At 45.4% G+C, this 71,767-nt stretch overlaps 4 protein-coding genes and 6 non-coding genes across 10 annotated transcripts; 2 read left to right on the top strand and 8 right to left on the bottom strand.

Moving 5' to 3' along the window:
- Window positions 1–5,870: 5,870 nt before the first annotated feature.
- LOC149670922 (uncharacterized) lies at window positions 5,871–8,189 on the bottom strand. The gene is made up of 3 exons (XM_089840472.1): window positions 6,410–8,189; window positions 5,951–6,289; window positions 5,871–5,899 (listed from the first exon to the last, which is right to left on the bottom strand). The coding sequence occupies exons 1-3, from the start codon at window positions 8,187–8,189 to the stop codon at window positions 5,871–5,873; spliced, it is 2,148 nt and encodes a 715-aa protein (XP_089696598.1).
- Window positions 8,190–14,959: 6,770 nt separating this feature from the next.
- On the bottom strand, window positions 14,960–15,032 carry TRNAD-GUC (transfer RNA aspartic acid (anticodon GUC)). Its single transcript has one exon. It is a non-coding gene; the product is annotated as a tRNA-Asp (tRNA).
- A 1,250-nt stretch (window positions 15,033–16,282) lies between these two features.
- On the bottom strand, window positions 16,283–16,355 carry TRNAD-GUC (transfer RNA aspartic acid (anticodon GUC)). Its single transcript has one exon. It is a non-coding gene; the product is annotated as a tRNA-Asp (tRNA).
- Window positions 16,356–17,605: 1,250 nt separating this feature from the next.
- TRNAD-GUC (transfer RNA aspartic acid (anticodon GUC)) lies at window positions 17,606–17,678 on the bottom strand. Its single transcript has one exon. It is a non-coding gene; the product is annotated as a tRNA-Asp (tRNA).
- A 13,003-nt stretch (window positions 17,679–30,681) lies between these two features.
- TRNAY-GUA (transfer RNA tyrosine (anticodon GUA)) lies at window positions 30,682–30,754 on the bottom strand. The gene has a single exon. It is a non-coding gene; the product is annotated as a tRNA-Tyr (tRNA).
- A 2,426-nt stretch (window positions 30,755–33,180) lies between these two features.
- Window positions 33,181–33,253, bottom strand: TRNAY-GUA (transfer RNA tyrosine (anticodon GUA)). Its single transcript has one exon. It is a non-coding gene; the product is annotated as a tRNA-Tyr (tRNA).
- A 1,690-nt stretch (window positions 33,254–34,943) lies between these two features.
- TRNAY-GUA (transfer RNA tyrosine (anticodon GUA)) lies at window positions 34,944–35,016 on the bottom strand. Its single transcript has one exon. It is a non-coding gene; the product is annotated as a tRNA-Tyr (tRNA).
- A 24,465-nt stretch (window positions 35,017–59,481) lies between these two features.
- Window positions 59,482–62,288, top strand: LOC149670915 (uncharacterized). Its single transcript, XM_089840471.1, has 6 exons — window positions 59,482–59,518; window positions 59,594–59,791; window positions 59,885–61,035; window positions 61,099–61,240; window positions 61,299–61,614; window positions 61,670–62,288. Exons 1-6 carry the CDS (start codon window positions 59,482–59,484, stop codon window positions 62,286–62,288), a joined length of 2,463 nt encoding a protein of 820 aa, XP_089696597.1.
- Window positions 62,289–62,301: 13 nt separating this feature from the next.
- On the top strand, window positions 62,302–63,713 carry LOC149670914 (uncharacterized). The gene is made up of 4 exons (XM_089840470.1): window positions 62,302–62,389; window positions 62,444–62,956; window positions 63,019–63,300; window positions 63,358–63,713. The coding sequence occupies exons 1-4, from the start codon at window positions 62,302–62,304 to the stop codon at window positions 63,711–63,713; spliced, it is 1,239 nt and encodes a 412-aa protein (XP_089696596.1).
- Window positions 63,714–67,065: 3,352 nt separating this feature from the next.
- Window positions 67,066–67,596, bottom strand: LOC149670913 (uncharacterized). Its single transcript, XM_089840469.1, has one exon. It carries the CDS (start codon window positions 67,594–67,596, stop codon window positions 67,066–67,068), a length of 531 nt encoding a protein of 176 aa, XP_089696595.1.
- Between the last annotated feature and the right edge of the window lie 4,171 nt (window positions 67,597–71,767).

Below are 71,767 nucleotides of genomic sequence, written 5' to 3'. Positions count from 1 at the left end.
CACAACACCGGTCCCGGGAGGGTTCAAAACACCAGTATTTTGAATAGCAGCTGAACGCGCTAACCATTGCTCCACGGAAGCCCAAAAAAATGGTCGTCAGGTATTGTGGAAAAACCTTGACTTTTTACTTCACATCTGAGACTCTACAACACCTCTCCAGGGCGGGCTCGAACCACATACCTATTCGTTAACAGCCAAACGCGCTAACCATTGAGCCACGGAAGCTCAGAAATTAAATGGTTGTCAGGTATTGTGGAAAAGTTATGACTTTTTACGCTACATCTGAGACCCCACAACACCTCTCCCGGGTGGGCTCGAACCACCAACCTTTCGGTTAACAGCTGAAAGCGCTAACCATTGCGGCACGGAAGCCCAAAAATTAAATGTTCGTCAGGTATTGTGGAAAAACTCAGACATTTTACGTTACATCTGAGACGTCACAACACCGCTCCCGGGAGGGCTCAAACCACCAGTCTTTTGAATAACAGCTGAACGCGCTAACCATTGCTCCACGGAAGCCCAAAAATTAAATGGTCGTCAGGTATTGTGGAAAAACCTTGACTTTTTACTTCACATCTGAGACCCCACAACACCTCTCCCGGGTGTGCTCGAACCACCAACCTTTCGATTAACAGCTGAACGTGCTAACCATTGCGCCACGGAAGCCCAAAAATTAAATGTTCGTCAGGTATTGTGGAAAAACTCTGACATTTTACGTTACATCTGAGACGTCACGAAACCGCTCCCGGGAGGGTTCAAAACACCAGTATTTTGAATAGCAGCTGAACGCGCTAACCATTGCGCCACGGAAGCCCAAAAATTAAATGGTCGTCAGGTATTGTGGAAAAACCTTGACTTTTTACTTCACATCTGAGACCCCACAACACCTCTCCCGGGTGTGCTCGAACCACCAACCTTTCGATTAACAGCTGAACGTGCTAACCATTGCGCCACGGAAGCCCAAAAATTAAATGTTCGTCAGGTATTGTGGAAAAACTCTGACATTTTACGTTATATCTGAGACGTCACAACACCGCTCCCGGGTGGGCTCAAACCACCAGTCTTTTGAAAAGCAGCTGAACGCGCTAACCATTGCGCCACGGAAGCCCAAATATTAAATGGTCGTCAGGTATTGTGGAAAAACCTTGACTTTTTACTTCACATCGGAGACGTCACAACACCGCTCCCGGGAGGGCTCAAAACACCAGTCTTTTGAATAGCAGCTGAACACGCTAACCATTGCGCCACGGAAGCCCAAAAATTAAATGGTCGTCAGGTGTTGTGGAAAAGCCTTGACTTTTTACTTCACAACTGAGACGTCACAACACCGCTCCCGGATGGGCTCGAACCACCAACCTATTCGTTAACAGCCGAACGCGCTAACCATTGATCCACGGAAGCTCAGAAATTAAATGGTTGTCAGGTATTGTGGAAAAGTTACGACTTTTTTAGCTACATCTGAGACCCCACAACACCTCTCCCGGGTGGGCTCGAACCACCAACCTTTCGATTAACAGCTGAACGTGCTAACCATTGCTCCACGGTAGCCCAAAAATTAAATGTTCGTCAGGTATTGTGGAAAAACTCTGACATTTTACGTTAAATCTAAGACGTCACAACACCGCTCCCGGGAGGGTTCAAAACACCAGTCTTTTGAAAAGCAGCTGAACGCGCTAACCATTGCGCCACGGAAGCCCAAAAATTAAATGGTCGTCAGGTATTGTGGAAAAACCTTGACTTTTTACTTCACATCTGAGACGTCACAACACCGCTCCCGGGAGGGCTCAAACCACCAGTCTTTTGAATAGCAGCTGAACGCGCTAACCATTGCTCCACGGAAGCCCAAAAATTAAATGGTCGTCAGGTATTGTGGAAAAACTCTGACATTTTACGTTACATCTGAGACGTCACAACACCGCTCCCGGGAGGGTTCAAAACACCAGTATTTTGAATAGCAGCTGAACGGGATAACCATTGCGCCACGGAAGCAAAAAAATTAAATGGTCGTCAGGTATTGTGGAAAAACCTTGACTTTTTACTTCACAACTGAGACGTCACAACACCGCTCCCGGATGGGCTCGAACCACCAACCTATTCGTTAACAGCTGAACGTGCTAACCATTGCGCCACGGAAGCCCAAAAATTAAATGTTCGTCAGGTATTGTGGAAAAACTCTGACATTTTACGTTACATCTGAGACGTCACAACACCGCTCCCGGGAGGGTTCAAAACACCAGTCTTTTGAAAAGCAGCTGAACGCGCTAACCATTGCGCCACGGAAGCCCAAAAATTAAATGGTCGTCAGGTATTGTGGAAAAACCTTGACTTTTTACTTCACATCTGAGACCCTACAACACCTCTCCAGGGTGGGCTCGAACCACCAACCTATTCGTTAATAGCCAAACGCTCTAACCATTGAGCCACGGAAGCTCAGAAATTAAATGATTGTCAGGTATTGTGGAAAAACTCTGACATTTTACGTTATATCTGAGACGTCACAACACCGCTCCCGGTAGGGCTCAAACCACCAGTCTTTTGAATAGCAGCTGAACGCGCTAACCATTGCGCCACGGAAGCCCAAAAATTAAATGGTCGTCAGGTATTGTGGAATAACTCTGACATTTTACGTTATATCTGAGACGTCACAACACCGCTCCCGGGAGGGCTCGAACCACCAACCTTTCGATTAACAGCTGAACGTGCTAACCATTGCGCCACGGAAGCCCAAAAATTAAATGTTCGTCAGGTATTGTGGAAAAACTCTGACATTTTACGTTATATCTGAGACGTCACAACACCGCTCCCGGGAGGGCTCAAACCACCAGTCTTTTGAATAGCAGCTGAACGCGCTAACCATTGCACCACGGAAGCCCAAAAATTAAATGGTCGTCAGGTATTGTGAAAAACCTTGACTTTTTACTTCACATCTGAGACGTCACAACACCGCTCCCGGGAGGGCTCAAATCACAAGTCTTTTGAATAGCAACTGAACGCGCTAACCATTGCGCCACGGAAGCCCAAAAATTAAATGGTCGTCAGGCATTGTGGAAAAACTCTGACATTTTACGTTACATCTGAGACGTCACAACACCGCTCCCGGGAGGGTTCAAAACACCAGTATTTTGAATAGCAGCTGAACGGGATAACCATTGCGCCACGGAAGCAAAAAAATTAAATGGTCGTCAGGTATTGTGGAAAAACCTTGACTTTTTACTTCACAACTGAGACGTCACAACACAGCTCCCGGATGGGCTCGAACCACCAACCTATTCGTTAACAGCTGAACGTGCTAACCATTGCGCCACGGAAGCCCAAAAATTAAATGTTCGTCAGGTATTGTGGAAAAACTCTGACATTTTACGTTACATCTGAGACGTCACAACACCGCTCCCGGGAGGGTTCAAAACACCAGTCTTTTGAAAAGCAGCTGAACGCGCTAACCATTGCGCCACGGAAGCCCAAAAATTAAATGGTCGTCAGGTATTGTGGAAAAACCTTGACTTTTTACTTCACATCTGAGACCCTACAACACCTCTCCAGGGTGGGCTCGAACCACCAACCTATTCGTTAATAGCCAAACGCTCTAACCATTGAGCCACGGAAGCTCAGAAATTAAATGATTGTCAGGTATTGTGGAAAAACTCTGACATTTTACGTTATATCTGAGACGTCACAACACCGCTCCCGGGAGGGCTCAAACCACCAGTCTTTTGAATAGCAGCTGAACGCGCTAACCATTGCGCCACGGAAGCCCAAAAATTAAATGGTCGTCAGGTATTGTGGAATAACTCTGACATTTTACGTTATATCTGAGACGTCACAACACCGCTCCCGGGAGGGCTCGAACCACCAACCTTTCGATTAACAGCTGAACGTGCTAACCATTGCGCCACGGAAGCCCAAAAATTAAATGTTCGTCAGGTATTGTGGAAAAACTCTGACATTTTACGTTATATCTGAGACGTCACAACACCGCTCCCGGGAGGGCTCAAACCACCAGTCTTTTGAATAGCAGCTGAACGCGCTAACCATTGCAACACGGAAGCCCAAAAATTAAATGGTCGTCAGGTATTGTGAAAAACCTTGACTTTTTACTTCACATCTGAGACGTCACAACACCGCTCCCGGGAGGGCTCAAATCACAAGTCTTTTGAATAGCAACTGAACGCGCTAACCATTGCGCCACGGAAGCCCAAAAATTAAATGGTCGTCAGGCATTGTGGAAAAATTCTGACATTTTACGTTACATCTGAGACGTCACAACACCGCTTCCGGGAGGGTTCAAAACACCAGTATTTTGAATAGCAGCTGAACGCGCTAACCATTGCGCCACGGAAGCCCAAAAATTAAATGGTCGTCAGGAATTGTGGAAAAACCTTGACTTTTTACTTCACATCTGAGACGTCACAACACCGCTCCCGGATGGGCTCGAACCACCAACCTATTCGTTAACAGCCGAACGTGCTAACCATTGAGCCACGGAAGCTCAGAAATTAAATGGTTGTCAGGTATTGTGGAAAAGTTATGACTTTTTACGCTACATCTGAGACCCCACAACACCTCTCCCGGGTGGGCTCGAACCACCAACCTTTCGATTAACAGCTGAACGTGCTAACCATTGCGCCACGGAAGCCCAAAAATTAAATTTTCGTCAGGTATTGTGGAAAAACTCTGACATTTTACGTTACATCTGAGACGTCACAACACCGCTCCTGGGAGGGCTCAAACCAAAAGTCTTTTGAATAGCAGCTGAACGCGCTAACCATTGCGCCACGGAAGCCCAAAAATTAAATGGTCGTCAGGTATTGTGGAAAAACCTTGACTTTTTACTTCACATCTGAGACGTCACAACACCGCTCCCGGATGGGCTCGAACCACCAACCTATTCGTTAACAGCCGAACGCGCTAACCATTGAGCCACGGAAGCTCAGAAATTAAATGGTTGTCAGGTATTGTGGAAAAGTTATGACTTTTTACGCTACATCTGAGACCCCACAACACCTCTCCCGGGTGGGCTCGAACCACCAACCTTTCGATTAACAGCTGAACGTGCTAACCATTGCGCCACTGAAGCCCAAAAATTAAATGTTCGTCAGGTATTGTGGAAAAACTCTGACATTTTACGTTACATCTGAGACGTCACAACACCGCTCCCGGGAGGGCTCAAACCACCAGTCTTTTGAATAGCAGCTGAACGCGCTAACCATTGCGCCACGGAAGCCCAAAAATTAAATGGTCGTCAGGTATTGTGGAAAAACCTTGACATTTTACTTCACATCTGAGACCCTACAACACCTCTCCACGGTGGGCTCGAACCACCAACCTATTCGTTAATAGCCAAACGCGCTAACCATTGAGCCACGGAAGCTCAGAAATTAAATGATTGTCAGGTATTGTGGAAAAGTTATGACTTTTTACGCTACATCTGAGACCCCACAACACCTCTCCCGGGTGGGCTCGAACCACCAACCTTTCGGTTAACAGCTGAAAGCGCTAACCATTGCGCCACGGAAGCCCAAAAATTAAATGTTCGTCAGGTATTGTGGAAAAACTCTGACATTTTACGTTACATCTGAGACGCCACAACACCGCTCCCATAATAATATTTATTTCCCAACATATAAATTGGAGGCCAACAAGAAAAGGAGTAACTCCCAGTACAAAGCTTGTTGACCCAGACAAATACAAAAAAGAAAAAAAATACATAAATTAAATTAAAACAGAGAAAATTATAGAAACCAATAGTCCTATAAAACCATAGTTATATATATAAAATCAAAGAGACATTGAAAGTAATTATAATATGCAATCGTCATTTAAAATTTTTTGATACAATTTAAATTTAAAACAGGCTAGCGTATTACTACACCTTATGTCAATTGGGAGAGAATTCCAATCCCTAACAACACGAAAAAAAATGAATGAAAAAGTGCATCACATCTAGCTTTACCAATGGCAAATGTCAAAATTTCGTGCCTTTCATTAATAATGACATAATCTAGTAAAGGAAAGGTATAATGACCGTAGATTACCCGGTAGAAAAAGACGAGACTAGAAAACTGTCTGAGTGCATACATGGGTAAAAAATTCAGTGTTTTTAAACGATCACCATAGTATACTCTATTGCAATTCTGCACATTATTAAACCATGACTGGTTCAATTGATAAGAAGTAAAATGTCTCAAAACCCGTTCAACACAGTCAATATCCTTTCGAAAATGAGGAGACCATACCACAGACCCATATTCCAAAACAGGAATTACCAGAGCCTTAAACGCTATAACAGCTGCTTTTGAACGACCAAAAGTTCTATTAATTAAACCAGTCAAGCGCCTGGCTTTAGAGGTAATGTATAAGACATGGTCAGCCCATTTTAAATCACTTGAAATAAAAATCCCAAGTAACTTACATTTAAAGACCCGAGGCAAGATTTGATTAGATACACAATAATCAACATTAAATACATTGCGACGTCTAGTTAAAATAATATATGAACATTTCGATACATTTAGAGACAAGAGATTTCTAACTCCCCAGTCAACGATTATATTTATATCTCTCTGAAGTAACACAGTGTCCGACATAGAGCGCACAGCTCGAGAGAGAAAGGAATCATCAGCGTATTGCCAAAGGTTAGTATCAGGGGAAATACCAAGGTGAAGATCATGGGCGCACAGAATAAAAAGCAAAGGACCCAATATTGATCCCTGGGGTACGCCAGAGGTAACAGGTTGATAACCCAAAAATTCACCTTGAAAGACAACTCTCTGTTCACGATTCCTTAAGAAATCAGCAACCCAAGCTAGGATAGGACCGCGAATACCCACACCATAAAGCTTAAAAATGAGGCGATCATGAGGAACAGAGTCAAAGGCTTTTTTCCAGTCAAAAATTATGACATGTACATCAGATGGTACACGTAAGTCCAACAAAGAAGCCCATGAATGGAAAGCCTGAACTAACTGCGTTACGCAACTGAAGCCCTTTCTAAAACCAAACTGCTTTTCAGGGAGCACGCCAGGCTTAATACATTTAGAATTAATGAAATCAGATACAATTGATTCCATAATTTTACAGAAAACAGAGGATAAGGATATAGGACGGTAGGACGCCATATCAGACCTGTCTAAGGAAGAACCCTTATATAGAGGGACAACATTAACCCTTTTCCAAGCAGCCGGAAGTCTGCCTACCTTCAACGAATAATTTAAAAAGTCAGACAGAGGATACGATACACTATCACGACAAAGCTGTAACATTTTTGGGGTTATACCATCTGGACCAGGGGAAGAGTTACATTTCAGGTTATTGATAGCAGTGATAACCAAAGATGGAGTAAACAATAAGTTTAGCTCCTCATCAACTGGTAGCGGAAGATCATACAAAGTGTCAGCTGGGGTAGGAATTGGGCCAGATTTACCGAAACAAGAACAAAAGTACTCATTGAATTTAGTAGCAACGATAGCACAATCAGTAATGCTATCCCCATTGTTCTTCATAAAGTTTGGAATTGGGAGTTTCGATTTGAGGGCCACAAATTTCCAAAATTTTTTAGGCTCAGAGCGTAATTTATTAGAGAGTTGCCTAACATGATTCGCATAAGAAGTACGGGATAATTCCTTGATCTTATTTGTCAGACGCCTGAATCTAGCTCTATTAAACTCGGTGAAATTGGATTTGAGCTTTTTAAATAGTGTTTTTTTCACATTGGCTAAATGAATTATCTGACCCGTTATCCAAGGATTTGATTTTCGCTTAGGGCGAGAAGTAATCTTAGGAATACTATCATCAAGACAAGCAGAAATCATTGATAACCAATAGTCCCAGGCCTCGTCAATGTCATTTTCTAAGTTAAAAACCATGTCCCAAGGAGCGTGACTTATAAGTCCATTTAGCGAGACAATATCAGCATTGCGAAAATCAAAACTCGAACGCTGCACCACCTTATTCTGAGATACTGTACAAATTAATTCACCAGTCACAGCATTATGATCACAACCAGGTAAATTATCCACAGAGACTACATTCTTAATAAATCTTTTCTCATTAATATACACAAGGTCAAGAGTATTATTATTCCTCGTCTTGTCAGAGACAACTTGATGCAAACCAAGATTTGAGACACATTCGAACATGTCAAGTGATGAGAGGCAATCGGGGGTTGGTTTCGGAAGACCAAGACTAGCCATATTAGCCCGGGAGGGCTCAAACCACCAGTCTTTTGAATAGCAGCTGAACGCGCTAACCATTGCGCCACGGAAGCGCAAAAATTAAATGGTCGTCAGGTATTGTGGAAAAACCTTGACTTTTTACTTCACATCTGAGACGTCACAACACCGCTCCCGGATGGGCTCGAACCACCAACCTATTCGTTAACAGCCAAACGCGCTAACCATTGAGCCACGGAAGCTCAGAAATTTAATGGTTGTCAGGTATTGTGGAAACGTTATGACTTTTTACACTACATCTGAGACCCCACAACACCTATCCCGGGTGGGCTCGAACCACCAACCTTTCGATTTACAGCTGAACGTGCTAACCATTGCGCCACGGAAGCCCAAAAATTAAATGTTCGTCAGGTATTGTGGAAAAACTCTGATATTTTACCTTACATCTAAGACGTCACAACACCGCTCCCGGGAGAGCTCAAACCACCAGTCTTTTGAAAAGCAGCTGAACGCGCTAACCATTGCGCCACGGAAGCCCAAAATTTAAATGGTCGTCAGGTACTGTGGAAAAACCTTGACTTTTTACGTCACATCTGAGACGTCACAACACCGCTCCCGGATGGGCTCGAACCACCAACCTATTCGTTAACAACCGAACGCGCTAACCATTGAGCCACGGAAGCTCAGAAATTAAATGGTTGTCAGGTATTGTGGAAAAGTTATGTTTTTTTACGTTACATCTGAGACCCCACAACACCTATCCCGGGTAGGCTCGAACCACCAACCTTTCGATTTACAGCTGAACGTGCTAACCATTGCGCTAACCCAATGGAGCCACGGAAGCTCAGAAATTAAATGGTTGTCAGGTATTGTGGAAAAGTTATGTTTTTTGCGTTACATCTGATTCAATACAACAACTCTCCAGGGTGGGCTCGAACCACCAACCTTTCGGTTAACAGCCGAACGCGCTAACCATTGCGCCACGGAAGCCCAAAAACTAAGTGTTCGTCAGGTATTGTGGAAAAACTCTGACATTTTACGTTACATGTGAGACGTCACAACACCGCTCCCGGGAGGGCTCAAACCACCAAACTTTCGGTTAACAGCTGAAAGCGCTAACCATTGCGCCACGGAAGCCCAAAAATTAAATGTTCGTCAGGTATTGTGGAAAAACTCTGACATTTTACGTTACATCTGAGACGCCACAACACCGCTCCCGGGTAGGCTCGAACCACCAACCTATTGGTTAACAGCCGAACGCGCTAACCATTGAGCCACGGAAGCTCAGAAATTAAATGATTGTCACGTATTGTGGATAAGTTATGACTTTTTACGTTACATCTGAGACCCTACAACACCTCTCCTGGGTAGGCTCGAACCACCAACCTTTCGGTTAGCAGCCAAACGCGCTAACCATACCGCCACGGAAGCCCAAGAATTAAATGTTCGTCAGGTATTGTGGAAAAACTCTGACATTTTACGTTACATCTGAGACGTCACGACACCGCTCCCGGGAGGGCTCAAACCACCAGTCTTTTGAATAGCAGCTGAACGCGCTAACCATTGCGCCACGGAAGCCCAAAAATTAAATGGTCGTCAGGTATTGTGGAATTCCTTGACTATTTACTTCACATCTGAGACGTCACAACACCGCTCCCGGATGGGCTCGAACCACCAACCTATTCGTTAACAGCCGAACGCGCTAACCATTGAGCCACGGAAGCTCAGAAATTAAATGGTTGTCAGGTATTGTGGAAAAGTTATGACTTTTTACGCTACATCTGAGACCCCACAACACCTCTCCCGGGTGGGCTCGAACCACCAACCTTTCGATTAACAGCTGAACGTGCTAACCATTGCGCCACTGATGCCCAAAAATGAAATGTTCGTCAGGTATTGTGGAAAAACTCTGACATTTTACGTTACATCTAAGACGTCAACACCGCTCCCGGGAGAGCTCAAACCACCAGTCTTTTGAATAGCAGCTGAGCGCGCTAACCATTGCGCCACGGAAGCCCAAAAATTAAATGGTCGTCAGGTACTGTGGAAAAACCTTGACTTTTTACGTTACATCTGAGACGCCACAACACCGCTCCCGGGAGGGCTCAAACCACCAGTCTTTTGAATAACAGCTGAACGCGCTAACCATTGCGCCACGGAAGCCCAAAAATTAAATGGTCGTCAGGTATTGTGGAAAAACCTTGACTTTTTACTTCACATCTGAGACGTCACAACACCGCTCCCGGATAGGCTCGAACCACCAACCTATTCGTTAACAGCCGAACGCGCTAACCATTGCGCCACGGAAGCCCAAAAATTAAATGTTCGTCAGGTATTGTGGAAAAACTCTGACATTTTACGTTACATCTGAGACGCCACAACACCGCTCCCGGGAGGGCTCAAACCACCAGTCTTTTGAATAGCAGCTGAACGCGCTAACCATTGCGCCACGGAAGCCCAAAAATTAAATGGTCGTCATGTATTGTGGAAAAACCTTGACTTTTTACTTCACATCTGAGACGTCACAACACCGCTCCCGGATGGGCTCGAACCACCAACCTATTCGTTAACAGCCGAACGCGCTAACCATTGAGCCACGGAAGCTCAGAAATTAAATGGTTGTCAGGTATTGTTGAAAAGTTATGACTTTTTACGTTACACCTGAGACCCTACAACACCTCTCCTGTGTAGGCTCGAACCACCAACCTTTCGGTTATCAGCCGAACGCGCTAACCATACCGCCACTTAAGCCCAAAAATTAAATGTTCGTCAGGTATTGTGGAAAAACTCTGACATTTTACGTTACATGTGAGACGTCACAACACCGCTCCCGGGAGGGCTCAAACCACCAACCTTTCGGTTAACAGCTGAAAGCGCTAACCATTGCGCCACGGAAGCCCAAAAATTAAATGTTCGTCAGGTATTGTGGAAAAACTCTGACATTTTACGTTACATCTGAGACGTCACGACACCGCTCCCGGGAGGGCTCAAACCACCAGTCTTTTGAATAGCAGCTGAACGCGCTAACCATTGCGCCACGGAAGCCCAAAAATTAAATGGTCGTCAGGTATTGTGGAATTCCTTGACTATTTACTTCACATCTGAGACGTCACAACACCGCTCCCGGATGGGCTCGAACCACCAACCTATTCGTTAACAGCCGAACGCGCTAACCATTGAGCCACGGAAGCTCAGAAATTAAATGGTTGTCAGGTATTGTGGAAAAGTTATGACTTTTTACGCTACATCTGAGACCCCACAACACCTCTCCCGGGTGGGCTCGAACCACCAACCTTTCGATTAACAGCTGAACGTGCTAACCATTGCGCCACTGATGCCCAAAAATGAAATGTTCGTCAGGTATTGTGGAAAAACTCTGACATTTTACGTTACATCTAAGACGTCAACACCGCTCCCGGGAGAGCTCAAACCACCAGTCTTTTGAATAGCAGCTGAACGCGCTAACCATTGCGCCACGGAAGCCCAAAAATTAAATGGTCGTCAGGTACTGTGGAAAAACCTTGACTTTTTACGTTACATCTGAGACGCCACAACACCGCTCCCGGGAGGGCTCAAACCACCAGTCTTTTGAATAACAGCTGAACGCGCTAACCATTGCGCCACGGAAGCCCAAAAATTAAATGGTCGTCAGGTATTGTGGAAAAACCTTGACTTTTTACTTCACATCTGAGACGTCACAACACCGCTCCCGGATAGGCTCGAACCACCAACCTATTCGTTAACAGCCGAACGCGCTAACCATTGCGCCACGGAAGCCCAAAAATTAAATGTTCGTCAGGTATTGTGGAAAAACTCTGACATTTTACGTTACATCTGAGACGCCACAACACCGCTCCCGGATGGGCTCGAACCACCAACCTATTCGTTAACAGCCGAACGCGCTAACCATTGAGCCACGGAAGCTCAGAAAATAAATGGTTGTCAGGTATTGTTGAAAAGTTATGACTTTTTACGTTACACCTGAGACCCTACAACACCTCTCCTGGGTAGGCTCGAACCACCAACCTTTCGGTTATCAGCCGAACGCGCTAACCATACCGCCACTTAAGCCCAAAAATTAAATGTTCGTCAGGTATTGTGGAAAAACTCTGACATTTTACGTTACATGTGAGACGTCACAACACCGCTCCCGGGAGGGCTCAAACCACCAACCTTTCGGTTAACAGCTGAAAGCGCTAACCATTGCGCCACGGAAGCCCAAAAATTAAATGTTCGTCAGGTATTGTGGAAAAACTCTGACATTTTACGTTACATCTCAGACGCCACAACACCGCTCCCGGGAGGGCTCAAACCACCAGTCTTTTGAATAGCAGCTGAACGCGCTAACCATTGCGCCACGGAAGCCCAAAAATTAAATGGTAGTCATGTATTGTGGAAAAACCTTGGCTTTTTACTTCACATCTGAGACGTCACAACACCGCTCCCGGATGGGCTCGAACCACCAACCTATTCGTTAACAGCCGAACGCGCTAACCATTGAGCTACGGAAGCTCAGAAATTAAATGGTTGTCAGGTATTGTTGAAAAGTTATGACTTTTTACGTTACACCTGAGACCCTACAACACCTCTCCTGGGTAGGCTCGAACCACCAACCTTTCGGTTATCAGCCGAACGCGCTAACCATACCGCCACTTAAGCCCAAAAATTAAATGTTCGTCAGGTATTGTGGAAAAACTCAGACATTTTACGTTACATGTGAGACGTCACAACACCGCTCCCGGGAGGGCTCAAACCACCAACCTTTCGGTTAACAGCTGAAAGCGCTAACCATTGCGCCACGGAAGCCCAAAAATTAAATATTCGTCAGGTATTGTGGAAAAACTCTGACATTTTACGTTACATCTAAGACGTCACAACACCGCTCCCGGGAGAGCTCAAACCACCAGTCTATTGAATAGCAGCTGAACGCGCTAACCATTGCGCCACGGAAGCCCAAAAATTAAATGGTCGTCAGGTATTGTGGAAAAACCTTGACTATTTTCTTCACATCTGAGACGTCACAACACCGCTCCCGGATGGGCTCGAACCACCAACCTATTCGTTAACAGCCGAACGCGCTAACCATTGAGCCACTGAAGCTCAGAAATTAAATGGTTGTCAGGTATTGTGGAAAAATTATGACTTTTTACGCTACATCTGAGACCCCACAACACCTATCCCGGGTGGGCTCGAACCAACAACCTTTCGATTTACAGCTGAACGTGCTAACCATTGCGCCACGGAAGCCCAAAAATTAAATGGTCGTCAGGTACTGTGGAAAAACCTTGACTTTTTACGTCACATCTGAGACGTCACAACACCGCTCCCGGGAGGGTTCAAAACACCAGTATTTTGAATAGCAGCTGAACGCGATAACCATTGCGCCACGGAAGCCCAAAAATTAAATGGTCGTCAGGTATTGTGGAAAAACCTTGACTTTTTACTTCACATCTGAGACGTCACAACACCGCTCCCGGATGGGCTCGAACCACCAACCTATTCGTTAACAACCGAACGCGCTAACCATTGAGCCACGGAAGCACAGAAATTAAATGGTTGTCAGGTATTGTGGAAAAGTTATGTTTTTTTACGTTACATCTGATTCAATACAACACCTCTCCAGGGTGTGCTCGAAACACCAACCTTTCGGTTAACAGCCGAACGCGCTAACCATTGCGCCACGGAAGCCCAAAAATTAAATGGTCGTCAGGTATTGTGGAAAAACCTTGACTTTTTACTTCACATCTGAGACGTCACAACACCGCTCGCGGATGGGCTCGAACCACCAACCTATTGGTTGACAGCCAAACGCGTTAACCATTGAGCCACGGAAGCTCAGAAATTAAATGGTTGTCACGTATTGTGGAAAAGTTTTGACTTTTTACGCTACATCTGAGACCCCACAACACCTTTCCCGGGTGGGCTCGAACCACCAACCTTTCGATTAACAGCTGAAAGTGCTTACCATTGCGCCACGGAAGCCCAAAAATTAAATGTTCGTCAGGCATTGTGGAAAAACCTTGACTTTTTACGTCTCATCTGAGACGTCACAACACCGCTCCCGGATGGGCTCGAACTACCAACCTAAAGGTTAACAGCCGAACGCGCTAACCATTGAGCCACGGAAGCTCAAAAATTAAATGGTTGTCAGGTATTGTTGAATAGTTATGACTTTTTACGTTACATCTGAGACCCTATAACACCTCTCCTGGGTAGGCTCGAACCACCAACCTTTCGGTTAACAGCCGAACGCGCTAACCATACCGTCACTTAAGCCCAAAAATTAAATGTTCGTCAGGTATTGTGGAAAAACTCTGACATTTTACGTTACATGTGAGACGTCACAACACCGCTCCCGGGAGGGCTCAAACCACCAGTCTTTTGAATAGCAGCTGAACGCGCTAACCATTGCGCCACGGAAGCCCAAAAATTAAATGGTCGTCAGGTATTGTGGAAAAACCTTGACTTTTTACTTCACATCTGAGACGTCACAACACCGCTCGCGGATGGGCTCGAACCACCAACCTATTGGTTGACAGCCAAACGCGTTAACCATTGAACCACGGAAGCTCAGAAATTAAATGGTTGTCACGTATTGTGGAAAAGTTTTGACTTTTTACGCTACATCTGAAACCCCACAACACCTTTCCCGGGTGGGCTCGAACCACCAACCTTTCGATTAACAGCTGAAAGTGCTAACCATTCCGCCACGGAAGCCCAAAAATTAAATGTTCGTCAGGCATTGTGGAAAAACCTTGACTTTTTACGTCTCATCTGAGACGTCACAACACCGCTCCCGGATGGGCTCGAACCACCAACCTATTGGTTGACAGCCAAACGCGTTAACCATTGAGCCACGGAAGCTCAGAAATTAAATGGTTGTCACGTATTGTGGAAAAGTTTTGACTTTTTACGCTACATCTGAGACCCCACAACACCTTTCCCGGGTGGGCTCGAACCACCAACCTTTCGATTAACAGCTGAAAGTGCTAACCATTGCGCCACGGAAGCCCAAAAATTAAATGTTCGTCAGGCATTGTGGAAAAACCTTGACTTTTTACTTCACATCTGAGACGTCACAACACCGCTCGCGGATGGGCTCGAACCACCAACCTATTGGTTGACAGCCAAACGCGTTAACCATTGAGCCACGGAAGCTCAGAAATTAAATGGTTGTCACGTATTGTGGAAAGGTTTTGACTTTTTACGCTACATCTGAGACCCCACAACACCTTTCCCGGGTGGGCTCGAACCACCAACCTTTCGATTAACAGCTGAAAGTGCTAACCATTGCGCCATGGAAGCCCAAAAATTAAATGTTCGTCAGGCATTGTGGAAAAACCTTGACTTTTTACGTCTCATCTGAGACGTCACAACACCGCTCCCGGATGGGCTCGAACTACCAACCTAAAGGTTAACAGCCGAACGCGCTAACCATTGAGCCACGGAAGCTCAAAAATTAAACGGTTGTCAGGTATTGTTGAATAGTTATGACTTTTTACGTTACATCTGAGACCCTACAACACCTCTCCTGGGTAGGCTCGAACCACCAACCTTTCGGTTAACAGCCGAACGCGCTAACCATACCGTCACTTAAGCCCAAAAATTAAATGTTCGTCAGGTATTGTGGAAAAACTCTGACATTTTACGTTACATGTGAGACGTCACAACACCGCTCCCGGGAGGGCTCAAACCACCAGTCTTTTGAATAGCAGCTGAACGCGCTAACCATTGCGCCACGGAAGCCCAAAAATTAAATGGTCGTCAGGTATTGTGGAAAAACCTTGACTTTTTACTTCACATCTGAGACGTCACAACACCGCTCGCGGATGGGCTCGAACCACCAACCTATTGGTTGACAGCCAAACGCGTTAACCATTGAACCACGGAAGCTCAGAAATTAAATGGTTGTCACGTATTGTGGAAAAGTTTTGACTTTTTACGCTACATCTGAAACCCCACAACACCTTTCCCGGGTGGGCTCGAACCACCAACCTTTCGATTAACAGCTGAAAGTGCTAACCATTCCGCCACGGAAGCCCAAAAATTAAATGTTCGTCAGGCATTGTGGAAAAACCTTGACTTTTTACGTCTCATCTGAGACGTCACAACACCGCTCCCGGATGGGCTCGAACCACCAACCTATTGGTTGACAGCCAAACGCGTTAACCATTGAGCCACGGAAGCTCAGAAATTAAATGGTTGTCACGTATTGTGGAAAAGTTTTGACTTTTTACGCTACATCTGAGACCCCACAACACCTTTCCCGGGTGGGCTCGAACCACCAACCTTTCGATTAACAGCTGAAAGTGCTAACCATTGCGCCACGGAAGCCCAAAAATTAAATGTTCGTCAGGCATTGTGGAAAAACCTTGACTTTTTACTTCACATCTGAGACGTCACAACACCGCTCGCGGATGGGCTCGAACCACCAACCTATTGGTTGACAGCCAAACGCGTTAACCATTGAGCCACGGAAGCTCAGAAATTAAATGGTTGTCACGTATTGTGGAAAGGTTTTGACTTTTTACGCTACATCTGAGACCCCACAACACCTTTCCCGGGTGGGCTCGAACCACCAACCTTTCGATTAACAGCTGAAAGTGCTAACCATTGCGCCATGGAAGCCCAAAAATTAAATGTTCGTCAGGCATTGTGGAAAAACCTTGACTTTTTACGTCTCATCTGAGACGTCACAACACCGCTCCCGGATGGGCTCGAACTACCAACCTAAAGGTTAACAGCCGAACGCGCTAACCATTGAGCCACGGAAGCTCAAAAATTAAACGTTTGTCAGGTATTGTTGAATAGTTATGACTTTTTACGTTACATCTGAGACCCTACAACACCTCTCCTGGGTAGGCTCGAACCACCAACCTTTCGGTTAACAGCCGAACGCGCTAACCATACCGTCACTTAAGCCCAAAAATTAAATGTTCGTCAGGTATTGTGGAAAAACTCTGACATTTTACGTTACATGTGAGACGTCACAACACCGCTCCCGGGAGGGCTCAAACCACCAGTCTTTTGAATAGCAGCTGAACGCGCTAACCATTGCGCCACGGAAGCCCAAAAATTAAATGGTCGTCAGGTATTGTGGAAAAACCTTGACTTTTTACTTCACATCTGAGACGTCACAACACCGCTCGCGGATGGGCTCGAACCACCAACCTATTGGTTGACAGCCAAACGCGTTAACCATTGAACCACGGAAGCTCAGAAATTAAATGGTTGTCACGTATTGTGGAAAAGTTTTGACTTTTTACGCTACATCTGAAACCCCACAACACCTTTCCCGGGTGGGCTCGAACCACCAACCTTTCGATTAACAGCTGAAAGTGCTAACCATTCCGCCACGGAAGCCCAAAAATTAAATGTTCGTCAGGCATTGTGGAAAAACCTTGACTTTTTACGTCTCATCTGAGACGTCACAACACCGCTCCCGGATGGGCTCGAACCACCAACCTATTGGTTGACAGCCAAACGCGTTAACCATTGAGCCACGGAAGCTCAGAAATTAAATGGTTGTCACGTATTGTGGAAAAGTTTTGACTTTTTACGCTACATCTGAGACCCCACAACACCTTTCCCGGGTGGGCTCGAACCACCAACCTTTCGATTAACAGCTGAAAGTGCTAACCATTGCGCCACGGAAGCCCAAAAATTAAATGTTCGTCAGGCATTGTGGAAAAACCTTGACTTTTTACTTCACATCTGAGACGTCACAACACCGCTCGCGGATGGGCTCGAACCACCAACCTATTGGTTGACAGCCAAACGCGTTAACCATTGAGCCACGGAAGCTCAGAAATTAAATGGTTGTCACGTATTGTGGAAAGGTTTTGACTTTTTACGCTACATCTGAGACCCCACAACACCTTTCCCGGGTGGGCTCGAACCACCAACCTTTCGATTAACAGCTGAAAGTGCTAAACATTGCGCCATGGAAGCCCAAAAATTAAATGTTCGTCAGGCATTGTGGAAAAACCTTGACTTTTTACGTCTCATCTGAGACGTCACAACACCGCTCCCGGATGGGCTCGAACTACCAACCTAAAGGTTAACAGCCGAACGCGCTAACCATTGAGCCACGGAAGCTCAAAAATTAAACGGTTGTCAGGTATTGTTGAATAGTTATGACTTTTTACGTTACATCTGAGACTACAACACCTCTCCTGGGTAGGCTCGAACCACCAACCTTTCGGTTAACAGCCGAACGCGCTAACCATACCGTCACTTAAGCCCAAAAATTAAATGTTCGTCAGGTATTGTGGAAAAACTCTGACATTTTACGTTACATGTGAGACGTCACAACACCGCTCCCGGGAGGGCTCAAACCACCAGTCTTTTGAATAGCAGCTGAACGCGCTAACCATTGCGCCACGGAAGCCCAAAAATTAAATGGTCGTCAGGTATTGTGGAAAAACCTTGACTTTTTACTTCACATCTGAGACGTCACAACACCGCTCGCGGATGGGCTCGAACCACCAACCTATTGGTTGACAGCCAAACGCGTTAACCATTGAACCACGGAAGCTCAGAAATTAAATGGTTGTCACGTATTGTGGAAAAGTTTTGACTTTTTACGCTACATCTGAAACCCCACAACACCTTTCCCGGGTGGGCTCGAACCACCAACCTTTCGATTAACAGCTGAAAGTGCTAACCATTCCGCCACGGAAGCCCGAAAATTAAATGTTCGTCAGGCATTGTGGAAAAACCTTGACTTTTTACGTCTCATCTGAGACGTCACAACACCGCTCCCGGATGGGCTCGAACTACCAACCTATAGGTTAACAGCCGAACGCGCTAACCATTGAGCCACGGAAGCTCAGAAATTAAATGGTTGTCAGGTATTGTTGAATAGTTATGACTTTTTACGTTACATCTGAGACCCTACAACACCTCTCCTGGGTAGGCTCGAACCACCAACCTTTCGGTTAACAGCCGAACGCGCTAACCATACCCTCACTTAAGCCCAAAAATTAAATGTTCGTCAGGTATTGTGGAAAAACTCTGACATTTTACGTTACATGTGAGACGTCACAACACCGCTCCCGGGAGGGCTCAAACCACCAGTCTTTTGAATAGCAGCTGAACGCGCTAACCATTGCGCCACGGAAGCCCAAAAATTAAATGGTCGTCAGGTATTGTGGAAAAACCTTGACTTTTTACTTCACATCTGAGACGTCACAACACCGCTCGCGGATGGGCTCGAACCACCAACCTATTGGTTGACAGCCAAACGCGTTAACCATTGAACCACGGAAGCTCAGAAATTAAATGGTTGTCACGTATTGTGGAAAAGTTTTGACTTTTTACGCTACATCTGAAACCCCACAACACCTTTCCCGGGTGGGCTCGAACCACCAACCTTTCGATTAACAGCTGAAAGTGCTAACCATTCCGCCACGGAAGCCCAAAAATTAAATGTTCGTCAGGCATTGTGGAAAAACCTTGACTTTTTACGTCTCATCTGAGACGTCACAACACCGCTCCCGGATGGGCTCGAACTACCAACCTATAGGTTAACAGCCGAACGCGCTAACCATTGAGCCACGGAAGCTCAGAAATTAAATGGTTGTCAGGTATTGTTGAATAGTTATGACTTTTTACGTTACATCTGAGACCCTACAACACCTCTCCTGGGTAGGCTCGAACCACCAACCTTTCGGTTAACAGCCGAACGCGCTAACCATACCCTCACTTAAGCCCAAAAATTAAATGTTCGTCAGGTATTGTGGAAAAACTCTGACATTTTACGTTACATGTGAGACGTCACAACACCGCTCCCGGGAGGGCTCAAACCACCAGTCTTTTGAATAGCAGCTGAACGCGCTAACCATTGCGCCACGGAAGCCCAAAAATTAAATGGTCGTCAGGTATTGTGGAAAAACCTTGACTTTTTACTTCACATCTGAGACGTCACAACACCGCTCGCGGATGGGCTCGAACCACCAACCTATTGGTTGACAGCCAAACGCGTTAACCATTGAGCCACGGAAGCTCAGAAATTAAATGGTTGTCACGTATTGTGGAAAAGTTTTGACTTTTTACGCTACATCTGAGACCCCACAACACTTTTCCCGGGTGGGCTTGAACCACCAACCTTTTGGTTAACAGCCGAACGAGCTACTCATTGAGCCAAGGAAGCTCAGAAGTTAAATGGTTGTCACGTATTGTGGAAAAGCTTTGACTTTTACGCTACATCTGAGACCCCACCACACCTGTCCCGGGTGGGCTCGAACCACCAACCTTTCGGTTAACAGCCGAACGCGCTAACCATTGAGCCACGGAAGTTCAGAAATTAAATGGTTGTCACGTATTGTGGAAAAGTTTTGACTTTTTACACTACATCTGAGACCCCTCAACACCTCTCCCGGGTGAGCTCGAACCACCAACGTTTCGATTAACAGCTGAACGTGCTAACCATTGCGCCACGGAAGCCCAAAAATTAAGCGTTCGTCAGGTATTGTGGAAAAACTCTGGCATTTTACGTTACATCTGAGACGTCACAACACCGCTCCCGGGAGGGCTCAAACCACCAGTCTTTTGAATAGCAGCTGAACGCGCTACCCATTAGGCCACGGAAGCCCAAAAATTAAATGGTCGTCAGGTATTGTGGAAAAACCTTGACTTTTTACGTCTCATCTGAGACGTCACAACACCGCTCCCGGATGGGCTCGAACCACCAACCTATTGCTTAACAGCCGAACGCGCTAAGCATTGAGCCACGGAAGCTCAGAAATTAAATGGTTGTCAGGTATTGTGGAAAAGTTATGACTTTTTACGTTACATCTGAGACCCTACAACACCTCGCCAGGGTGGGCTCGAACAACCAACCTTTCGGTTAACAGCCGAACGCGCTAACCATTGCGCCACGGAAGCCCAAAAATTAAATGGTCGTCAGGTATTGTGGAAAAACCTTGACTTTTTACTTCACATCTGAGACGTCACAACACCGCTCGCGGATGGGCTCGAACCACCAACCTATTGGTTGACAGCCAAACGCGTTAACCATTGAGCCACGGAAGCTCAGAAATTAAATGGTTGTCACGTATTGTGGAAAAGGTTTGACTTTTTACGCTACATCTGAGGCCCCACAACACCTTTCCCGGGTGGGCTTGAACCACCAACCTTTTGGTTAACAGCCGAACGAGCTACTCATTGAGCCAAGGAAGCTCAGAAGTTAAATGGTTGTCACGTATTGTGGAAAAGTTTTGACTTTTTACGCTACATCTGAGACCCCACAACACCTCTCCCGGGTGAGCTCGAACCACCAACGTTTCGATTAACAGCTGAACGTGCTAACCATTGCGCCACGGAAGCCCAAAAATTAAGCGTTCGTCAGGTATTGTGGAAAAACTCTGGCATTTTACGTTACATCTGAGACGTCACAACACCGCTCCCGGGAGGGCTCAAACCACCAGTCTTTTGAATAGCAGCTGAACGCGCTACCCATTGCGCCACGGAAGCCCAAAAATTAAATGGTCGTCAGGTATTGTGGAAAAACCTTGACTTTTTACGTCTCATCTGAGACGTCACAACACCGCTCCCGGATGGGCTCGAACCACCAACCTATTGCTTAACAGCCGAACGCGCTAACCATTGAGCCACGGAAGCTCAGAAATTAAATGGTTGTCAGGTATTGTGGAAAAGTTATGACTTTTTACGTTACATCTGAGACCCTACAACACCTCGCCAGGGTGGGCTCGAACAACCAACCTTTCGGTTAACAGCCGAACGCGCTAACCATTGCGCCACGGAAGCCCAAAAATTAAATGGTCGTCAGGTATTGTGGAAAAACCTTGACTTTTTACGTCTCATCTGAGACGTCACAACACCGCCCCCGGATGGGCTCGAACCACCAACCTATTGCTTAACAGCCGAACGCGCTAACCATTGAGCCACGGAAGCTCAGAAATTAAATGGTTGTCAGGTATTGTGGAAAAGTTATGACTTTTTACGTTACATCTGAGACCCTACAACACCTCGCCAGGGTGGGCTCGAACAACCTACCTTTCGGTTAACAGCCGAACGCGCTAACCATTGCGCCACGGAAGCCCAAAAATTAAATGGTCGTCAGGTATTGTGGAAAAACCTTGACTTTTTACTTCACATCTGAGACGTCACAACACCGCTCGCGGATGGGCTCGAACCACCAACCTATTGGTTGACAGCCAAACGCGTTAACCATTGAGCCACGGAAGCTCAGAAATAAAATGGTTGTCACGTATTGTGGAAAAGTTTTGACTTTTTACGCTACATCTGAGGCCCCACAACACCTTTCCCGGGTGGGCTTGAACCACCAACCTTTTGGTTAACAGCCGAACGAGCTACTCATTGAGCCAAGGAAGCTCAGAAGTTAAATGGTTGTCACGTATTGTGGAAAAGCTTTGACTTTTACGCTACATCTGAGACCCCACCACACCTCTCCCGGGTGGGCTCGAACCACCAACCTTTCGGTTAACAGCCGAACGCGCTAACCATTGAGCCACGGAAGTTCAGAAATTAAATGGTTGTCACGTATTGTGGAAAAGTTTTGACTTTTTACGCTACATCTGAGACCCCACAAAATCCTCTCCCGGGTGAGCTCGAACCACCAACGTTTCGATTAACAGCTGAACGTGCTAACCATTGCGCCACGGAAGCCCAAAAATTAAGCGTTCGTCAGGTATTGTGGAAAAACTCTGGCATTTTACGTTACATCTGAGACGTCACAACACCGCTCCCGGGAGGGCTCAAACCACCAGTCTTTTGAATAGCAGCTGAACGCGCTACCCATTGCGCCACGGAAGCCCAAAAATTAAATGGTCGTCAGGTATTGTGGAAAAACCTTGACTTTTTACGTCTCATCTGAGACGTCACAACACCGCTCCCGGATGGGCTCGAACCACCAACCTATTGCTTAACAGCAAACGCGCTAACCATTGAGCCACGGAAGCTCAGAAATTAAATGGTTGTCAGGTATTGTGGAAAAGTTATGACTTTTTACGTTACATCTGAGACCCTACAACACCTCGCCAGGGTGGGCTCGAACAACCAACCTTTCGGTTAACAGCCGAACGCGCTAACCATTGCGCCACGGAAGCCCAAAAATTAAATGGTCGTCAGGTATTGTGGAAAAGTTATGACTTTTTACGTTACATCTGAGACCCTACAACACCTCGCCAGGGTGGGCTCGAACAACCAACCTTTCGGTTAACAGCCGAACGCGCTAACCATTGCGCCACGGAAGCCCAAAAATTAAATGGTCGTCAGGTATTGTGGAAAAACCTTGACTTTTTACGTCTCATCTGAGACGTCACAACACCGCTCCCGGATGGGCTCGAACCACCAACCTATTGCTTAACAGCCGAACGCGCTAACCATTGAGCCACGGAAGCTCAGAAATTAAATGGTTGTCAGGTATTGTGGAAAAGTTATGACTTTTTACGTTACATCTGAGACCCTACAACACCTCGCCAGGGTGGGCTCGAACAACCAACCTTTCGGTTAACAGCCGAACGCGCTAACCATTGCGCCACGGAAGCCCAAAAATTAAATGGTCGTCAGGTATTGTGGAAAAACCTTGACTTTTTACTTCACATCTGAGACGTCACAACACCGCTCGCGGATGGGCTCGAACCACCAACCTATTGGTTGACAGCCAAACGCGTTAACCATTGAGCCACGGAAGCTCAGAAATAAAATGGTTGTCACGTATTGTGGAAAAGTTTTGACTTTTTACGCTACATCTGAGGCCCCACAACACCTTTCCCGGGTGGGCTTGAACCACCAACCTTTTGGTTAACAGCCGAACGAGCTACTCATTGAGCCAAGGAAGCTCAGAAGTTAAATGGTTGTCACGTATTGTGGAAAAGCTTTGACTTTTACGCTACATCTGAGACCCCACCACACCTCTCCCGGGTGGGCTCGAACCACCAACCTTTCGGTTAACAGCCGAACGCGCTAACCATTGAGCCACGGAAGTTCAGAAATTAAATGGTTGTCACGTATTGTGGAAAAGTTTTGACTTTTTACGCTACATCTGAGACCCCACAAAATCCTCTCCCGGGTGAGCTCGAACCACCAACGTTTCGATTAACAGCTGAACGTGCTAACCATTGCGCCACGGAAGCCCAAAAATTAAGCGTTCGTCAGGTATTGTGGAAAAACTCTGGCATTTTACGTTACATCTGAGACGTCACAACACCGCTCCCGGGAGGGCTCAAACCACCAGTCTTTTGAATAGCAGCTGAACGCGCTACCCATTGCGCCACGGAAGCCCAAAAATTAAATGGTCGTCAGGTATTGTGGAAAAACCTTGACTTTTTACGTCTCATCTGAGACGTCACAACACCGCTCCCGGATGGGCTCGAACCACCAACCTATTGCTTAACAGCAAACGCGCTAACCATTGAGCCACGGAAGCTCAGAAATTAAATGGTTGTCAGGTATTGTGGAAAAGTTATGACTTTTTACGTTACATCTGAGACCCTACAACACCTCGCCAGGGTGGGCTCGAACAACCAACCTTTCGGTTAACAGCCGAACGCGCTAACCATTGCGCCACGGAAGCCCAAAAATTAAATGGTCGTCAGGTATTGTGGAAAAGTTATGACTTTTTACGTTACATCTGAGACCCTACAACACCTCGCCAGGGTGGGCTCGAACAACCAACCTTTCGGTTAACAGCCGAACGCGCTAACCATTGCGCCACGGAAGCCCAAAAATTAAATGGTCGTCAGGTATTGTGGAAAAACCTTGACTTTTTACGTCTCATCTGAGACGTCACAACACCGCTCCCGGATGGGCTCGAACCACCAACCTATTGCTTAACAGCCGAACGCGCTAACCATTGAGCCACGGAAGCTCAGAAATTAAATGGTTGTCAGGTATTGTGGAAAAGTTATGACTTTTTACGTTACATCTGAGACCCTACAACACCTCGCCAGGGTGGGCTCGAACAACCAACCTTTCGGTTAACAGCCGAACGCGCTAACCATTGCGCCACGGAAGCCCAAAAATTAAATGGTCGTCAGGTATTGTGGAAAAACCTTGACTTTTTACTTCACATCTGAGACGTCACAACACCGCTCGCGGATGGGCTCGAACCACCAACCTATTGGTTGACAGCCAAACGCGTTAACCATTGAGCCACGGAAGCTCAGAAATAAAATGGTTGTCACGTATTGTGGAAAAGTTTTGACTTTTTACGCTACATCTGAGGCCCCACAACACCTTTCCCGGGTGGGCTTGAACCACCAACCTTTTGGTTAACAGCCGAACGAGCTACTCATTGAGCCAAGGAAGCTCAGAAGTTAAATGGTTGTCACGTATTGTGGAAAAGCTTTGACTTTTACGCTACATCTGAGACCCCACCACACCTCTCCCGGGTGGGCTCGAACCACCAACCTTTCGGTTAACAGCCGAACGCGCTAACCATTGAGCCACGGAAGTTCAGAAATTAAATGGTTGTCACGTATTGTGGAAAAGTTTTGACTTTTTACGCTACATCTGAGACCCCACAAAATCCTCTCCCGGGTGAGCTCGAACCACCAACGTTTCGATTAACAGCTGAACGTGCTAACCATTGCGCCACGGAAGCCCAAAAATTAAGCGTTCGTCAGGTATTGTGGAAAAACTCTGGCATTTTACGTTACATCTGAGACGTCACAACACCGCTCCCGGGAGGGCTCAAACCACCAGTCTTTTGAATAGCAGCTGAACGCGCTACCCATTGCGCCACGGAAGCCCAAAAATTAAATGGTCGTCAGGTATTGTGGAAAAACCTTGACTTTTTACGTCTCATCTGAGACGTCACAACACCGCTCCCGGATGGGCTCGAACCACCAACCTATTGCTTAACAGCCGAACGCGCTAACCATTGAGCCACGGAAGCTCAGAAATTAAATGGTTGTCAGGTATTGTGGAAAAGTTATGACTTTTTACGTTACATCTGAGACCCTACAACACATCGCCAGGGTGGGCTCGAACAACCAACCTTTCGGTTAACAGCCGAACGCGCTAACCATTGCGCCACGGAAGCCCAAAAACTAAATGGTCGTCAGGTATTGTGGAAAAACCTTGACTTTTTACGTCTCATCTGAGACGTCACAACACCGCTCCCGGATGGGCTCGAACCATCAACCTATTGCTTAACAGCCGAACGCGCTAACCATTGAGCCACGGAAGCTCAGAAATTAAATGGTTGTCAGGTATTGTGGAAAAGTTATGACTTTTTACGTTACATCTGAGACCCTACAACACCTCGCCAGGGCGGGCTCGAACAACCAACCTTTCAATTAACAGCCGAACGCGCTAACCATTGCGCCACGGAAGCCCAAAAATTAAATGGTCGTCAGGTATTGTGGAAAAACCTTGACTTTTTACTTCACATCTGAGACGTCACAACACCGCTCGCGGATGGGCTCGAACCACCAACCTATTGGTTGACAGCCAAACGCGTTAACCATTGAGCCACGGAAGCTCAGAAATTAAATGGTTGTCACGTATTGTGGAAAAGTTTTGACTTTTTACGCTACATCTGAGACCCCACAACACCTTTCCCGGGTGGGCTCGAACCACCAACCTTTCGATTAACAGCTGAAAGTGCTAACCATTCCGCCACGGAAGCCCAAAAATTAAATGTTCGTCAGGCATTGTGGAAAAACCTTGACTTTTTACGTCTCATCTGAGACGTCACAACACCGCTCCCGGATGGGCTCGAACTACCAACCTATAGGTTAACAGCCGAACGCGCTAACCATTGAGCCACGGAAGCTCAGAAATTAAATGGTTGTCAGGTATTGTTGAAAAGTTATGACTTTTTACGTTACATCTGAGACCCTACAACACCTCTTCTGGGGAGGCTCGAACCACCAACCTTTCGGTTAACAGCCGAACGCGCTAACCATACCGTCACTTAAGCCCAAAAATTAAATGTTCGTCAGGTATTGTGGAAAAACTCTGACATTTTACGTTACATGTGAGACGTCACAACACCGCTCCCGGGAGGGCTCAAACCACCAGTCTTTTGAATAGCAGCTGAACGCGCTAACCATTGCGCCACGGAAGCCCAAAAATGAAATGGTCGTCAGGTATTGTGGAAAAACCTTGACTTTTTACTTCACATCTGAGACGTCACAACACCGCTCGCGGATGGGCTCGAACCACCAACCTATTGGTTGACAGCCAAACGCGTTAACCATTGAGCCACGGAAGCTCAGAAATTAAATGGTTGTCACGTATTGTGGAAAAGTTTTGACTTTTTACGCTACATCTGAGACCCCACAACACCTTTCCCGGGTGGGCTCGAACCACCAACCTTTCGATTAACAGCTGAAAGTGCTAACCATTCCGCCACGGAAGCCCAAAAATTAAATGTTCGTCAGGCATTGTGGAAAAACTCTCACATTTTACGTTAAATCTGAGACGTCACAACACCGCTCCCGGGAGGTCTCAAACCACCAGTCTTTTGAATAGCAGCTGAACGCGCTAACCATTGCGCCACGGAAGCCCAAAAATTAAATGGTCGTCTGGTATTGAGGAAAAACCTTGACTTTTTACTTCACATCTGAGACGTCTCAACACCGCTCCCGGATGGGCTCGAACCACCAACCTATTCGTTAACAGACGAACGCGCTAACCATTGAGCCACGGAAGCTCAGAAATTAAATGGTTGTCAGGTATTGTGGAAAAACTATGACTTTTTACGTTACATCTGAGACCCTACAACACCTCTCCAGGGTGGGCTCGAACCACCAACCTTTTGGTTAACAGCCGAACGAGCTACTCATTGAGCCAAGGAAGCTCAGAAGTTAAATGGTTGTCACGTATTGTGGAAAAGCTTTGACTTTTACGCTACATCTGAGACCCCACCACACCTCTCCCGGGTGGGCTCGAACCACCAACCTTTCGGTTAACAGCCGAACGCGCTAACCATTGAGCCACGGAAGTTCAGAAATTAAATGGTTGTCACGTATTGTGGAAAAGTTTTGACTTTTTACGCTACATCTGAGACCCCACAACACCTCTCCCGGGTGAGCTCGAACCACCAACGTTTCGATTAACAGCTGAACGTGCTAACCATTGCGCAACGGAAGCCCAAAAATTAAGCGTTCGTCAGGTATTGTGGAAAAACTCTGGCATTTTACGTTACATCTGAGACGTCACAACACCGCTCCCGGGAGGGCTCAAACCACCAGTCTTTTGAATAGCAGCTGAACGCGCTACCCATTGCGCCACGGAAGCCCAAAAATTAAATGGTCGTCAGGTATTGTGGAAAAACCTTGACTTTTTACGTCTCATCTGAGACGTCACAACACCGCTCCCGGATGGGCTCGAACCACCAACCTATTGCTTAACAGCCGAACGCGCTAACCATTGAGCCACGGAAGCTCAGAAATTAAATGGTTGTCAGGTATTGTGGAAAAGTTGTGACTTTTTACGTTACATCTGAGACCCTACAACACCTCGCCAGGGTGGGCTCGAACAACCAACCTTTCGATTAACAGCTGAAAGTGCTAACCATTCCGCCACGGAAGCCCAAAAATTAAATGTTCGTCAGGCATTGTGGAAAAACCTTGACTTTTTACGTCTCATCTGAGACGTCACAACACCGCTCCCGGATGGGCTCGAACTACCAACCTATAGGTTAACAGCCGAACGCGCTAACCATTGAGCCACGGAAGCTCAGAAATTAAATGGTTGTCAGGTATTGTTGAAAAGTTATGACTTTTTACGTTACATCTGAGACCCTACAACACCTCTTCTGGGGAGGCTCGAACCACCAACCTTTCGGTTAACAGCCGAACGCGCTAACCATACCGTCACTTAAGCCCAAAAATTAAATGTTCGTCAGGTATTGTGGAAAAACTCTGACATTTTACGTTACATGTGAGACCCTACAACACCTCGCCAGGGTGGGCTCGAACAACCAACCTTTCGGTTAACAGCCGAACGCGCTAACCATTGCGCCACGGAAGCCCAAAAATTAAATGGTCGTCAGGTATTGTGGAAAAACCTTGACTTTTTACTTCACATCTGAGACGTCACAACACCGCTCGCGGATGGGCTCGAACCACCAACCTATTGGTCGACAGCCAAACGCGTTAACCATTGAGCCACGGAAGCTCAGAAATTAAATGGTTGTCACGTATTGTGGAAAAGTTTTGACTTTTTACGCTACATCTGAGACCCCACAACACCTTTCCCGGGTGGGCTCGAACCACCAACCTTTCGATTAACAGCTGAAAGTGCTAACCATTCCGCCACGGAAGCCCAAAAATTAAATGTTCGTCAGGCATTGTGGAAAAACTCTCACATTTAACGTTAAATCTGAGACGTCACAACACCGCTCCCGGGAGGTCTCAAACCACCAGTCTTTTGAATAGCAGCTGAACGCGCTAACCATTGCGCCACGGAAGCCCAAAAATTAAATGGTCGTCTGGTATTGTGGAAAAACCTTGACTTTTTACTTCACATCTGAGACGTCTCAACACCGCTCCCGGATGGGCTCGAACCACCAACCTATTCGTTAACAGACGAACGCGCTAACCATTGCGCCACGGAAGCTCAGAAATTAAATGGTTGTCAGGTATTGTGGAAAAACTATGACTTTTTACGTTACATCTGAGACCCTACAACACCTCTCCAGGGTGGGCTCGAACCACCAACCTTTTGGTTAACAGCCGAACGAGCTACTCATTGAGCCAAGGAAGCTCAGAAGTTAAATGGTTGTCACGTATTGTGGAAAAGCTTTGACTTTTACGCTACATCTGAGACCCCACCACACCTCTCCCGGGTGGGCTCGAACCACCAACCTTTCGGTTAACAGCCGAACGCGCTAACCATTGAGCCACGGAAGTTCAGAAATTTAATGGTTGTCACGTATTGTGGAAAAGTTTTGACTTTTTACGCTACATCTGAGACCCCACAACACCTCTCCCGGGTGAGCTCGAACCACCAACGTTTCGATTAACAGCTGAACGTGCTAACCATTGCGCCACGGAAGCCCAAAAATTAAGCGTTCGTCAGGTATTGTGGAAAAACTCTGACATTTTACGTTATATCTGAGACGTCACAACACCGCTCCCGGGAGGGCTCAAACCACCAGTCTTTTGAATAGCAGCTGAACGCGCTACCCATTGCGCCACGGAAGCCCAAAAATTAAATGGTCGTCAGGTATTGTGGAAAAACCTTGACTTTTTACGTCTCATCTGAGACGTCACATCTCCGCTCCCGGATGGGCTCGAACCACCAACCTATTGCTTAACAGCCGAACGCGCTAACCATTGAGCCACGGAAGCTCAGAAGTTAAATGGTTGTCAGGTATTGTGGAAAAGTTATGACTTTTTACGTTACATCTGAGACCCTACAAAACCTCTCCAGGGTGGGCTCGAACAACCAACCTTTCGGTTAACAGCCGAACGCGCTAACCATTGCGCCACGGAAGCCCAAAAATTAAATGGTCGTCAGGTATTGTGGAAAAACCTTGACTTTTTACGTCTCATCTGAGACGTCACAACACCGCTCCCGGATGGGCTCGAACCACCAACCTATTGGTTTACAGCCGAACGCGCTAACCATTGAGCCACGGAAGCTCAGAAATTAAATGGTTGTCAGGTATTGTGGAAAAGTTATGACTTTTTACGTTACATCTGAGACCCTACAACACCTCTCCAGGGTGGGCTCGAACAACCAACCTTTCGGTTAACAGCCGAACGCGCTAACCATTGCGCCACGGAAGCCCAAAAATTAAATGGTCGTCAGGTATTGTGGAAAAACTTTGGCTTTCTACATTACATTTGAGACCCCACAACACCGCTCCCGGGTGGGCTCGAACCACCAACCTATTGGTTAACCGCCGAACGCGCTAACCATTGAGCCACGGAAGCTCAGAAATTAAATGGTTGTCACGAATTGTGGAAAATTTTTGACTTTTTACGCTACATCTGAGACCCCACAACACCTCTCCCGGGTGGGCTCGAACCACCAACCTTTCGATTAACAGCTCAACGCGCTTACCATTGCGCCACGGAAGCCCAAAAAATTAAGCGTTCGTCAGGTATTGTGGAAAAACCTTGACTTTTTACGTCTCATCTGAGACGTCACAACACCGCTCCCGGATGGGCTCGAACCACCAACCTATTGCTTAACAGCCGAACGCGCTAACCATTGAGCCACGGAAGCTCAGATATTAAATGGTTGTCAGGTATTGTGGAAAAGTTATGACTTTTTACGTTACATCTGAGACCCTACAAAACCTCTCCAGGGTGGGCTCGAACAACCAACCTTTCGGTTAACAGCCGAACGCGCTAACCATTGCGGCACGGAAGCCCAAAAATTAAATGGTCGTCAGGTATTGTGGAAAAACCTTGACTTTTTACGTCTCATCTGAGACGTCACAACACCGCTCCCGGATGGGCTCGAACCACCAACCTATTGGTTAACAGCCGAACGCGATAACCATTGAGCCACGGAAGCTCAGAAATTAAATGGTTGTCAGGTATTGTGGAAAAGTTATGACTTTTTACGTTACATCTGAGACCCTACAACACCTCTCCAGGGTGGGTTCGAACAACCAACCTTTCGGTTAACAGCCGAACGCGCTAACCATTGCGCCACGGAAGCCCAAAAATTAAATGGTCGTCAGGTATTGTGGAAAAACTTTGGCTTTCTACATTACATTTGAGACCCCACAACACCGCTCCCGGGTGGGCTCGAACCACCAACCTATTGGTTAACCGCCGAACGCGCTAACCATTGAGCCCCGGAAGCTCAGAAATTAAATGGTTGTCACGAATTGTGGAAAAGTTTTGACTTTTTACGCTACATCTGAGACCCCACAACACCTCTCCTGGGTGGGCTCGAACCACCAACCTTTCGATTAACAGCTCAACGCGCTTACCATTGCGCCACGGAAGCCCAAAAATTAAGCGTTCGTCAGGTATTGTGGAAAAACTCTGGCATTTTACGTTACATCTGAGACGTCACAACACCGCTCCCGGGAGGGCTCAAACCACCAGTCTTTTTAATAGCAGCTGAACGCGCTAAACATTGCGCCACGGAAGCCCAAAAATTAAATGGTCGTCAGGTATTGTGGAAAAACCTTGACTTTTTATGTCTCATCTGAGACGTCACAACACCGCTCCCGGATGGGCTCGAACCACCAACCTATTGCTTAACAGCCGAACGCGCTAACCATTGAGCCACGGAACTCAGAACTTAAATGGTTGTCAGGTATTGTGGAAAAGTTATGACTTTTTACGTTACATCTGAGACCCTACAACACCTCTCCAGGGTGGGCTCGAACAACCAACCTTTCGGTTAACAGCCGAACGCGCTAACCATTGCGCCACGGAAGCCCAAAAATTAAATGGTCGTCAGGTATTGTGGAAAAACTTTGGCTTTTAACATTACATTTGAGACCCCACAACACCGCTCCCGGGTGGGCTCGAACCACCAACGTTTCGATTAACAGCTGAACGTGCTAACCATTGCGCCACGGAAGCCCAAAAATTAAGCGTTCGTCAGGTATTGTGGAAAAACTCTGACATTTTACGTTATATCTGAGACGTCACAACACCGCTCCCGGGAGGGCTCAAACCACCAGTCTTTTGAATAGCAGCTGAACGCGCTACCCATTGCGCCACGGAAGCCCAAAAATTAAATGGTCGTCAGGTATTGTGGAAAAACCTTGACTTTTTACGTCTCATCTGAGACGTCACATCTCCGCTCCCGGATGGGCTCGAACCACCAACCTATTGCTTAACAGCCGAACGCGCTAACCATTGAGCCACGGAAGCTCAGAAGTTAACTGGTTGTCAGGTATTGTGGAAAATTTATGACTTTTTACGTTACATCTGAGACCCTACAAAACCTCTCCAGGGTGGGCTCGAACAACCAACCTTTCGATTAACAGCCGAACGCGCTAACCATTGCGCCACGGAAGCCCAAAAATTAAATGGTCGTCAGGTATTGTGGAAAAACCTTGACTTTTTACGTCTCATCTGAGACGTCACAACACCGCTCCCGGATGGGCTCGAACCACCAACCTATTGGTTTACAGCCGAACGCGCTAACCATTGAGCCACGGAAGCTCAGAAATTAAATGGTTGTCAGGTATTGTGGAAAAGTTATGACTTTTTACGTTACATCTGAGACCCTACAACACCTCTCCAGGGTGGGCTCGAACAACCAACCTTTCGGTTAACAGCCGAACGCGCTAACCATTGCGCCACGGAAGCCCAAAAATTAAATGGTCGTCAGGTATTGTGGAAAAACTTTGGCTTTCTACATTACATTTGAGACCCAACAACACCGCTCCCGGGTGGGCTCGAACCACCAACCTATTGGTTAACCGCCGAACGCGCTAACCATTGAGCCACGGAAGCTCAGAAATTAAATGGTTGTCACGAATTGTGGAAAATTTTTGACTTTTTACGCTACATCTGAGACCCCACAACACCTCTCCCGGGTGGGCTCGAACCACCAACCTTTCGATTAACAGCTCAACGCGCTTACCATTGCGCCACGGAAGCCCAAAAATTAAGCGTTCGTCAGGTATTGTGGAAAAACCTTGACTTTTTACGTCTCATCTGAGACGTCACAACACCGCTCCCGGATGGGCTCAAACCACCAGTCTTTTTAATAGCAGCTGAACGCGCTAACCATTGCGCCACGGAAGCCCAAAAATTAAATGGTCGTCAGGTATTGTGGAAAAACCTTGACTTTTTATGTCTCATCTGAGACGTCACAACACCGCTCCCGGATGGGCTCGAACCACCAACCTATTGCTTAACAGCCGAACGCGCTAACGATTGAGCCACGGAACTCAGAACTTAAATGGTTGTCAGGTATTGTGGAAAAGTTATGACTTTTTACGTTACATCTGAGACCCTACAACACCTCTCCAGGGTGGGCTCGAACAACCAACCTTTCGGTTAACAGCCGAACGCGCTAACCATTGCGCCACGGAAGCCCAAAAATTAAATGGTCGTCAGGTATTGTGGAAAAACTTTGGCTTTTTACATTACATTTGAGACCCCACAACACCGCTCCCGGGTGGGCTCGAACCACCAACCTATTGGTTAACCGCCGAACGCGCTAACCATTGAGCCACGGAAGTTCAGAAATTAAATGGTTGTCACGTATTGTGGAAAAGTTTTGACTTTTTACGCTACATCTGAGACCCCACAACACCTCTCCCGGGTGAGCTCGAACCACCAACGTTTCGATTAACAGCTGAACGTGCTAACCATTGCGCCACGGAAGCCCAAAAATTAAGCATTCGTCAGGTATTGTGGAAAAACTCTGACATTTTACGTTATATCTGAGACGTCACAACACCGCTCCCGGGAGGGCTCAAACCACCAGTCTTTTGAATAGCAGCTGAACGCGCTACCCATTGCGCCACGGAAGCCCAAAAATTAAATGGTCGTCAGGTATTGTGGAAAAACCTTGACTTTTTACGTCTCATCTGAGACGTCACATCTCCGCTCCCGGATGGGCTCGAACCACCAACCTATTGCTTAACAGCCGAACGCGCTAACCATTGAGCCACGGAAGCTCAGAAGTTAACTGGTTGTCAGGTATTGTGGAAAAGTTATGACTTTTTACGTTACATCTGAGACCCTACAAAACCTCTCCAGGGTGGGCTCGAACAACCAACCTTTCGATTAACAGCCGAACGCGCTAACCATTGCGCCACGGAAGCCCAAAAATTAAATGGTCGTCAGGTATTGTGGAAAAACCTTGACTTTTTACGTCTCATCTGAGACGTCACAACACCGCTCCCGGATGGGCTCGAACCACCAACCTATTGGTTTACAGCCGAACGCGCTAACCATTGAGCCACGGAAGCTCAAAATTAAATGGTTGTCAGGTATTGTGGAAAAGTTATGACTTTTTACGTTACATCTGAGACCCTACAACACCTCTCCAGGGTGGGCTCGAACAACCAACCTTTCGGTTAACAGCCGAACGCGCTAACCATTGCGCCACGGAAGCCCAAAAATTAAATGGTCGTCAGGTATTGTGGAAAAACCTTGACTTTTTACTTCACATCTGAGACGTCACAACACCGCTCGCGGATGGGCTCGAACCACCAACCTATTGGTTAACCGCCGAACGCGCTAACCATTGAGCCACGGAAGCTCAGAAATTAAATGGTTGTCACGAATTGTGGAAAATTTTTGACTTTTTACGCTACATCTGAGACCCCACAACACCTCTCCCGGGTGGGCTCGAACCACCAACCTTTCGATTAACAGCTCAACGCGCTTACCATTGCGCCACGGAAGCCCAAAAATTAAGCGTTCGTCAGGTATTGTGGAAAAACCTTGACTTTTTACGTCTCATCTGAGACGTCACAACACCGCTCCCGGATGGGCTCGAACCACCAACCTATTGCTTAACAGCCGAACGCGCTAACCATTGAGCCACGGAAGCTCAGATATTAAATGGTTGTCAGGTATTGTGGAAAAGTTATGACTTTTTACGTTACATCTGAGACCCTACAAAACCTCTCCAGGGTGGGCTCGAACAACCAACCTTTCGGTTAACAGCCGAACGCGCTAACCATTGCGCCACGGAAGCCCAAAAATTAAATGGTCGTCAGGTATTGTGGAAAAACTTTGACTTTCTACATTACATTTGAGACCCCACAACACCGCTCCCGGGTGGGCTCGAACCACCAACCTATTGGTTAACCGCCGAACGCGCTAACCATTGAGCCACGGAAGCTCAGAAATTAAATGGTTGTCACGAATTGTGGAAAAGTTTTGACTTTTTACGCTACATCTGAGACCCCACAACACCTCTCCCGGGTGGGCTCGAACCACCAACCTTTCGATTAACAGCTCAACGCGCTTACCATTGCGCCACGGAAGCCCAAAAATTAAGCGTTCGTCAGGTATTGTGGAAAAACTCTGGCATTTTACGTTACATCTGAGACGTCACAACACCGCTCCCGGGAGGGCTCAAACCACCAGTCTTTTTAATAGCAGCTGAACGCGCTAACCATTGCGCCACGGAAGCCCAAAAATTAAATGGTCGTCAGGTATTGTGGAAAAACCTTGACTTTTTATGTCTCATCTGAGACGTCACAACACCGCTCCCGGATGGGCTCGAACCACCAACCTATTGCTTAACAGCCGAACGCGCTAACCATTGAGCCACGGAAGCTCAGAACTTAAATGGTTGTCAGGTATTGTGGAAAAGTTATGACTTTTTACGTTACATCTGAGACCCTACAACACCTCTCCAGGGTGGGCTCGAACAACCAACCTTTCGGTTAACAGCCGAACGCGCTAACCATTGCGCCACGGAAGCCCAAAAATTAAATGGTCGTCAGGTATTGTGGAAAAACTTTGGCTTTTTACATTACATTTGAGACCCCACAACACCGCTCCCGGGTGGGCTCGAACCACCAACCTATTGGTTAACCGCCGAACGCGCTAACCATTGAGTCACGGAAGCTCAGAAATTACATGGTTGTCACGAGTTGTGGAAAAGTTTTGACTTTTATGCTACATCTGAGACCCCACCACACCCCTCCCGGGTGGGCTCGAACCACCAACCTTTCGGTTAACAGCCGAACGCGCTAACCATTGAGCCACGGAAGTTCAGAAATTAAATGGTTGTCACGTATTGTGGGAAAGTTTTGACTTTTTACGCTACATCTGAGACCCCACAACACCTCTCTCCGGTGGGCTCGAGCCACCAACCTTTCGATTAACAGCTCAACGCGCTTTCCATTGCGCCACGGAAGCCCAAAAATTAAGCGTTCGTCAGGTATTGTGGAAAAACTCTGGCATTTTACGTTACATCTGAGACGTCACAACACCGCTTCCGGGTGGGCTCGAACCACCAAAATATTGGTTAACCGCCGAACGCGCTAACCATTGCACCACAGAAGCCCAAAAATTAAATGGTCGTCAGGTATTGTGGAAAAACCTTGACTTTTTACGTCACATCTGAGACCTCATAACACCGCTCCCGGATGCGCTCGAACCACCAAAATATTGGTTAACAGCCGAACGCGCTAACCCTTGAGCCACGGAAGTTCAGAAATTAAATGGTTGTCAGGTATTGTGGAAAAGTTATGACTTTTTACGTTACATCTGAGACCCTACTTCACCTCTCCCGGGTGGGCTAGAACCACCAACCTTTCGGTTAACAGCCGAACGCGCTAACCATTGCGCCACTGAAGCCCGAAAATTAAATGTTCTTCAGGTATTGTGGAAAAGCTTTGACTTTTTACGTTATATCTGAGACGTCACAACACCGCTCCCGGGAGGGTTCGATTAACAGCTTAACGTGCAAACCATTGCACCACGGAAGCCCAAAAATTAAATGTTCGTCAGGTATTTCGGAAAAACTCTGACATTTTACGTTATATCTGAGACGTCACAACACCGCTCCCGGGTGGGCTCAAAACACCAGTCTTTTGAAAAGCAGCTGAACGCGCTTACCATTGCGCCACGGAAGCCCAAAAATTAAATGGTCGTCAGGTATTGTGGAAAAACCTTGACTTTTTACTTCACATCTGAGACGTCACAACACCGCTCCCGGGAGGGCTCAAAATACCAGTCTTTTGAATAGCAGCTGAACACGCTAACCATTGCGCCAAGGAAAGCCCAAAAATTAAATGGTCGTCAGGTATTGTGGAAAAACCTTGACTTTTTACTTCACAACTGAGACGTCACAACACCGCTCCCGGATGGGCTCGAACCACCAACCTATTCGTTAACAGCCGAACGCTAACCATTGATCCACGGAAGCTCAGAAATTAAATGGTTGTCAGGTATTGTGGAAAAGTAAACGACTTTTTACACCACATCTGAGGCGCCACAACACCTCTCCCGGGTGGGCTCGAACCACCAACCTTTCGATTAACAGCTGAACGTGCTAACCATTGCGCCACGGAAGCCCAAAAATTAAATGTTCGTCAGGTATTGTGGAAAAACTCTGACATTTTACGTTATATCTGAGACGTCACAACACCGCTCCCGGGTGGGCTCAAACCACCAGTCTTTTGAAAAGCAGCTGAACGCGCTAACCATTGCGCCACGGAAGCCCAAAAATTAAATGGTCGTCAGGTGTTGTGGAAAAACCTTGACTTTTTACTTCATATCTGAGACGTCACAACACTGCTCCCGGGAGGGCTCAAAACACCAGTCTTTTGAATAGCAGCTGAACGCGCTAACCATTGCGCCACGGAAGCCCAAAAATTAAATGGTCGTCAGGTATTGTGGAAAAACCTTGACTTTTTACTTCACAACTGAGACGTCACAACACCGCTCCCGGATGGGCTCGAACCACCAACCTATTCGTTAACAGCCGAACGCGCTAACCATTGATCCACGGAAGCTCAGAAATTAGATGGTTGTCAGGTATTGTGGAAAAGTTACGACTTTTTACGCTACATCTGAGACCCCACAACACCTCTCCCGGGTGGGCTCGAACCACCAACCTTTCGATTAACAGCTGAACGTGCTAACCATTGCGCCACGGAAGCCCGAAAATTAAATGTTCGTCAGGTATTGTGGAAAAACTCAGACATTTTACGTTACATCTGAGACGTCACAACACCGCTCCCGGGAGGGCTCAAACCACCAGTCTTTTGAATAGCAGCTGAACGCGCTAACCATTGCGCCACGGAAGCCCAAAAATTAAATGGTCGTCAGGTATTGTGGAAAAACCTTGACTTTTTACTTCACATCTGAGACCCTACAACATCTCTCCAGGGTGGGCTCGAACCATCAACCTATTCGTTAACAGCCAAACGCGCTAACCATTGAGCCACGGAAACTCAGAAATTAAATGGTTGTCAGGTATTGTGAAAAAGTTATGACTTTTTACGCTACATCTGAGACCCCACAACACCTCTCCCGGGTGGGCCCGAACCACCAACCTTTCGGTTAACAGCTGAAAGCGCTAACCATTGCGCCACGGAAGCCCAAAAATTAAATGTTCGTCAGGTATTGTGGAAAAACTCTGACATTTTACGTTACATCTGAGACGTCACGAAACCGCTCCCGGGAGGGTTCAAAACACCAGTATTTTGAATAGCAGCTGAACGCGCTAACCATTGCGCCACGGAAGCCCAAAAATTAAATGGTCGTCAGGTATTGTAGAAAAACTCCGACATTTTACGTTATATCTGAGACTTCACAACACCGCTCCCGGGAGGGCTCAAACCACCAGTCTTTTGAAAAGCAGCTGAACGCGCTAACCATTGCGCCACGGAAGCCCAAAAATTAAATGGTCGTCAGGTATTGTGGAAAAACCTTGACTTTTTACTTCACATCTGAGACGTCACAACACCGCTCCCGGGAGGGCTCAAAACACCAGTCTTTTGAATAGCAGCTGAACGCGCTAACCATTGCGCCACGGAAGCCCAAAAATTAAATGGTCGTCAGGTATTGTGGAAAAACCTTGACTTTTTACTTCACAACTGAGACGTCACAACACCGCTCCCGGATGGGCTCGAACCACCAACCTATTCGTTAACAGCCGAACGCGCTAACCATTGATCCACGGAAGCTCAGAAATTAAATGGTTGTCAGGTATTGTGGAAAAGTTACGACTTTTTACGCTACATCTGAGACCCCACAACACCTCTCCCGGGTGGGCTCGAACCACCAGTCTTTTGAATAGCAGCTGAACGCGCTAACCATTGCGCCACGGAAGCCCAAAAATTAAATGGTCGTCAGGTATTGTGGAAAAACCTTGACTTTTTACTTCACATCTGAGACCCTACAACATCTCTCCAGGGTGGGCTCGAACCACCAACCTATTCGTTAACAGCCAAACGCGCTAACCATTGAGCCACGGAAGCTCAGAAATTAAATGATTGTCAGGTATTGTGGAAAAGTTATGACTTTTTACGCTACATCTGAGACCCCGCAACACCTCTCCCGGGTGGGCTCGAACCACCAACCTTTCGGGTAACAGCTGAAAGCGCTAACCATTGCGCCACGGAAGCCCAAAAATTAAATGTTCGTCAGGTATTGTGGAAAAACTCTGACATTTTACGTTACATCTGAGACGCCACAGCACCGCTCCCGGGAGGGCTCAAACCACCAGTCTTTTGAATAGCAGCTGAACGTGCTAACCATTGCGCCACGGAAGCCCAAAAATTAAATGGTCGTCAAGTATTGTGGAAAAACTCTGACATTTTACGTCACATCTGAGACGTCACAACACCGCTCCCGGGAGGGTTCAAAACACCAGTATTTTGAATAGCAGCTGAACGCGCTAACCATTGCGCCACGGAAGCCCAAAAATTAAATGGTCGTCAGGTATTGTGGAAAAACCTTGACTTTTTACTTCACATCTGCGACGTCACAACACCGCTCCCGGATGGGCTCGAACCACCAACCTATTCGTTAACAGCCGAACGTGCTAACCATTGAGCCACGGAAGCTCAGAAATTAAATGGTTGTCAGGTATTGTGGAAAAGTTATGACTTTTTACGCTACATCTGAGACCCCACAACACCTCTCCCGGGTGGGCTCGAACCACCAACCTTTCGATTAACAGCTGAACGTGCTAACCATTGCGCCACGGAAGCCCAAAAATTAAATGTTCGTCAGGTATTGTGGAAAAACTCTGACATTTTACGTTATATCTGAGACGTCACAACACCGCTCCCGGGAGGGCTCAAACCACCAGTCTTTTGAATAGCAGCTGAACGCGCTAACCATTGCACCACGGAAGCCCAAAAATTAAATGGTCGTCAGGTATTGTGGAAAAACCTTGACTTTTTACGTTACATCTGAGACGTCACAACACTGCTCCCAGGAGGGTTCAAAACACCAGTCTTTTGAATTGCAGCTGAACGCGCTAACCATTGAGCCACGGAAGCTCAGAAATTAAATGGTTGTCAGGTATTGTGGAAAAGTTATGACTTTTTACGCTACATCTGAGACCCCACAACACCTCTCCCGGGTGGGCTCGAACCACCAACCTTTCGATTAACAGCTGAACGTGCTAACCATTGCGCCACGGAAGCCCAAAAATTAAATGTTCGTCAGGTATTGTGGAAAAACTCTGACATTTTACGTTATATCTGAGACGTCACAACACCGCTCCCGGGAGGGCTCAAACCACCAGTCTTTTGAATAGCAGCTGAACGCGCTAACCATTGCACCACGGAAGCCCAAAAATTAAATGGTCGTCAGGTATTGTGGAAAAACATTGACTTTTTACTTCACATCTGAGACGTCACAACACCGCTCCCGGATGGGCTCGAACCACCAACCTATTCGTTAACAGCCGAACGTGCTAACCATTGACCCACGGAAGCTCAGAAATTAAATGGTTGTCAGGTATTGTGGAAAAGTTATGACTTTTTACGCTACATCTGAGACCCCACAACACCTCTCCCGGGTGAGCTCGAACCACCAACCTTTCGATTAACAGCTGAACGTGCTAACCATTGCGCCACGGAAGCCCAAAAATTAAATGGTCGTCAGGTATTGAGAAAAACCATGACTTTTTATTTCACATCTGAGACGTCACAACACCGCTCCCGGGAGGGCTCAAAACACAAGTCTTTTGAATAGCAGCTGAACGCGCTAACCATTGCGCCACGGAAGCCCAAAAATTAAATGTTCGTTAGGTATTGTGGAAAAACTCTGACATTTTACGTTATATCTGAGACGTCACAACACCGCTCCCGGGAGGGCTCAAACCACCAGTCTTTTGAATAGCAGCTGAACGAGCTAACCATTGCACCACGGAAGCCCAAAAATTAAATGGTCGTCAGGTATTGTGAAAAACCTTGACTTTTTACTTCACATCTGAGACGTCACAACACCGCTCCCGGGAGGGCTCAAAACACAAGTCTTTTGAATAGCAGCTGAACGCGCTAACCATTGCGCCACGGAAGCCCAAAAATTAAATGGTCGTCAAGTATTGTGGAAAAACCTTGACTTTTTACGTTACATCTGAGGCGTCACAACACCGCTCCCGGGAGGGTTCAAAACACCAGTCTTTTGAATAGCAGCTGAACGCGCTAACCATTGCGCCACGGAAGCCCAAAAATTAAATGGTCGTCAGGCATTGTGGAAAAACTCTGACATTTTACGTTACATCTGAGACGTCACAACACCGCTCCCGGGAGGGTTCAAAACACCAGTATTTTGAATAGCAGCTGAACGCGCTAAACATTGCGCCACGGAAGCCCAAAAATTAAATGGTCGTCAGGTATTGTGGAAAAACCTTGACTTTTTACTTCACATCTGAGACGTCACAACACCGCTCCCGGATGGGCTCGAACCACCAACCTATTCGTTAACAGCCGAACGTGCTAACCAATGAGCCACGGAAGCTCAGAAATTAAATGGTTGTCAGGTATTGTGGAAAAGTTATGACTTTTTACGCTACATCTGAGACCCCACAACACCTCTCCCGGGTGGGCTCGAACCACCAACCTTTCGATTAACAGCTGAACGTGCTAACCATTGCGCCACGGAAGCCCAAAAATTAAATGGTCGTCAGGTATTGTGAAAAACCTTGACTTTTTACTTCACATCTGAGACGTCACAACACCGCTCCCGGGAGGGCTCAAAACACAAGTCTTTTGAATAGCAGCTGAACGCGCTAACCATTGCGCCACGGAAGCCCAAAAATTAAATGGTCGTCAAGTATTGTGGAAAAACCTTGACTTTTTACGTTACATCTGAGACGTCACAACACCGCTCCCGGGAGGGTTCAAAACACCAGTCTTTTGAATAGCAGCTGAACGCGCTAACCATTGTGCCACGGAAGCCCAAAAATTAAATGGTCGTCAGGCATTGTGGAAAAACTCTGACATTTTACGTTACATCTGAGACGTCACAACACCGCTCCCGGGAGGGTTCAAAACACCAGTATTTTGAATAGCAGCTGAACGCACTAACCATTGCGCCACGGAAGCCCAAAAATTAAATGGTCGTCAGGTATTGTGGAAAAACCTTGACTTTTTACTTCACATCTGAGACGTCACAACACCGCTCCCGGATGGGCTCGAACCACCAACCTATTCGTTAACAGCCGAACGTGCTAACCATTGAGCCACGGAAGCTCAGAAATTAAATGGTTGTCAGGTATTGTGGAAAAGTTATGACTTTTTAAAGCCGGTTTTCACGGGGCGAAAATCGGGGCGAAATCGGGCGAAAACCTGCCGCCACCGAAAAAAATTCGGCGCGCCGAAACGAAAAGTCTCTTTTCGCCGGAGTAGACTGGAGCTCTACTTTTTGGCCGCCGAATATTGTCGCAGCCAATAATAGGGCCGTATGATCGTACGTCACTCTGACGTCGTTTCTCGATCTTTTAGGGTTTTTTTTTTTGGTAAAATAAAATGGCGGCCGCGATGAAGTTGAGAGTTTTAAAAAAGGATGTGAACAATGAAGATTTTATCGAGAAGATTCCCTCATTTCTCTGATGAGATTAGAAAAACAGCCTTGTTCTTTTCTCTTTCGAAATATATTTCTCACCCATATGGATTTTTTATACTTGCGATTATTCCTATTTAACACCTGAGTAGCCAATATTATAACCGCAAGGTTAATAACTCCTAAATTGGCTCTAATTAATGCTTGGCTATTGTTATCCATTTTATTTTTGGGAATATAAATAAATAATCAAGCAGACCATAGAGCAGACTACTGAAAGAAGAGAGGAAAAAACGGGCCAGACATACGGAATTCTCTAAAAATGGAAGTTCAATAAAAAATAAAATAAAGCAGACGAGAGAAAAGAGAGAGAAAAAAATATTGCTCGCCGAAAAAACGGCTCTGTGAAAACCTCTCGCTGCGGTGATAAGCGAAATTTCGGTGCGAGAAAGCGGAATTTTGCGCCAAATTTCGGTCCCGTGAAAACCAGCCTTTACGCTACATCTGAGACCCCACAACACCTCTCCCGGGTGGGCTCGAACCACCAACCTTTCGATTAACAGCTGAACGTGCTAACCATTGCGCCACGGAAGCCCAAAAATTAAATGGTCGTCAGGTATTGTGGAAAAACCTTGACTTTTTACTTCACATCTGAGACGTCACAACACCGCTCCCGTATGGGCTCGAACCACCAACCTATTCGTTAACAGCCGAACGCGCTAACCATTGAGCCACGGAAGCTCAGAAATTAAATGGTTGTCAGGTATTGTAGAAAAGTTACGACTTTTTACGCTAAATCTGAGACCCCACAACACCTCTCCCGGGTGGGCTCGAACCACCAACCTTTCGATTAATAGCTGACCGTGCTAACCATTGCGCCACGGAAGCCCAAAAATTAAATGTTCGTCAGGTATTGTGGAAAAACTCTGACATTTTACGTTACATCTGAGACGTCACAACACCGCTCCCGGGAGGGCTCAAAACACCAGTCTTTTGAATAGCAGCTGAACGCGCTATACATTGTGCCACGGAAGCCCAAAAATTAAATGGTCGTCAAGTATTGTGGAAAAACCTTGACTTTTTACGTTATATCTGAGACGTCACAACACCGCTCCCGGGAGGGTTCAAAACACCAGTCTTTTGAATAGCAGCTGAACGCGCTAACCATTGTGCCACGGAAGCCCAAAAATTAAATGGTCGTCAGGCATTGTGGAAAAACTCTGACATTTTACGTTACATCTGAGACGTCACAACACCGCTCCCGGGAGGGTTCAAAACACCAGTATTTTGAATAGCAGCTGAACGCGCTAACCATTGCGCCACGGAAGCCCAAAAATTAAATGGTCGTCAGGTATTGTGGAAAAACCTTGACTTTTTACTTCACATCTGAGACGTCACAACACCGCTCCCGGATGGGCTCGAACCACCAACCTATTCGTTAACAGCCGAACGTGCTAACCATTGAGCCACGGAAGCTCAGAAATTAAATGGTTGTCAGGTATTGTGGAAAAGTTATGACTTTTTACCCTACATCTGAGACCCCACAACACCTCTCCCGGGTGGGTTCGAACCACCAACCTTTCGATTAACAGCTGAACGTGCTAACCATTGCGCCACGGAAGCCCAAATTTAAATGTTCGTCAGGTATTGTGGAAAAACTCTGACATTTTACGTTATATCTGAGACGTCACAACACCGCTCCCGGGTGGGCTCAAACCACCAGTCTTTTGAAAAGAAGCTGAACGCGCTAACCATTGCGCTACGGAAGCCCAAAAATTAAATGTTCGTCAGGTATTATGGAAAAACTCAGACATTTTACGTTACATCTGAGACGTCACAACACCGCTCCCGGGAGGGCTCAAACCACCAGTCTTTTGAATATCAGCTGAACGCGCTAACCATTGCGCCACGGAAGCCCAAAAATTAAAAGGTCGTCAGGTATTGTGGAAAAACCTTGACTTTTTACTTCACATCTGAGACGTCACAACACCGCTCCCGGATGGGCTCGAACCACCAACCTATTCGTTAACAGCCGAACGTGCTAACCAATGAGCCACGGAAGCTCAGAAATTAAATGGTTGTCAGGTATTGTGGAAAAGTTATGACTTTTTACGCTACATCTGAGACCCCACAACACCTCTCCCGGGTGGGCTCGAACCACCAACCTTTCGATTAACAGCTGAACGTGCTAACCATTGCGCCACGGAAGCCCAAAAATTAAATGGTCGTCAGGTATTGTGAAAAACCTTGACTTTTTACTTCACATCTGAGACGTCACAACACCGCTCCCGTATGGGCTCGAACCACCAACCTATTCGTTAACAGCCGAACGCGCTAACCATTGAGCCACGGAAGCTCAGAAATTAAATGGTTGTCAGGTATTGTAGAAAATTTACGACTTTTTACGCTACATCTGAGACCCCACAACACCTCTCCCGGGTGGGTTCGAACCACCAACCTTTCGATTAACAGCTGAACGTGCTAACCATTGCGCCACGGAAGCCCAAATTTAAATGTTCGTCAGGTATTGTGGAAAAACTCTGACATTTTACGTTATATCTGAGACGTCACAACACCGCTCCCGGGTGGGCTCAAACCACCAGTCTTTTGAAAAGCAGCTGAACGCGCTAACCATTGCGCTACGGAAGCCCAAAAATTAAATGTTCGTCAGGTATTATGGAAAAACTCAGACATTTTACGATACATCTGAGACGTCACAACACCGCTCCCGGGAGGGCTCAAACCACCAGTCTTTTGAATAGCAGCTGAACGCGCTAACCATTGCGCCACGGAAGCCCAAAAATTAAATGGTCGTCAGGTATTGTGGAAAAACCTTGACTATTTACTTCACATCTGAGACGTCACAACACCGCTCCCGGATGGGCTCGAACCACCAACCATTCGTTAACAGCCGAACGCGCTAACCATTGAGCCACGGAAGCTCAGAAATTTAATGGTTGTCAGGTATTGTGGAAAAGTTATGACTTTTTACGCTACATCTGAGACCCCACAACACCTCTCCCGGGTGGGTTCGAACCACCAACCTTTCGATTAACAGCTGAACGTGCTAACCATTGCGCCACGGAAGCCCAAAAATTAAATGTTCGTCAGGTATTGTGGAAAAACTCTGACATTTTACGTTATATCTGAGACGTCACAACACCGCTCCCGGGTGGGCTCAAACCACCAGTCTTTTGAAAAGCAGCTGAACGCGCTAACCATTGCGCCACGGAAGCCCAAAAATTAAATGGTCGTCAGGTATTGTGGAAAAACCTTGACTTTTTACTTCACATCTGAGACGTCACAACACCGCTCCCGGGAGGGCTCAAAACACCAGTCTTTTTAATAGCAGCTGAACGCGCTAACCATTGCGCCACGGAAGCCCAAAAATTAAATGGTCGTCAGGTATTGTGGAAAAACCTTGACTTTTTACTTCACATCTGAGACGTCTCAACACCGCTCCCGGATGGGCTCGAACCACCAACCTATTCGTTAACAGCCGAACGTGCTAACCATTGAGCCACGGAAGCTCAGAAATTAAATGGTTGTCAGGTATTGTGGAAAAGTTATGACTTTTTACGCTACATCTGAGACCCCACAACACCTCTCCCGGGTGGGTTTGAACCACCAACCTTTCGATTAACAGCTGAACGTGCTAACCATTGCGCCACGGAAGCCCAAATTTAAATGTTCGTCAGGTATTGTGGAAAAACTCTGACATTTTACGTTATATCTGAGACGTCACAACACCGCTCCCGGGTGGACTCAAACCACCAGTCTTTTGAAAAGCAGCTGAACGCGCTAACCATTGCGCCACGGAAGCCCAAAAATTAAATGTTCGTCAGGTATTGTGGAAAAACCTTGACTTTTTACTTCACATCTGAGACCCTACAACACCTCTCCATGGTGGGCTCGAACCACCAACCTATTCGTTAACAGCCAAACGCGCTAACCATTGAGCCACGGAAGCTCAGAAATTAAATGGTTGTCAGGTATTGTGGAAAAGTTATGACTTTTTACGCTACATCTGAGACCCCACAACACCTCTCCCGGGTGGGCTCGAACCACCAACCTTTCGGTTAACAGCTGAAAGCGCTAACCATTGCGCCACGGAAGCCCAAAAATTAAATGGTCGTCAGGTATTGTGGAAAAACTCTGACATTTTACGTTACATCTGAGACTTCACAACACCGCTCCCGGGAGGGTTCAAAACACCAGTATTTTGAATAGCAGCTGAACGCGCTAACCATTGCGCCACGGAAGCCCAAAAATTAAATGGTCGTCAGGTATTGTGGAAAAACCTTGACTTTTTACTTCACATCTGAGACGTCTCAACACCGCTCCCGGATGGGCTCGAACCACCAACCTATTCGTTAACAGCCGAACGTGCTAACCATTGAGCCACGGAAGCTCAGAAATTAAATGGTTGTCAGGTATTGTGGAAAAGTTATGACTTTTTACGCTACATCTGAGACCCCACAACACCTCTCCCGGGTGGGTTTGAACCACCAACCTTTCGATTAACAGCTGAACGTGCTAACCATTGCGCCACGGAAGCCCAAATTTAAATGTTCGTCAGGTATTGTGGAAAAACTCTGACATTTTACGTTATATCTGAGACGTCACAACACCGCTCCCGGGTGGACTCAAACCACCAGTCTTTTGAAAAGCAGCTGAACGCGCTAACCATTGCGCCACGGAAGCCCAAAAATTAAATGTTCGTCAGGTATTGTGGAAAAACCTTGACTTTTTACTTCACATCTGAGACCCTACAACACCTCTCCATGGTGGGCTCGAACCACCAACCTATTCGTTAACAGCCAAACGCGCTAACCATTGAGCCACGGAAGCTCAGAAATTAAATGGTTGTCAGGTATTGTGGAAAAGTTATGACTTTTTACGCTACATCTGAGACCCCACAACACCTCTCCCGGGTGGGCTCGAACCACCAACCTTTCGGTTAACAGCTGAAAGCGCTAACCATTGCGCCACGGAAGCCCAAAAATTAAATGGTCGTCAGGTATTGTGGAAAAACTCTGACATTTTACGTTACATCTGAGACTTCACAACACCGCTCCCGGGAGGGTTCAAAACACCAGTATTTTGAATAGCAGCTGAACGCGCTAACCATTGCGCCACGGAAGCCCAAAAATTAAATGGTCGTCAGGTATTGTGGAAAAACCTTGACTTTTTGATTCACATCTGAAACGTCACAACACCGCTCCCGGATGGGCTCGAACCACCAATCTATTCGTTAACAGCCGAACGTGCTAACCATTTAGCCACGGAAGCTCAGAAATTAAATGGTTGTCAGGTATTGTGGAAAAGTTATGACTTTTTACGCTACATCTGAGACCCCACAACACCTCTCCCGGGTGGGTTCGAACCACCAACCTTTCGATTAAGAGCTGAACGTGCTAACCATTGCGCCACGGAAGCCCAAAAATTAAATGTTCGTCAGGTATTGTGGAAAAACTCTGACATTTTACGTTATATCTGAGACGTCACAACACCGCTCCCGGGAGGGCTCAAAACACCAGTCTTTTGAATAGCAGCTGAACGCGCTAACCACTGCACCACGGAAGCCCAAAAATTAAATGGTCGTCAGGTATTGTGGAAAAGTTATGACTTTTTTACGTTACATCTGAGACGTCACAACACCGCTCCCGGGAGGGTTCAAAACACCAGTCTTTTGAATTGCAGCTGAACGCGCTAACCATTGCGCCACGGAAGCCCAAAAATTAAATGGTCGTCAGGTATTGTGGAAAAACCTTGACTTTTTACTTCACATCTGAGACGTCACAACACCGCTCCCGGATGGGCTCGAACCACCAACCTATTCGTTAACAGCCGAACGTGCTAACTATTGAGCCACGGAAGCTCAGAAATTAAATGGTTGTCAGGTATTGTGGAAAAGTTATGACATTTTACGCTACATCTGAGACCCCACAACACCTCTCCCGGGTGGGTTCGAACCACCAACCTTTCGATTAACAGCTGAACGTGCTATCCATTGCGCCACGGAAGCCCAAATTTAAATGTTCGTCAGGTATTGTGGAAAAACTCTGACATTTTACGTTATATCTGAGACGTCACAACACCGCTCCCGGGTGGGCTCAAACCACCAGTCTTTTGAAAAGCAGCTGAACGCGCTAACCATTGCGCCACGGAAGCCCAAAAATTAAATGTTCGTCAGGTATTGTGGAAAAACTCTGACATTTTACGTTATATCTGAGACGTCACAACACCGCTCCCGGGTGGGATCAAACCACCAGTCTTTTGAAAAGCAGCTGAACGCGCTAACCATTGCGCCACGGAAGCCCAAATATTAAATGGTCGTCAGGTATTGTGGAAAAACCTTGACTTTTTACTTCACATCTGAGACCCTACAACACCTCTCCATGGTGGGCTCGAACCACCAACCTATTCGTTAACAGCCAAACGCGCTAACCATTGAGCCACGGAAGCTCAGAAATTAAATGGTTGTCAGGTATTGTGGAAAAGTTATGACTTTTTACGCTACATCTGAGACCCCACAACACCTCTCCCGGGTGGGCTCGAACCACCAACCTTTCGGTTAACAGCTGAAAGCGCTAACCATTGCGCCACGGAAGCCCAAAAATTAAATGTTCGTCAGGTATTATGGAAAAACTCAGACATTTTACGTTACATCTGAGACGTCACAACACCGCTCCCGGGAGGGCTCAAACCACCAGTCTTTTGAATAGCAGCTGAACGCGCTAACCATTGCGCCACGGAAGCCCAAAAATTAAATGGTCGTCAGGTATTATGGAAAAACCTTGACTATTTACTTCACATCTGAGACGTCACAACACCGCTCCCGGATGGGCTCGAACCACCAACCATTCGTTAACAGCCGAACGCGCTAACCATTGAGCCACGGAAGCTCAGAAATTAAATGGTTGTCAGGTATTGTGGAAAAGTTATGACTTTTTACGCTACATCTGAGACCCCACAACACCTCTCCCGGGTGGGTTCGAACCACCTACCTTTCGATTAACAGCTGAACGTGCTAACCATTGCGCCACGGAAGCCCAAAAATTAAATGTTCGTCAGGTATTGTGGAAAAACTCTGACATTTTACGTTATATCTGAGACGTCACAACACCGCTCCCGGGTGGGCTCAAACCACCAGTCTTTTGAAAAGCAGCTGAACGCGCTAACCATTGCGCCACGGAAGCCCAAAAATTAAATGGTCGTCAGGTATTGTGGAAAAACCTTGACTTTTTACTTCACATCTGAGACGTCACAACACCGCTCCCGGGAGGGCTCAAAACACCAGTCTTTTGAATAGCGGCTGAACGCGCTAACCATTGCGCCACGGAAGCCCAAATATTAAATGGTCGTCAGGTATTGTGGAAAAACCTTGACTTTTTACTTCACATCTGAGACGTCACAACACCGCTCCCCGATGGGCTCGAACCACCAACCTATTCGTTAACAGCCGAACGTGCTAACCATTGAGCCACGGAAGCTCAGAAATTAAATGGTTGTCAGGTATTGTGGAAAAGTTATGACTTTTTACGCTACATCTGAGACCCCACAACACCTCTCCCGGGTGGGCTCGAACCACCAACCTTTCGGTTAACAGCTGAAAGCGCTAACCATTGCGCCACGGAAGCCCAAAAATTAAATGGTCGTCAGGTATTGTGGAAAAACTCTGACATTTTACGTTACATCTGAAAATTCACAACACCGCTCCCGGGTGGGCTCAAACCACCAGTCTTTTGAAAAGCAGCTGAACGCGCTAACCATTGCGCTACGGAAGCCCAAAAATTAAATGTTCGTCAGGTATTATGGAAAATCTCAGATATTTTACGTTACATCTGAGACGTCACAACACCGCTCCCGGGAGGGCTCAAACCACCAGTCTTTTGAATAGCAGCTGAACGCGCTAACCATTGCGCCACGGAAGCCCAAAAATTAAATGGTCGTCAGGTATTGTGGAAAAACCTTGACTGTTTACTTCACATCTGAGACGTCACAACACCGATCCCGGATGGGCTCGAACCACCAACCATTCGTTAACAGCCGAACGCGCTAACCATTAAGCCACGGAAGCTCAGAAATTAAATCGTTGTCAGGTATTGTGGAAAAGTTATGACTTTTTACGCTACATCTGACACCCCACAACACCTCTCCCGGGTGGGTTCGAACCACCAACCTTTCGATTAACAGCTGAACGTGCTAACCATTGCGCCACGGAAGCCCAAAAATTAAATGTTCGTCAGGTATTGTGGAAAAACTCTGACATTTTACGTTATATCTGAGACGTCACAACACCGCTCCCGGGTGGGCTCAAACCACCAGTCTTTTGAAAAGCAGCTGAACGCGCTAACCATTGCGCCACGGAAGCCCAAAAATTAAATGGTCGTCAGGTATTGTGGAAAAACCTTGACTTTTTACTTCACATCTGAGACGTCACAACACCGCTCCCGGGAGGGCTCAAAACACCAGTCTTTTGAATAGCAGCTGAACGCGCTAACCATTGCGCCACGGAAGCCCAAGAATTAAATGGTCGTCAGGTATTGTGGAAAAACCTTGACTTTTTACTTCACATCTGAGACGTCACAACACCGCTCCCGGATGGGCTCGAACCACCAACCTATTCGTTAACAGCCGAACGTGCTAACCATTGAGCCACGGAAGCTCAGAAATTAAATGGTTGTCAGGTATTGTGGAAAAGTTATGACTATTTACGCTACATCTGAGACCCCACAACACCTCTCCCGGGTGGGTTCGAACCACCAACCTTTCGATTAACAGCTGAACGTGCTAACCATTGCGCCACGGAAGCCCAAATTTAAATGTTCGTCAGGTATTGTGGAAAAACTCTGACATTTTACGTTATATCTGAGACGTCACAACACCGCTCCCGGGTGGGCTCAAACCACCAGTCTTTTGAAAAGCAGCTGAACGCGCTAACCATTGCGCCACGGAAGCCCAAAAATTAAATGTTCGTCAGGTATTGTGGAAAAACCTTGACTTTTTACTTCACATCTGAGACCCTACAACACCTCTCCATGGTGGGCTCGAACCACCAACCTATTCGTTAACAGCCAAACGCGCTAACCATTGAGCCACGGAAGCTCAGAAATTAAATGGTTGTCAGGTATTGTGGAAAAGTTATGACTTTTTACGCTACATCTGAGACCCCACAACACCTCTCCCGGGTGGGCTCGAACCACCAACCTTTCGGTTAACAGCTGAAAGCGCTAACCATTGCGCCACGGAAGCCCAAAAATTAAATGGTCGTCAGGTATTGTGGAAAAACTCTGACATTTTACGTTACATCTGAGACTTCACAACACCGCTCCCGGGTGGGCTCAAACCACCAGTCTTTTGAAAAGCAGCTGAACGCGCTAACCATTGCGCTACGGAAGCCCAAAAATTAAATGTTCGTCAGGTATTATGGAAAATCTCAGATATTTTACGTTACATCTGAGACGTCACAACACCGCTCCCGGGAGGGCTCAAACCACCAGTCTTTTGAATAGCAGCTGAACGCGCTAACCATTGCGCCACGGAAGCCCAAAAATTAAATGGTCGTCAGGTATTGTGGAAAAACCTTGACTATTTACTTCACATCTGAGACGTCACAACACCGATCCCGGATGGGCTCGAACCACCAACCATTCGTTAACAGCCGAACGCGCTAACCATTGAGCCACGGAAGCTCAGAAATTAAATCGTTGTCAGGTATTGTGGAAAAGTTATGACTTTTTACGCTACATCTGACACCCCACAACACCTCTCCCGGGTGGGTTCGAACCACCAACCTTTCGATTAACAGCTGAACGTGCTAACCATTGCGCCACGGAAGCCCAAAAATTAAATGTTCGTCAGGTATTGTGGAAAAACTCTGACATTTTACGTTATATCTGAGACGTCACAACACCGCTCCCGGGTGGGCTCAAACCACCAGTCTTTTGAAAAGCAGCTGAACGCGCTAACCATTGCGCCACGGAAGCCCAAAAATTAAATGGTCGTCAGGTATTGTGGAAAAACCTTGACTTCTTACTTCACATCTGAGACGTCACAACACCGCTCCCGGGAGGGCTCAAAACACCAGTCTTTTGAATAGCAGCTGAACGCGCTAACCATTGCGCCACGGAAGCCCAAGAATTAAATGGTCGTCAGGTATTGTGGAAAAACCTTGACTTTTTACTTCACATCTGAGACGTCACAACACCGCTCCCGGATGGGCTCGAACCACCAACCTATTCGTTAACAGCCGAACGTGCTAACCATTGAGCCACGGAAGCTCAGAAATTAAATGGTTGTCAGGTATTGTGGAAAAGTTATGACTATTTACGCTACATCTGAGACCCCACAACACCTCTCCCGGGTGGGTTCGAACCACCAACCTTTCGATTAACAGCTGAACGTGCTAACCATTGCGCCACGGAAGTCCAAATTTAAATGTTCGTCAGGTATTGTGGAAAAACTCTGACATTTTACGTTATATCTGAGACGTCACAACACCGCTCCCGGGTGGGCTCAAACCACCAGTCTTTTGAAAAGCAGCTGAACGCGCTAACCATTGCGCCACGGAAGCCCAAAAATTAAATGTTCGTCAGGTATTGTGGAAAAACCTTGACTTTTTACTTCACATCTGAGACCCTACAACACCTCTCCATGGTGGGCTCGAACCACCAACCTATTCGTTAACAGCCAAACGCGCTAACCATTGAGCCACGGAAGCTCAGAAATTAAATGGTTGTCAGGTATTGTGGAAAAGTTATGACTTTTTACGCTACATCTGAGACCCCACAACACCTCTCCCGGGTGGGCTCGAACCACCAACCTTTCGGTTAACAGCTGAAAGCGCTAACCATTGCGCCACGGAAGCCCAAAAATTAAATGGTCGTCAGGAATTGTGGAAAAACTCTGACATTTTACGTTACATCTGAGACGTCACAACACCGCTCCCGGGAGGGCTCAAAACACCAGTCTTTTGAATAGCAGCTGAACGCGCTAACCATTGCGCCACGGAAGCCCAAAAATTAAATGGTCGTCAGGTATTGTGGAAAAACCTTGACTTTTTACTTCACATCTGAGACGTCACAACACCGCTCCCGGATGGGCTCGAACCACCAACCTATTCGTTAGCAGCCGAACGTGCTAACCATTGAGCCACGGAAGCTCAGAAATTAAATGGTTGTCAGGTATTGTGGAAAAGTTATGACTTTTTACGCTACATCTGAGACCCCACAACACCTCTCCCGGGTGGGTTCGAACCACCAACCTTTCGATTAACAGCTGAACGTGCTAACCATTGCGCCACGGAAGCCCAAAAATTAAATGTTCGTCAGGTATTGTGGAAAAACTCTGACATTTTACATTATATCTGAGACGTCACAACACCGCTCCCGGGTGGGCTCAAACCACCAGTCTTTTGAAAAGCAGCTGAACAAGCTAACCATTGCGCCACGGAAGCCCAAAAATTAAATGGTCGTCAGGTATTGTGGAAAAACCTTGACTTTTTACTTCACATCTGAGACGTCACAACACCGCTCCCGGGAGGGCTCAAAACACCAGTCTTTTGAATAGCAGCTGAACGCGCTAACCATTGCGCCACGGAAGCCCAAAAATTAAATGGTCGTCAGGTATTGTGGAAAAACCTTGACTTTTTACTTCACATCTGAGACGTCACAACACCGCTCCCGGATGGGCTCGAACCACCAACCTATTCGTTAACAGCCAAACGTGCTAACCATTGAGCCACGGAAGCTCAGAAATTAACTGGTTGTCAGGTATTGTGGAAAAGTTATGACTTTTTACGCTACATCTGAGACCCCACAACACCTCTCCCGGGAGGGTTCGAACCACCAACCTTTCGATTAACAGCTGAACGTGCTAACCATTGCGCCACGGAAGCCCAAATTTAAATGTTCGTCAGGTATTGTGGAAAAAGTCTGACATTTTACGTTATATCTGAGACGTCACAACACCGCTCCCGGGTGGGCTCAAACCACCAGTCTTTTGAAAAGCAGCTGAACGCGCTAACCATTGCGCCACGGAAGCCCAAAAATTAAATGTTCGTCAGGTATTGTGGAAAAACCTTGACTTTTTACTTCACATCTGAGACCCTACAACACCTCTCCATGGTGGGCTCGAACCACCAACCTATTCGTTAACAGCCAAACGCGCTAACCATTGAGCCACGGAAGCTCAGAAATTAAATGGATGTCAGGTATTGTGGAAAAGTTATGACTTTTTACGCTACATCTGAGACCCCACAACACCTCTCCCGGGTGGGCTCGAACCACCAACCTTTCGGTTAACAGCTGAAAGCGCTAACCATTGCGCCACGGAAGCCCAAAAATTAAATGGTCGTCAGGTATTGTGGAAAAACTCTGACATTTTACGTTACATCTGAGACGTCACAACACCGCTCCCGGGAGGGCTCAAAACACCAGTCTTTTGAATAGCAGCTAAACGCGCTAACCATTGCGCCACGGAAGCCCAAAAATTAAATGGTCGTCAGGTATTGTGGAAAAACCTTGACTTTTTACTTCACATCTGAGACGTCACAACACCGCTCCCGGATGGGCTCGAACCACCAACCTATTCGTTAGCAGCCGAACGTGCTAACCATTGAGCCACGGAAGCTCAGAAATTAAATGGTTGTCAGGTATTGTGGAAAAGTTATGACTTTTTACGCTACATCTGAGACCCCACAACACCTCTCCCGGGTGGGTTCGAACCACCAACCTTTCGATTAACAGCTGAACGTGCTAACCATTGCGCCACGGAAGCCCAAAAATTAAATGTTCGTCAGGTATTGTGGAAAAACTCTGACATTTTACATTATATCTGAGACGTCACAACACCGCTCCCGGGTGGGCTCAAACCACCAGTCTTTTGAAAAGCAGCTGAACAAGCTAACCATTGCGCCACGGAAGCCCAAAAATTAAATGGTCGTCAGGTATTGTGGAAAAACCTTGACTTTTTACTTCACATCTGAGACGTGACAACACCGCTCCCGGGAGGGCTCAAAACACCAGTCTTTTGAATAGCAGCTGAACGCGCTAACCATTGCGCCACGGAAGCCCAAAAATTAAATGGTCGTCAGGTATTGTGGAAAAACCTTGACTTTTTACTTCACATCTGAGACGTCACAACACCGCTCCCGGATGGGCTCGAACCACCAACCTATTCGTTAGCAGCCGAACGTGCTAACCATTGAGCCACGGAAGCTCAGAAATTAAATGGTTGTCAGGTATTGTGGAAAAGTTATGACTTTTTACGCTACATCTGAGACCCCACAACACCTCTCCCGGGTGGGTTCGAACCACCAACCTTTCGATTAACAGCTGAACGTGCTAACCATTGCGCCACGGAAGCCCAAAAATTAAATGTTCGTCAGGTATTGTGGAAAAACTCTGACATTTTACATTATATCTGAGACGTCACAACACCGCTCCCGGGTGGGCTCAAACCACCAGTCTTTTGAAAAGCAGCTGAACAAGCTAACCATTGCGCCACGGAAGCCCAAAAATTAAATGGTCGTCAGGTATTGTGGAAAAACCTTGACTTTTTACTTCACATCTGAGACGTGACAACACCGCTCCCGGGAGGGCTCAAAACACCAGTCTTTTGAATAGCAGCTGAACGCGCTAACCATTGCGCCACGGAAGCCCAAAAATTAAATGGTCGTCAGGTATTGTGGAAAAACCTTGACTTTTTACTTCACATCTGAGACGTCACAACACCGCTCCCGGATGGGCTCGAACCACCAACCTATTCGTTAACAGCCAAACGTGCTAACCATTGAGCCACGGAAGCTCAGAAATTAAATGGTTGTCAGGTATTGTGGAAAAGTTATGACTTTTTACGCTACATCTGAGACCCCACAACACCTCTCCCGGGTGGGTTCGAACCACCAACCTTTCGATTAACAGCTGAACGTCCTAACCATTGCGCCACGGAAGCCCAAATTTAAATGTTCGTCAGGTATTGTGGAAAAAGTCTGACATTTTACGTTATATCTGAGACGTCACAACACCGCTCCCGGGTGGGCTCAAACCACCAGTCTTTTGAAAAGCAGCTGAACGCGCTAACCATTGCGCCACGGAAGCCCAAAAATTAAATGTTCGTCAGGTATTGTGGAAAAACCTTGACTTTTTACTTCACATCTGAGACCCTACAACACCTCTCCATGGTGGGCTCGAACCACCAACCTATTCGTTAACAGCCAAACGCGCTAACCATTGAGCCACGGAAGCTCAGAAATTAAATGGTTGTCAGGTATTGTGGAAAAATTATGACTTTTTACGCTACATCTGAGACCCCACAACACCTCTCCCGGGTGGGCTCGAAAGTAGGGTTCATATGAGTCTCCCAGGCCAAGCACTGTGGAAGGCAGGGGCGGTGCGAGGGGGGGGGAGTCGATGGCGCCAGTGGAACTTTCGAGAAGTTTAATTTTATCGCAAACACTAAGATAAGATAAGGGATAAGAAAAATAAAAACTCGGAATTCAAATCAGTTCAATTCTAGTGTAGTTTAAAATTTAATTTCTTAATGCTGATAAGATACCTCGGAGAAAATTAAATCAATACAGTAGTGGGATGTTATATACCATAAAATTCAATATAGACAAAGTTTGATAACACTCTATTTGAAATGAAACGCGTTCGCTTCTCAGGGTGCATAGTGCATATAATACCATATGAAGATAGGGTCAATTATGACGCAAGAAATAAACGACACTTCAATATGTTAATTAGATTAAAATTCGAGCCATTAATTTCCCCCGTATTAATAAAATGGCGAATGAATGAGGGAAATCCCAATGTGTGAAACCTATTGTGGGGGGTAAAACCCCGGAAAGGGTGCCACGTGAAAATATTCTCAAACCCAGATTGCAACATGTGACGCCCCAGAAAACCCATTACTCACCCCCAAGTTAAAGCTATAATGACGTAGAATATAATGGTTGTATAAATAGTCAGACCAGGCAAAGTAGAAAATCATTCCAGCCTCAAAGTTCGTAGAAAGGACGAAGAAGGGACCCAACATGTACCATGTAAGTACTTAACCACACAATTACATTTCATCACCCCGGAATAGTAATAACCCATACTCATCCTAGGTTTAAAAACTCAATCGTCGTTGACTTTGAATTCTTGGAAGGTCGATCAACGGTTGGGGGACGGGAAAAAATTGTAAAGGAAGCGGCTGCAACAACGGTCGAACTAACGCCGAGGGTAGCATCATGGTCCTTTGAACCACCGTACTCGGATCAGGAACTCTCGCAGGAGGCCAAACAACAAAACCGGTGGATTTGCCACAATTTACACGGTCTCCCCTGGAGTCATGGAGTTGCGTCATACAACAAACTGGAGGTGTGTTTATCTCAAGTCGTCCAAGGATACGAAAGGGTGTTTTGTAAAGGCGAAGAAAAGTGTTTTTTTCTCTTAAATATAATTCACCGGGACGTTATTGACTTAAATGGCGTGGGGTGTCCCAAAGCATCAGATATTGACGAGGATGGACCCATGATCACGTGTTTGGTGGGTCATAAGACAATTTTTAAAAATGGGAAATATGTATGTGCCCTATCTAAATGTATACTTTATTCTGAATGGTTGTATAAACACCAAGATGATGTATATACACAAATAGATTGAAAATAAATAAAAATTCACTTATTGTTGTTTGAAATAAAAAGAATTCTAAGATTTGATATAATATTGGTATTTTGATTAGACACATTCGGGGATGGAGCGTACACATACTTATAAAGTTTAAAAAGTCACGTGGGGTTTGACGTGTAGTGGGAAATACAATCTACGCGCGGAGCTGGTGGGAAAATACCACAAACTCGGCGCCAAGTCAACGAAACCCGGGGAAATCATACAAAGATAAGCCAACTAGAATAAAACGGGGTTACACGAGTGAATAGATCACTCCTCAAGATGTTCCTCTGCGAGAAATGTACAACTACCTTCAGCTGTAAACGGAGCCTAGATCGACACACGCGCAGTGTACACGGTAATGTAAAATTTAATTGTAACTTCTGCGGTAAAGTATTTACGCGTCGGGATATTTTGATTCGACACCAACGGAAATTTAACCACGACGAGCCCGGGGTAAACTTAAACCCTCCGCGGGGAGCGTCACCACAACCCGGACCGTCACACCGTATTACCCCGCCAAATTCTCCCGTAAAGAGGGCCACTTCGCCCACGTTGGTGGGAATACCGAAAAAGCGTCGAGTGGAAAATGGTAAGTTTATGTTTAATTTAGATGAAAAAATACAACTTGATTCGGAAACCCTACCCTCTCCAGTTGAAAAACTTACATTAAATGTATGTTTAGATCCGGATAACCTTCTCTCACAAGATGACGAAGGACTTAACACCTTTATGGAGAAATGGGAGGATGAACAAAAGGATGAACTCTCGTCTCAAGATGACGTGGGAATAAATGAATTCATAGACAATTGGGAGGTTCAACAAAACGCGGTTAACCCACCTGAACCAGAAATCGAGGAAATTAACGCGCTCGAGGACGCGATTTTTTCAGCTCGACTTACCGCGCCGGAAGGGGTTACAGATCCCGTATTGTTCTTAAATGAACACCGTGATAAACTGGAAACATATCTCAGAAACAAACTCTCGGAAAAAAGAGGAATAAAATGGTACATGGTGGTGCGAGCGCGATACACGCGGGAACTCGGGAATACGGGTACAGACGTCGAAACTAGTCCATACTTCCGCGGGTTCACACACGCAACTCTAACACCAGAGGTTATTCCCCGACAGCTAGACTTAAGTCGGGAGAAAATAGCTGAAAGTATGAACAATTTCGAATCGATGGGAAGTGGCTGGGTTTTGGACCGTATTCTATACGTCCAAATCAACATCATCCAATATCTACCCCTTGTTGGTGGAACCTATTTTCAATTACCACCCGTAATTGAAAACAAAAAAGCGACAGTGAACGTGGACCCGGAGGACCCACTCGACAACAAGTGTTTCTTGTGGTCAATTTTGGCCAAGTTACATCCCGCGACCAACCATCCTAGTCGAATCACCCATTATAGACCATATGAGGACGAGCTGAACGTGTTCGGCATTACATTCCCCTTCGAGTTGGACTCATATAAACTTAAGACCTTCGAGGAAAAGAATAACCTCTCCATCAATATTTTCGCTTATGAAAAGGGTTACTTTCCCCGGTATGTGAGTGAGAAGAAAGTCCCCGAAGTACGACAAATTGATTTGCTTTTGGTTTCAAATGGTGAATCAAAACATTTTGTATTGATCCGACACCTAAGTCGCCTTCTAAGCGACTTCACGAAACACAAAGGAACAGCCTATTATTGTCGGTATTGCTTGAAGAGAAGCAGCATGGAAGAAGTACACAATAACCATGTCCGAGAGTGTAATGTGCATGATCCACAACGCGTTATCATGCCTCACGATAAACCAGTTTTAAAATTCGAAAACTTTGGATGGAATCAAATGGTAATATACGAGAAACGTTTTATTTTAACGTGGGATATATCATAATATTTGTTACATAAACAGGTTCCATATATCATCGTTGCTGATTTCGAATCTCTTCTACCAAAAGTCTCAACGTGTCTGCCGGACTCGTCACTGTCGTCAACTACGACATTAGCGCTACACGTAGCGTGTGGGTTTTCATACGCTATTGTCGGTCCAACTGGTGAGTTCAAAACCGTGAATCACGTGTCCTATTATCTAACATATTTGATTATTCGCAGGAAATCTCGTCAAGCATGAGACGTACAGAGGGGGAGATGGAGCTTTGAAATTTCTGAAAATGCTTTTGGGTGACGCCGATGATATCGCCGAAATGTTGAAGGAAAATATTCCCATGCAACTTTCTGCGGATGAAGAAATCGCATTCCAAACTTCAACGCGCTGCTACGTTTGCGAGGAACCATTCGTTGGAAAGATGGTCAAAACACGTGACCACGACCACTACACCGGAGTGTATAGGGGGTGCGCATGCCAGAGTTGTAATCTGAAGTTAAAAGCACCTAAATTCATCCCAGTCGTGATGCATAACTTGAGCAGGTAATTAACCATAATCGATAATTATAACTGTATGCTAATTACATAACGCCAACAGATACGACGCCCACCTTATCATGCAGCAAATCGCCCTGATAAGAAACAAGAAGATTGACTGTATCGCGTCCAACAGTGAAACGTACATTTCATTCACACTAGGGAATTTACGTTTTGTGGATAGTATTCGGTTCTTACCAGCGTCACTCGAGACACTTGTTTCGAATGTGGCGAAGGGCGGACCGGCGAAATTCCCATTGTTGAACTCTGTATTCAACCCAGACGAGGTCAAGTTACTTCTTAGGAAGGGTGTTTACCCGTACACCTACATGGATTCGGAGAAGCGCTTTGACGAGAGGCAACTACCACCAATTGAGTGCTTCCATAATGACCTCACTGACGAACCCTTGGCCCAGGAAGATTACGCCCACGCTCAAAACGTGTGGCAATCTTTTAACATACAAAATCTGGGAGGGTATCACGATCTGTACGTGTTGTCCGACACACTCCTTCTAGCCGATGTGTTCCACAATTTCCGCAAAATGTGTATGACATCCTATCGACTCGATCCGGCCCATGCTTATACCCTACCAGGTTTTGCATGGAGCGCCGCCCTTTGTAAAACGAAGGTACGCTTAGACCTTCTTTTGGATGAGGATATTCATCGAAAAGGGGATTAGGGGAGGTGTCTCGATGATAAGTCATCGTTTTGCCGCAGCCAACAACAAATATCTAGAATCACATGACGAATCGAAGCCTAGTAGTTACATCTGCTACCTTGGTAAGAAATTTTAGATTAAAATCAGCGAAACAAACTAATAACTAGCATTCATAGATTGTAACAACTTGTACGGTACTGTCATGTGCGACGCCCTACCGGTGAAGAACTTCCGATGGATTGAACCAACCCCGAACTCTGAAACCGAAATTCTACGTTGTTCAGACATCTCACCAGAAGGTTTCATAGTTGAGGTGGACCTCGAATACCCGGAGGACTTGCACAACGATCATAACTCTTACCCATTGGCACCAGAATCAATGACAATCAAACCCGAGATGCTCTCCGAATATTCAAAGGACCAGATGACCTCGCTCAACATAAAAATCAAGGAATCGCTACCGAAATTAGTCCCCAACCTTTTCAATAAGGAACGATACGTAGTTCACTACCGTAACTTGAAGTATTACGTATCAAAGGGGTTAAAGATCACCAAGATTCATCGGATTTTGAAGTTCGAACAGGGTGCCTGGTTGAAGGAATATATTAACTTCAATACGGATAAAAGAAAACTAGCAACAGACGATTTCGAAAAAGATCTATATAAATTAATGAACAATGCCGTCTTTGGTACGTAATTAACTTAATTTACAAAATTAAAAAAATAAATAAAAATTAAAATGATTTTTCAGGTAAAACTATGGAAAACTTGAGAAATCGTCAGGATTTCAAACTAGTTACAACACCAGAGAAGGCGGTTAAAAAGGCCAGTTCTCCCGCCTTTGAGAAGTTTACCATCTTTCACAATCAATTGGTCGGTATTCACATGACAAAAAAGAAGTTGGTCCTAAACCGCCCCATCTACACGGGGTTCGTTATTCTGGACTTATCAAAACTTCTGATGTACCAATTTCATTACGATGTAATCCAGAGACGATATGGTGAGAGGGCGAAATTACTTTTCACAGATACAGGTACGAGGTTTTTAAGGTGTTAACCCGATTTTAAACTAATCCATCTTATAATTACAGACAGTCTCACGTACTGCATCGAAACCCCCGACCTATACGCCGATTTCGCCGCCCAAGCGGACATGTACGATTTTTCTGGTTACCCTCGCGATCACCCGCTTTTTAGTGAAGCGAACAAGAAAAAACTCGGAAAATTCAAAGATGAGCTAGATGGTACACCGATCGAACAGTTTTGTGGTCTAAGACCCAAAATGTATAGTATATTATCTGCAAAGGGCGAGAAGAAGACTTGTAAAGGTGTATGCAAGCGTGTGGTCAAGAAGAATGTTCGACACGAGCAGTACCGCGACTGCTTGTTTAATCGCGAGTTGACTGTAGCAGAAATGACTCGAATCGTGAGCAAAAACATGTTTTAACAACGGTGAGACAGAATAAACTATGTCTTAACCCTTGCGACGACAAGAGGTTCATTTTAGATGACGGTGTTTCTACACTCGCCCATGGTCATAAAGATACAAAATAAAAAATTTTAAGACAAATTTATTGAGTAATTCTTATACATATATTCCACAATCATACGATCGTTTACATTTTTGTTTGTAGAGAATCTCTCTATTATTTTATACATTTTAATTCCTCGACATCGATAGAGGGAAAAATAGACGCAATATCCACCGCATGTTATACTAGATTCTCCTTGTAATTGACGCGAATTGTACGTCACAGTTAGGCTGTTTCGTTCCACGAAATCGTTAAATTTAAACACATCAGGTGGGTTGCCGTAACTTTCAAAAAATTCAGTGTTCTTTTTCCTCGAAATGTAGATCGTTGTCCAATGTTCTCCGCGACCTCTCGACGTATCGGTATTCACGATGAATAATGAGGGAAACGTTGTAACGGTCTTTGGGAGTTTATCCGCTGGGAATATCCCTCTAAACAGATTCTTGGTGTAGCGATCACGTCTTAATATTCGTTCAAGTTGTTGAGTGTCCATTTTCAACGCGTTTCGCGACGCGCGCGTATTCAAATGTACGTGACTGGCGCGCGCGATTTCAAATATGTACTCAACTCGCGAGCGCGGGCTGGCCCCCCTGGCGCGGTTCTTACGAACTTTGGTCGAATAAAACGGCTCTGTTTTTATCAATTTCAATCAGGGATTGAAACTCTGAATAGTAAATCACGCTAACCGTAGACGGCAGTGATTCCCCGAAAATTAATTCCAATCGCACACTCCCATTCTTTATAAGGTTGAAACTTTCACCGGAACTACCGTTGAGATCGGGAGTTAGGTCGAAGACGAATAGAGCGTTTCCATTGGCGAATTCATCTCGCCCGATAAAGTTTCCCTCGTCGATATTCCATTGTCCAGTTTGGAGGAATAGATTAGTATACGATCGCATGTATAGGTTATCCTTGAAGTTTGGGTTCAGCGGTTTATGCGGCACGCTAACCCCGTCAACGTACAAAGCGATTTGAGATACCGCATAGTTTTTAAAATTGAAAGACGACATTTTGTAATCACCCAAAAACGCGTTTTGATCGACAAAGCCAATCACTACTTTATTCGGTAATTGTCCGCTAAATAAATTGTCTTTCACGGCTATTTTATTTCCTTGAGATATTGAAAATGAATTACACTCGGTACGAGTAATTGGGTATTTAATCGTGGCCATTTCCAGGGTTTTGGCATGGGATATCATAATCTCGGGTGTTAATCTGACTCTTCTGACGAACATTGACGCGTGCGAGAATACAACCTTAAACTTTGTTCCATCCGTGTGTAAACAGAATTCGTTGGGACTTTTGATAAACTTGAAATTAAGGTCGATCAAGTTTGGTATAAAAAGGTTTTGTTGACAAATATCCACGTGTACTATGCCGATTAAATCGATAACACCTTCTTGGGCGAATTTTGCACGCTTCTCGAACCCTTCATTTTCAAAATAATCGTCGAATTTTCCCGATGAATCCTTGTAGAAGAGCGCCCCCGTCAAAAAACTCTCTTTGGCGGGTCCTCCGAAAGTCAACTGCGTTTGAATCATACTCTTGAATGGGTATTGTTGAGGGCACGATGTAACCGATCTATCGCCCAACGACGCGTGGACTTCGCTAAAAAGGCTACTTAGAAATAGATTTTCCGGTCCAATTTTATCAGCGGCCGTTACTACGGTATTTGACGCATCGCGAACTTCGGCCTTGGGTAGTGTTCCGTCGGGTTTTACCACTTTGACTTGTACTTGAATGAGAGTGTTCTTCAAATCGATGTATGTTTCCGAGTTTCCAGTAATGGAGAATATGATTGCCTGATTTTCATTAACGTTGGACGTTGGGTTATACTCTACCCACTGACTCCCTAATATTCCGGTTTGGGTGTACGGTACGTGGAATAAATCCAATTCCGAGCTGATGCTGCTTTGAGAGCTTGGATGCGCCAGGGACATTATGAAAATATATCGGGCTGCAACGGGTACGACCTTCTCTTCTTCCTGGTTCGAACTGAACTGACGATACGCGAAGTCGTACTCTTCCTTTTACGACCGTTTCCGGTTAATCCCGTTACTGTTTCGGCCGCCTTTCTCAACGTTTCCTTGCCCGCTTCGCTTCCTCTTGTTTTTAATGCCTCTTTAAACGATACACCCTCCGTGAGGTCTGTCGCAATTTTTGCACCCGTATTTAAAGCTTTTCGTCCGAGAAATTTCGCACCCCTTTTTAGAATGGGCATGGCGGATCGAAATGCCGAGGCTAATATATTTCCGAGACCGTAACCTCTTTGAACGGCCACACCGCGGTATACCGGAAGTGACCCATGTCCAATTTGATTCAGATAATAGTTTTGATAATCTCCTACGGAGAGGTGTCCCGAGTTATACGGCGACATGTTGCAACCCCGACAAACGTGTGGAAAGTGAGGGGTTTAATAATTTTCATGACGCTTTTATAACAGAGTCCAGGGTCTCCTGGGTCTAAAGTGAAGAGTGACGTGAACTTTTCCTCGTTCGAAATGTACCGGTACGCCCATCTCGCTCATAATATTTATTTCGATGGTTTGAAATTGGTTGTTCGCTATAGGCATATAATGCGGTCTGGAAAACTCCTTCTCGACCGTGTCTCCATCCTTTCCATTTATACTTATAATTCGTAAAAGAGGAACATCAGAGTCTCCGACCGATCGACATTGAATTATATCGAAGTATACGAATATAGAGTGTAACCCGGCATCCATGTCGCAGCTGAATGGAGCGGTCATAGACTTATCCACGGTGACGTCTTCGCCGGGGTTTCTAGTGAAACCTAATATAATGGCGACTTCGTGGGGGATACGAACTCGGTTTGCTCCCTTTAATTCGACTACAACTCGTCGGTTTGGTTTGTTGTAATGAAACTCAACCCTAGAGTTTATTTTTTGACCATCATCGTCGGTTGACATTATTTCCAATAATTTTTCCGCCGAACCGTAATACCCAGGAGGGATAAATATGGTTATGTCACGCGTCTCTCGATAAGCGTCTACTGCGACACTCTTATACTCCCCCTCTTGGTTCCTGAGGTTTGTTCCGACATCGCCATCGTAAGTTGTATCCTGAATTATGAACGCCCATTCTTGTTTCACGTTATTCCAAGTTCTCGGGTAGCTGATTTCGGCCAGTCCAACTTCGTACAAGGATCCGTCGAGTTTAATGGGTTCCGGTAGATATGTCCGGAACCTACTTATGGTGTTGTTCTTGAAATATTGCGTCGATGAGTCGGAGGGTAGTGTGATGTAGAAACTCATCTTGTTTCGATTTCTTGCACCCAAGAATCAAATTCTGAACTGTATCCACGCACACGAACTAGCAGTTCTTTGGTACCGTCGGGTTTAGTTCTTTTTCGTAAAACCCTTTCGATTTTAAATTTACAGTTTTCGAGATCCTTGCCAATTTTCTGTATTTCCTCTTTGTAGAAAACACCGGAAATGAGTTCGGAGTTTAGATCCGCGAGCTTATATACTGGAGGATCCCTCGCTATTAGTTCCGTTACTTTGAACAATTCCTCCGTGTAATTGGCTAAATACCCCTTTTCAAATGTCCTTTTATTTTTGCTTATTCTAACTAGGTCGCCCACCTCAAAGGGGTAGGAAGCTGGGGGAGAAAAATCAACACGCCCGTATAGGTTATCCCAAACCTTTTTGGAATTCTCACTCGTGACTTCAACCGGTTTGCATTTAATAGATCTATGATAGTTGATGTTATACGATTCCAATAAATCCGGTAATACGTCGATGTATCTATACGTATCGTTTTGCGTGAAATATCGGTACATGCGCGCTTTCAAAGTTCGATTAAATCGTTCGACGACGCTAGATTTAACTTCCGAGTGAGTGGCGAAAAACCTAATGCGCTTACGTTTAAATTATTCTTGTAGTTCTTTGCAAAGAAATTCCTTGCCGTGGTCGGATTGCACAATCTTGGGTTTTCTGCCCGATTCTAAAATAGATCTAAATGCGGCTACCATCGTAGAACCCTTTTTGTCCTTGGTCGCAACTGCGAACGCGAATTTGCTGAATATATCGATACAGCATAATAAATATCGATAACCGTCGTTGTGACGTTTGATGTTTTGCATGTCTGCCAAGTCAATTTGCCACTGTTCGTCTATTCCATACACTATAGTCTTGTTTCTTTTGAATTTGTATCTCGCCGGTTTGTGTAGCGTATACGTATCTTGACGCATTAAAAATTCCCGAACATCGTTCAAGTTGACGTTAATTCCTTTTGAGATAGCGGCGCGATATAGTCCATGCACGCCCCCGTAACTCCCCGGGTCTCTTTCGTTGTAGTAAATCTCTTCAAGTTTATCCATGTCTCGTACTGTTCGTGTTGTTTTGGGCGTACCAATACGCGAAGTCAAATAGTTCAATAATTATAATAATTACTAATATTAACAACGCCGTAATAACTTTGGGTGAATTTAAATATAGGGACGTTAAAACCCCGGTGGGCGCTGAATCATTACACCCTTCCATGATGATGTGTGAATGAATTGTGAAAGAATGTGCACATGGTATATTCGTTTATATCATTCTTTATTACAAAGTAATCCAATTTCCATTACCGAACATAGACTCCGGAGATGGAGGTAAAAAATCAAGTTTATGCACAACACTTGGTGAACTTTTTACGCTGTCAATATTCGGTAGACTATCTATGTTATAATGTTGTACATTTTAAATTAAGGTTTTCGGTACACTTTCACTCGAAAGCAGTTCGTAAAAGTGGTCTATTCCGGTGACAGTGTCTTTCGGTTTATTTCTTAAAGCCCTGACGGATTCGTGTAGCTTGTCCACGATATTAGATCCGACGATGGGGTGACCTTTGAATATCAGTTCGCCATTAGCGGTCCAGTCAATCTTGGTGTTATTATGAATCCATTTGTATAAAGCGATTGCCTTTTTGAGGTGCGTATCTGGAATAGCGAGAGCTATTTCCGGATGGCAGTCCTTCTTTTTCGGTGCCTTAACCGTTTTCTTCCTCCTTCTTTTGTTAACGGCGCTCGATAATAGATGATTATACAAATTTATCTTTTGCGATTTATTTAATTTTCTATTATTCAAAACGGCATTAGTATCTAGGTGTTCGTCAAGTTCGATTTTGGGTTGCGAATTCAATCGACGATAAACTTCCTCCGGAACCAGAATCATCTTCCTAGCCATTTCTATTAATAGCTCTACTTATGGCAGCACCCGCCGCCGTGCTCGCAAGAGATAAGAGTGGTGCTAACAAAAGTGGGAGAAAACCTCCGTTTTGAGAGAGAATCTTCTTTCGCTTCGCTACTGTTTTCTGTTGAGACAGCTTCCTTAACTTTCGCGTGTATTTCCTCAGTCGCTTCTTCTGATCATCTGATAATTTCACATTCCCACGTAAGACATTTATACACCCCTCCACGATGGCTTTGATGGAGTCATTACTGGCGTGTTTGATTGCGTGTTTTCTCTGACTCGGATTGCACGTAGTTAAAAACTTTAAAAAATCTCGGTGCGTGTGAATTCTCTTCATTTTGGTACAAAGACGGCAGCTTCTTCTCCCGGTATAACACCCGTTCGCAGCCGATGTTCATCTGACGTGGTTGGTTTTAAATCAACCCATAAGTACCCGTAATCTCTAGATATGGCTTGATGGAATGCGTCGATGACGTATTTACTGTTTGTGGGGCATATCTGTTTCGCCAAATGAAATATAGGCGATTTGTCTCGCGGAGATTTGAATATTATCAGATAGTGGGCGTTTAAATTTAATGTTCTTATTTCCTTCCCGGGATAATATAAGTTTTGCATGAGAATGAAGACCGACGTATTTTTATGATGGGATCCACGTATGAACAAATTCGTTACATCCTTGTTATTTGAAATTTCACAAAGCAAGTCATCGAGAATGACAAAGTTCTTGACATTGGGGTCTAATAGATTTACGTTTAATATACCCTCGTGAAATTCAACTGACGGGGTGTGATCCAATACCGAATTAAAAAGTTTCGGTTGATATTCTGTATAACACCATATTATTCTCAGGGTTGGCAAAAATTGAGTTTTTTTTAAAAAAAACAAAAGTTGTGTTTTTTATTGTTTAAAACACGATTTATTGTTTTAAACTGTTTTTTAAACAAGTAGAAAAAAAACCGTAAAAAACACAAAAAAAACCTAGTTTTAAACATGTTTAAAATCACTCTTGCAGAACTAATAGCCTATATATTATACATCGCGGCTCTCCATTTAAGCCACTACTCCCGCTAGCGCAAGGCGCTTATTTTCACAGCTTGCTTGATTAAACAAAATGGTCTTGGTTTGGACCAAGACAGAGAAAACAAACGATGAGAGTGACGTTTATCAATTGACTGAAGATCCGATATTGCGATTTTTCTTTATTTATATTAATTTATTCCTTAATCACAATTTAATTCAATCAATTTATTCCCTCCAAATTAATTGAAAAATAACATATTTGAGCTTTTTCAAGAACAAATTAGATTATCCGAACTTATTTTATGATATTAATTATTTTGAAGGGAGTGCGTGTTAAGCGATCAATACAGAATATGTGAAATATTCTACTGACTGTTTAATAAGAGCAAGAGCTCCTTAAATTTAGAATATTAAGGTGTAAGAAATTGTCCGTGTGGAATTAGAACCAGGGACCACTTGAACCCAAAGCGAGTATCATAAAGCTTGACCAACGGACCACGAAAAAGTATTGAGAAGAAAAACACAAAAAGACGAAATCAAGAGCTCCTAAAATTTAGAATTTGAAGGTGTAAGAAAGGGTCCTTGCCAGGGTTGGCAAAAATGAAGTAAAAAAAAAGTTGTGTTTTTATTGTTTAAAACACGATTTAAAATTAGATTTTCCGAAAACATTTTATCATGAAATTAATTATTTAAAATGGAGTACGTGTTGAGGGATCAAATTTTAATATTTGCAATGTTCTACTGACTGTTTAAAAAGAGCGCAAGAGATCTTTTTGAAACGAAAGTGTAATTTTTTAATAGCGCATACAAAATGAGGGTGATGGGTAAAATTGTTCATTTAACCCCAAATGTCCAAATGCTTGGTTTCTTTTGTGGCCACTATTAAGGAATTTTCGCTTCCATACTGCAGAGTTTCTTGGTCAGAACTCATCCATTTGAAACTTCACCACCCCTTTCTACTTTGTAGGCGCTTCATGTTTTCCGTTTACGGATTAAGCGTATTATTTTAGCACTGTCAAGGGCCTGGCTTTAAATATTATGCGTAATCACTTTAGAACAGTAAAATGTACCATCAGTGTAGAAAAACGTTGTTCCTTTACCTTAGGTAGACGACAAAATAAGTTATTCTTAATCAAATTATTGAATATCAGTCTTCAATACAGATTGGTAACGAATAAATCAACTGGTAAGGTTTCCAAACAATTAAACACTCATATGAAACAGTCAAATTATTGCAAGGTTTTGACTGAAGCTTATTATTTCTATTATTATTCTGTTATTTTCGCTCATTTTCAAATAAAACGAGTTAAAAATATTCGAAATTCCTCTCCATAAAAAACATGTTTTAAACTGTTTGTTTAAAACGTTTTAAACAAATTAATGTTTATTTTTCATGGCTGTTTAAAACAAGTTTTAAACAAAAGTTTAAAACAAATTGTTTAAAACTTGCCAACCCTGATTATTCTATCTGGTGGCGGGGTAATACATATATCTCTATGCTTAATGAGATTAGCTACAAAGAATGATTTCCCCGACTGAGTCGCCCCGGCGATAAGACCGTTAAAAAGGGTGTTGTAGGCTGAAGTCCATTTTAACGAATGACACACATTTTCATATACCATTAGCTTTTATTAATAAATATTCTCTGCTCTTAAAAATAATTTTTGTTATCACACGTTTACAAAATTCATCTTCCAAAAAGGTTTTGTTTTGAAATACTTTATATATTTCAACGTAATCCAAGTTATCCACCGC

The sequence above is a fragment of the Phalangium opilio genome, unplaced genomic scaffold (genome assembly GCF_054372755.1).
Source record: "Phalangium opilio isolate 3A_F unplaced genomic scaffold, DU_Popi_V2 ptg000054l_1, whole genome shotgun sequence".
Taxonomy (NCBI): Eukaryota; Metazoa; Arthropoda; class Arachnida; order Opiliones; family Phalangiidae; genus Phalangium; species Phalangium opilio.
The sequence above is the reverse complement of the archived record's forward strand: the minus strand, read 5'-3'. Positions and strand labels throughout refer to the sequence as shown.

What these genes read in the sequence shown, in the direction of transcription:
- LOC149670913 (XM_089840469.1), bottom strand. Translation starts at nt 67,596, where the DNA reads ATGTACCGATATTTCACGCAAAACGATACGTATAGATACATCGACGTA.
- LOC149670914 (XM_089840470.1), top strand. Translation starts at nt 62,302, where the DNA reads ATGATAAGTCATCGTTTTGCCGCAGCCAACAACAAATATCTAGAATCA. An exon ending in TAGTTACATCTGCTACCTTG is followed by an intron (nt 62,390 to 62,443) that starts GTAAGAAATTTT and finishes TAGCATTCATAG; the next exon opens with ATTGTAACAACTTGTACGGT. An exon ending in AATGAACAATGCCGTCTTTG is followed by an intron (nt 62,957 to 63,018) that starts GTACGTAATTAA and finishes ATGATTTTTCAG; the next exon opens with GTAAAACTATGGAAAACTTG.
- LOC149670922 (XM_089840472.1), bottom strand. Translation starts at nt 8,189, where the DNA reads ATGGCTAGTCTTGGTCTTCCGAAACCAACCCCCGATTGCCTCTCATCA. An exon ending in CTTGCCTCGGGTCTTTAAAT is followed by an intron (nt 6,290 to 6,409) that starts GTAAGTTACTTG and finishes GTCGTTCAAAAG; the next exon opens with CAGCTGTTATAGCGTTTAAG. An exon ending in AATTTTGACATTTGCCATTG is followed by an intron (nt 5,900 to 5,950) that starts GTAAAGCTAGAT and finishes TCGTGTTGTTAG; the next exon opens with GGATTGGAATTCTCTCCCAA.
- LOC149670915 (XM_089840471.1), top strand. Translation starts at nt 59,482, where the DNA reads ATGTTCCTCTGCGAGAAATGTACAACTACCTTCAGCT. An exon ending in ATGTACAACTACCTTCAGCT is followed by an intron (nt 59,519 to 59,593) that starts GTAAACGGAGCC and finishes TCTGCGGTAAAG; the next exon opens with TATTTACGCGTCGGGATATT. An exon ending in ACTTTGGATGGAATCAAATG is followed by an intron (nt 61,036 to 61,098) that starts GTAATATACGAG and finishes TTACATAAACAG; the next exon opens with GTTCCATATATCATCGTTGC.